At 35.9% G+C, this 72089-nt stretch overlaps 3 protein-coding genes, 1 long non-coding RNA gene and 1 pseudogene across 8 annotated transcripts; 4 read left to right on the forward strand and 1 right to left on the reverse strand.

The window, feature by feature from the left end:
* Positions 1–363: 363 nt before the first annotated feature.
* On the forward strand, positions 364–7340 carry LOC120195758 (DExH-box ATP-dependent RNA helicase DExH3-like). 4 transcript variants are annotated; one of them, XM_039197682.1, is made up of 7 exons: positions 364–684; positions 820–974; positions 1116–1203; positions 1306–1536; positions 2717–2812; positions 6630–6817; positions 7210–7340. In XM_039197682.1, the coding sequence occupies exons 1-6, from the start codon at positions 484–486 to the stop codon at positions 6702–6704; spliced, it is 846 nt and encodes a 281-aa protein (XP_039053613.1). In that variant the 5' UTR covers positions 364–483; the 3' UTR covers positions 6705–6817; positions 7210–7340. The 4 variants fall into 4 exon arrangements, with proteins under 4 accessions (XP_039053613.1, XP_039053612.1, XP_039053611.1 ...); XM_039197681.1 differs by lacking the exon at positions 7210–7340 and adding an exon at positions 7014–7108; XM_039197680.1 differs by lacking the exon at positions 7210–7340 and adding an exon at positions 6934–7028.
* LOC120195912 (DExH-box ATP-dependent RNA helicase DExH3-like) lies at positions 6764–7894 on the forward strand. The gene is made up of 5 exons (XM_039197845.1): positions 6764–6817; positions 6949–7108; positions 7210–7340; positions 7632–7802; positions 7886–7894. Exons 1-5 carry the CDS (start codon positions 6764–6766, stop codon positions 7892–7894), a joined length of 525 nt encoding a protein of 174 aa, XP_039053776.1.
* Positions 7895–17192: 9298 nt separating this feature from the next.
* On the forward strand, positions 17193–30826 carry LOC120195759 (DExH-box ATP-dependent RNA helicase DExH3-like). Of its 2 annotated transcripts, none has more exons than XM_039197684.1 (9): positions 17193–17423; positions 18054–18184; positions 18532–18734; positions 23064–23210; positions 23652–23960; positions 24050–24108; positions 25073–25224; positions 25310–25420; positions 30690–30826. In XM_039197684.1, the coding sequence occupies exons 2-7, from the start codon at positions 18142–18144 to the stop codon at positions 25080–25082; spliced, it is 771 nt and encodes a 256-aa protein (XP_039053615.1). In that variant the 5' UTR covers positions 17193–17423; positions 18054–18141; the 3' UTR covers positions 25083–25224; positions 25310–25420; positions 30690–30826. The 2 variants fall into 2 exon arrangements, with proteins under 2 accessions (XP_039053615.1, XP_039053614.1); XM_039197683.1 differs by having other exon boundaries at positions 17194–17423; positions 17992–18184.
* Positions 30827–31010: 184 nt separating this feature from the next.
* Positions 31011–41861, reverse strand: LOC120195760. The gene is made up of 3 exons (XR_005523112.1): positions 41850–41861; positions 33159–33165; positions 31011–31162 (listed from the first exon to the last, which is right to left on the reverse strand). It is a non-coding gene; the product is annotated as an uncharacterized LOC120195760 (long non-coding RNA).
* Positions 33185–41543, forward strand: LOC120195757 (annotated as a pseudogene).
* Positions 41862–72089: the final 30228 nt, after the last annotated feature.

Consider the following 72089-nt stretch of genomic DNA (forward strand, 5'->3'; position numbering starts at 1 on the left):
TTGATATTTATTTAATATAATTAACATAATATTTTATTTAATATTTAGAGATCAAATTAAAAATGAACTCATAATTATTAAATAGTTTTGATAATAAAAGAGAATATTATTTTTAAAAAAAGATTCAAATATAAATAATTGTACAAAATATATATGTATTATTAATAGTTAAAAAAAATATTCTGTTAATAAAAATAAAACTCAATAATTAAAATAAAATAAATTAATAATATAAATGATTAAAATATAATATTTATAAAATTAATGACAAAAAATAAAATTGGTTGGTTTACCCCGAAACAATGAGTCCAATGAGTTCTCATAATCTTATTTGCCTTCCAACGTCTACTTATTCTATCCTTCAAACAAAATTGGGTCCCAAAACCCTAAAAATTAAAAACCTTCAACCATCTTCTCATGTTGCTTTGATATATACATTGGATTTCTTCGATACTTTCTAATTCAAATGCTTTGCTGCTTATAATGCAAAATCCAAAGCTCAAATGTTTGCTTTTGAGATTCAATTTCACGAACGCTAGAACCTCCACCTTGTTTGATTCACTCCCTTTCATACACCCAAATTCTTCTTCTAGGTTTTATCTCCCTGTACGACGCCATTTTTGCGGGTACGCCGTAGAGCAGTTCTCAGACGATGAATACGAGTGCGATTTTGAGAGCCATAAGGTTTTCTTCCATTTTTCTTTTTTTCCCCTCTACTTCTTGAATTGTGTCTTTTTTCACTTAATTTATATGGAAATTGAAAATAGCTTGTTTGCATGCTAATTGATAGCTATGATTGCTATTTATTGATGTTATTAGGCGTCATCTTCGGTTGCCAACATTGATGAGTGGAAATGGAAACTCAGCATGCTGTTGCGTAATGAAAACGACCAAGAAATTGTATCTAGAGATAAAAGAGATAGGAGAGATTATGAACAAATTTCCAACCTTGCTAAAAGGATGGGACTTTACAGGTATATACCGCCTCTACTGCTTAGAACAATATTTGATGTATTTGGAAGTATAATTTTGAATATTTATATGTGCGTGTTATGATAATGATGGGATTTCTGCCTGATTATTTGGGTTTATTTCCCGTCTTGTTTGTACATCAGTGAAATGTATGGAAAAGTGGTTGTTGCTAGCAAAGTTCCACTTCCTAACTATAGGCCAGATTTGGATGATAAACGGCCACAACGGGAGGTAAAAAACTCAGGAGTGCTTGTCAAGTTTTCTAGTTCATTGAAGCTTAAAAGTAATTCTTGCCAGAAAGGAGAACCAAATTTCTGATGGCTAATTTTTCAGGTTGTTGTACCATTAGGCTTGCAGAGGAGAGTTGAGGGTTTATTGCAAGAGTATCTCGATCGACTGCAGTTAAATTCTGGGAAGGTCAGAGAGAACTCAGATGATGCTAATTCCCAGGCAGAATATGCTAACTCAGATGAGAATCCAGATTCATTCCTGGATAATTCTGTTATGGAAAAGGTTCTTCAAAGAAGGAGTTTGCGGCTGCGTAACATGCAAAGAGCTTGGCAGGTATGACATTTTTTAAATTTCTTCTTCCTTTGTGCAGCTGCAAGAGTTTTGGGGGTATGACTGTATTAACTTCTTCTCCTTTAATGCTTATGATTTGTTGTCAATTTTACTTCGTTACTCGGGCAACATTTTTGACATTCATTTTCTTGCCTTTTTTTCTTTCTTTCTATGATATGCTTGCATGGTTTTCTACCTTTTTCCTTTGTATAAAAGCATATTCAGTTTTCTTTTTTTGACCCGTGTAAGTGTATTTTTTTGTATATGAAGCCCCCCCAAAAGAAAAAAAATTCAAGTTTTTTCTGTCCATGTGATGTTGTATTTATCAGTAAACTGAATATGTAATCAAGTATTAATGGCATAGTATTGATCTTCATGGTTCTATTGCAAGTGGTTATTTGACGAGTACAATAGTAATCCTATGTTTCCTTCTCATTGATCTTCCTATTAATGATTTTCTATCGGTCTCCCCTCATATTATTGCTCATTGAGTGCTTATTTGCAAATTTAATATCATTATTTGCATCTCTATTTTTCTGTTTTTCTGGTGGATGGTAAATTATAGCCTTGCCCTTGCAAATTACATTCATGTTTAGAGCAAGATTGCGAGCTAACCTATTTGTTTTCCATTACTCTTTTATCTTTTACGTAGTTCATAATAACACAAAATGAACCTGCTTAATATATTATTTGCTATTTATCATTGTAGGCTAAAGATGGGTTGCATGTGATTAGTGGGTATAACTATGTTAGATGAGTGGGGTTATTATACAAGTTCTCTTTTGTTGATCTCCAACTAAGGATCAAATCAAATGTATGTCAATTTGTGCTGAAGTGGAATAGTCCAAATCAGATGCAATTATCTGCATGTTGCTTTCAAGTTTTCTCGGGTTTGCCTTGTTGCTAAATCTCAAGTAACATGGAATTGACTTCAAGCTGAGAATTTCTGGGTGCCACCTCTAGGTTCATATTATTCTTTTCTGAGTCAATTACACGCCTAGTTGTTTTTTATTGCTTCCTCTAAAAAGAGCTCCTTTGTTTTCTTTTGGGTGTTGTTCGTGCATTTTTTTTTTGTAAATTGCAAGCACTTACATTGTATCACTCACTTGCTGAAAAGTGGTGAAACGTGAAACAAATCCACCTCATGAGTCTTTTTTATCAAAGTTGTCCTTACCATTTTCAGGAATCTCCTGAAGGCAAGAAGATGATGGAATTTCGTAAATCTCTGCCTGCATTCAAGGAAAAGGAAAGGCTTCTTCAAGCAATTGCACGTAATCAGGTTTGAGCATGTGCTCATTTTTTTTTTATAGAAGTTGGAGGTCTCATTAAAAACTCCCTTCGTATTCGTCCACATACTAAGAAGTATGTTAACGAACATAGGAAGAAAGAAAAGAGTACCTCATATTTCATTGAATAAAACGCCTCATTACATATGAAAACACGAAATACCCTCAAACGAGGATAAACACCATTACAAAAAACATAATCACCTAAAGCTCTCACCTTCTCGACCACAAAAATCAAGAGGCAATCACCCTATACCTAAGATAAACCTCCATCAATAGGAAAACAACCCAACATTTAATGACATAACATACATAAAAACAACACATAAAACCATTAAACCAAAAACATCCGCCTTTGAAGGGAACTCCACAAAAATACCAACATGTATCAAAATCACAAAAAAAATCAGTTCGATAAATTATCTTTAATGAACCAAAACCACACTTCCCTTCAATCAATGTTTCCTTGCCACTAAATTCAGAACTCTTTTCTTTGTCTTGCATTTCTTCGCCACACGATTAGTTCTTAATTTCGCAGGGATAGGGGGCACCACTGGGGTATATTCCTTTAATTGAAATGTGTCAGTAGATGAACCATGAGAAGTAATGAGACCCATCATAAGAGCATCTTCCGAGGCCCTGAGGCTAACACCATCAGAATGATCAACTGATTTATTAGCTAGATGCTCCACAATATTTAATTTTGAATGATCCACAACCTCCATTGTGTGCAACCCCAATTTGTTACTCGGTTTCTCATCGCTTTTGACACTCTTTATGAGTGAAACCTTTTCTAAGTGGGGACCTTCAATTGCAACATCTTCGACGGGGAAATTTAAATCTGAGGATGACACTGACAATCCTGACAGAGAATTCTCCAACGTTGCCCCGAGAAAACAATTCAAATCTGGAGAATCATCGACTTCCTCAGGGATCCAAGAGTTTGGTTTGAAAGAAGGCTTAACTTCATGCACCATGATTTCAAAAGAATTAGAACCGACCTTCAAACTCAAGGACTCATCAATCCTTACTTTAGTCTCTGTGAGGATTTGAAGTTTTGCACGATCAAAAGATGAAGGAAACTGAGAGCTTTCATCAATTGATACTAATTTGCCCCACCTAGCCGCAATGTTCTTGAAAGTACCCCAATTCCATGGGTGAAAAGGAATCCCTTCGCAAACTACCCATACTCGACGACATTCTACCACTAGATTCTCTGACCAAACTTCAACTCTAGAAAACCACCCTGCAAGAGTCTCTGATTGTTCATTCTTAACCCTTCTCAACGTATCAGAATCCTCGAATATCATAAGAACTACATTCCCAGCAGCTCTCATTAACGAGAAACCGTTGAGTCCTTTGTCTTGCATTTGGCTAGCAAGATCACTGATTTTGGTATAGTTCTTGCACCACCCCATTAGGCAGTTATCCAAAACTTGAAGTTTAGCTTCGTCAACAACACCATTTACTGTATAGAGATTATTTCTTGTAACATTTTCTCTCTCGGGCTTTAGGTGGACAACTGGCGAAGACTTTCTCCAAAAAGAATGTCTTGTGTTGTATTTAGAAAAAGAGACTCCAATTTTACTACCATCAATGCGAGCGCCATTCATCTTTGAGATCACTCTCCGGGCTTCTCCAATTGTAGCAAAGCGAATGAAACCGAAACGTACCCCCTTTGAATTTCTTTTAGTTGGAATGAAGGCGTCAATAACCTGACCGTATGGGCAAAATAACGATCCAAACCGCTTCCAATGGATATTCTCTGGTAAATTATCAATGTATAACGTAAAGCAGCCAGTTCTAAACCCATTGTTGATTCTTGGATAATCTTTCTTCCTCCAGTAGTTAAAAACGTGAGAATCCTGAGGAAGGATTTCCGCCTCAGAAATCTGCGCAATGGCCCCTTCCACACTCCTTGCTTCAACCAATGAATCATTCCTATTCTTGTTTGTCACCAACACCATCCTCTCATATTCTTCCGCTCCCACTGTACTACTCAGCTTCTTCCTCGCCTCCTCTGATTTATGCACAGTCTTTGTCTGCTGCCCATCTCTCTGATTTTGATGCTCCGCTTCAGTCACCTTCGACAGTATAAAATCCACCCGTTTCGTCTTAATATCTGGTTTTTTCAAAGGATTTACGTTCTCCTTTTCCTCTATCTCGGACTGACGACTATTCTTAGTCTGACGAGCTGAGGTTTCAGCCCGTTTCTCTCTTGCTTCATCGCGATTCTTGAACGTCATTTTGAATGCAGAGGCTTCCGAACTGTTTAATTTTGAACCAAAAAAACCAGAGATGAAAAGGTTTATGACAACGTGCGTGAAAACCCAGAACCAACAACAGCGTTCTGAAAATAGAGCTCCTGAACAGTGACGGAATTTTTGCACAGTAAAATTCCGGTGAACGGCAGTGGGTGTTCACAGTTTAATACTTGGGTTTTTGTCACGAGCTTCCGGCGTGCACAGCTGGAACGAACTTTGAAGACTGCTGATGGAAAAATCGGCGAAGAAAGGCGTTTAGATTTGCTCCGATTGAAGGGGAATCAATCGAAATAAACCAGGAAAAAGGAAACTCTATGGATAGACGATGATCCTTAAGAAAAAAGGCGTCAAAAGGAGGTCGATGTGCGGCGGCGGACGGTGGTCGGAGTACGGAGGACGGCGGACGGAAAGCGACGGACGGTGGATGGCAAGCGACGGACGACGATGGAGAAGGCTGTTAAACATCACTCATATTCTCTCTCTCCCTCTGCCCCTAGAATTTTGAAATTTGAAATCTCCTAGGGCATGTGCTCATTTTCAATTAAGCATATCCAATGAAACAGGCAACACTCTTGCTGAGAGATGTCCTTGTTTTCTTTTCTGTCTTGAGTAGTTTCTGGTTTTAATTTCTTTGCATTTGTTTGGTTTGGCCCTCTTTAACCATCTGATTTATTATACAGAGTTCTCTCTCTCTCTCTCTGTGTGTGTGTGTGTGTGTGTGTGTTGATTGTATTATTAGTAGTATTATAACATCTACTGTTTTCTGTACCAATATTTTAAAAATATTTCGGCTAGTTTTCTGCTTGACCTCTGGCAGTAATACATGCTTTCTTGGGCTGTTTGGATTTCATATTTTATGACTTTGTATTTCTGTTGAGCCTGTATGAAATGAACTGACCGTTTTTACTCCACAACTCCAAAATTTTGCTTATCTCAAACTTTTCCTTGTTGCATCAAAATGTTAGCAACTATGCCATGGTGCAGGCCATACCCTAGTACTTTATTAATATTGATTCTGACTTGTATTAGCAAGTTGATATGTATTGGAAATTGAATCCACTTATTCATCAGGAGTCTATGAAACAATAAGAAACTTGAATATAGTAGGATATAATCTCATGAGAATCAAAGGGAGAAGTGTCACCTGGTAAGAACCTTTATCGATGTTTGTGTCTATTTTGCTGGTTAGAGAACAATTTGGGAATGACTGTTGCATATATTATTTTTTCTTCTTGGTTATTGGTTGTAATTTTTCTAGCATTTTCTTTTCTTTTATTCTAATACATCATTAAATACACGCAAGTTACCTTTCCTTGTGTGGTAATCAGAATTGCAACTAACAGATTCCGTGCTGCTTCTTATAGTTTGATACATCTTTAATATTTAACAGACTATTGATGAATTTAGAACATGTATGGTGTATAAATGATTACTCTATTCGACCCTGCATCAAAATTTCTAAAATATCAGTGCATTCCGATTTTCTTTGGAGTTGATTTATGCCTGTGCTTCTAGTAACATTTTTAATTGTTTGCTACAATTGTAGGTCATAGTGATATCAGGGAGACTGGATGTGGCAAGACCACTCAACTTCCACAATACATATTGGAGTCAGAAATAGAAACTGGTCGTGGAGCATTCTGTAGCATAATTTGCACACAACCTCGAAGAATATCTGCTATGGCAGTTGCAGAAAGAGTGTCTGCAGAAAGAGGAGAGCCACTTGGGGAAACGGTAAGTCTAGTCTTTTTTTTAATATGCAAGTACATTTGGAAAATACTATAAAATTCTTTGCTCACATTAATTTTAATTTTGAAAGCTGCTTTATTTTTGCTTCAGTACTTCAATAGATATTTTTTTGGTAGGTTGGTTATAAAGTTCGATTAGAGGGTATGAAAGGGAAAAATACCCATTTGCTCTTCTGTACCAGTGGTATTTTACTCCGGCGGCTGCTGAGTGACCGGAACTTGAATGGTATAACTCATGTTTTTGTTGATGAAATACATGAGCGAGGAATGAATGAAGGTGCAATCCTACGAAACTCCATTTTATATCTTGAGGCTCTTGAAAAGCAGTCTAATGTGATTCTTGATATTTATATGTTTTTTGGCATTTTTGTGTTCCAGATTTCCTACTTATTGTGTTGAAGGATCTTCTTCCACGTCGTCGAGATTTGAGATTAATTTTAATGAGTGCTACTTTGAATGCTGAGCTTTTCTCCAATTATTTTAGCGGGGCACCTAAAATTCACATTCCGGTAAGTTAGAAGTTGAGTTTACTCTTTCTGGTGTCTCTATTAATATGCTCGCAGAATATGCGATCTGGGGGTGTCATGTATGATGTATCTGAATAATAATTAGTTTTGTTTTATCATATATATCATATCTATTTCAGTTGGAAATAAGAGTTTAGGCATTCTTGGGTCTATTTTCAAATTGTTATACATGGTTTTTTTGGGCTGGATTAATTGTGCTCTGATGGGATTTAATGAGACCATTTTACCCTAATTCTTCTTTCTGCAAGTCTAATTTCATTAATATATGCTCAGGGTTTTACGTATCCAGTCCAGGCACATTTCCTGGAAGATGTGTTGGAACTTACTGGATATAAGTTAACTTCTTTCAATCAAATTGATGATTATGGCCAAGAGAAAATGTGGAAAATGCAGAGGCAACTTGCTCCACGGAAAAGGAAAAACCAGATTACTGCTCTTGTAGAGGTAATGTTTGGAATAGTTCAAATTAATTTGCTGCTGGTAAAATATTGTTTGCTTTTAACTTTTAAGCAATCCAAAATTTGTAGGATTGTTGACATCTGTCCCATTGATTAATAATTTTTTTTTTGTGAAAATTGAATCTCTTGGTGATTGTTAGAAACCGCCATCTTGATTTCAATGTCAAAAGGGATATATCGAGATATGTTTGTGGATTGAGAACCTAATCTGATATCATGAAGAAAATAAGTATTTTTGGTAAAGAGAATTCTGATTTTATTCTCTTAATTTTTCTGATTAAAGACGTACAAGAAGCCTATTAATATAGATTGAGTACATAGAGACCTACTAGATCTAAAACTTATCTGTTAGTCCTCTTTTTTTTTTTTTTACTTTAGTTAGATAAGACTTTTCACAGTTTTTTTGATATAAGATTAGGCCTCATTAAAAACCCCCTTTTTCAACCTCCATGTTATAAAAGTAACATGAAGGACAAGGAAAGGAGGAAAAGAGTGCCTAGAATTTATTAGATGAAACAATAGTACAACAAAGGCAGGCCATAAACATCTGCTAACACCACCATAAATTACATAAAACTTAAACGCAACAGCTAAACATAGGAAATAAAATTTTCTACTCCTCAATACAAGCAGACAGAAACCATTACATCACCCTATCCCATCTTTAGCTAATTTGTCAGCTTCCCAATTTGCAGCCCTCAAAATATGCTTGATAATGATATCCTTCCTTGCCATAAGAGAGACTATCTCCTTCACCAATACTTGAAACATAGGAGTGCATAAACCCGGATTCTTGATCCACTTTAGGGCATTGCTTGAATCTGATTCAAGAATAAACCTCCTATTAGGAACAAAACTTAAATCTTCTAGAAGAAATAACCCCTCTTAATCGCCAATAATTCTGCCAAGATAGGAGGACCACCCCCAACTCTTTCTGAAAACCATTGAAGCAACACTCCTTTACTGTCCCGAATCAAACCACCAATACCTCCCTTATCCCAACCCTTTACCATCGCTCCATCAACATTTAGCTTTAAGAACCCATCCGGAGGAGGGACCCAGCAAATTGGTTTAGAGTTGCCATTTCCTTGTCTACCCACCAAATCAGCAAGTTTTAAATCTCCCACAAGAGAGTCTAAAGGAAAAAGAAGAGAAAAAAGAAATGAGTGAGATAGGTAGAGAGAGAAGTGCAGAAAACTCGAAAAAGTCCATTGCCTCTACTGAGGAATGGACAGTGTTCATTGACAATCTTAGTAAGAGGGTTTCAAGACAAGTCCTTAGAGAGTTTTTTAGCCCTTATGGTCAGATTGTGAGAATATTCATTCCGCGGTATTTAGAGAAATCAAAGTACAAGTCCTCAACATTCGCTTTTGTCCAATTTATTGATGAGGAAAGTAGGGAAAAAGCTATCCAGTCTGTGAATGGGAGATGGTTCGATGGGAGGAGATTTTCGGTAGGGGTTGCTAAGTATCAGAAGGGAACTAAGAAGGAGGTTGATGATGGGAAGAGTATGTTGAGGTTCAAGTCAAGAGAGCAGGAGTTGGTTTCAAATGGGCTAAAGGCAAAGTCGATGCAAAGCTTCAGGGATGGCAGAACGTATAAGGAAGTAGCGAGGTCTGATGTAAACAAGAGAAGAGAACAAGAGTCGGAGATGTTGGTGGAGGGCAGCAAACGAAATGCTACTGGTGCGAGGAGCGTGTGGGAGATGCATATTGCGACAGACAATTTCAAGTGGGTGAAACGATCATTAACAGGAATAATGAAACCAACTTATGATTATGAGTCGGCAAAGGAAGCCATGGAGATAGAGGGATTGGGAATTCAGGTGTCGAGATGGGTTATGCATGGAAGGCTTGTATCATCACTTTTAATTCTGTGGATGAATTTTCTTATGCTTGGGAAAACAAGAAGGAAGTGTTGTCCTTGTGTTTCGATTGGTTAGCTCCAGCAGTTAATGAGAATGGTGTTCCTTTGGCTTTGTGCCAAATAGAACTGTGTGGTTTGCCCTTATTGTGCTGGAATGAGGCTTTCTTGGAGAAGCTCACTAAGGATTGGGGAAGGTTCATTTGTTTTAAGGAAGAATCAAAGATGAGATACGACCTTTCGTCTGCGAAGGTTTTGTTAAGGGTGGAGAGTCCCTTCGATGTTCCAGAAATGGTCATTGTAGGTTCTTATGGTAGATCTTTCAAAGTTAAGATTCTCATGGGGTCTGTGTTGATCCGCCGAATGAACTGGGGAGGAAGATGGAAGAGAAATTTTCAAACAAGGTGAACAGGGATTCTGTCCTTTCCGAGTCAGAGGAGGACTGTGTTCCAGAAAGAGCAGTTGAAGGAGAAGATTTTGCAGAGATTTCTGTGCATAAGTTACTTCTTGGCTGAATAATGGTCATAATAGTGGTATGAATGGAGGTACTGAGGGTCAGGCTACTTCAAGAAAGTCAAATGCAGGAAAGTCCAATTGTGGGCTGTCAGGTTTAGTGGAAAATAGGTCTGCCCAAGTGGAAGGTCACGTGGGACTAGGTCTGAGAGAAAGTTCTTCTCCCGATGAAAAAACCAATCTGATGTTAATGAGTCTCCCCTAAACTCTACTATGAAAATCTGTCCTTCTGGGCCTGCATATAACGTAAAAAGGATTGGAGACAAACTAATTTTCCAGCCCAATAACATTTTAGTCAATCCTTTGGTCCCTGTAGAAGTTGATAATCCTAGGCAAGTGATTATAATTTCAGGGGGGAGAAGGAATTGGTACAAGCTGAGCAGGGCGTCGGATTGATCGAAGAGCAGGCTATTGAGCAGCGGAGTATAATTGAGGATAATGTGATAAATTCTCATAGACAAATGGACATGGATAGGAATAGTGTATCTGCTGACCATGAGGTGGAGGGTAGATTCTTAGATAAGGAGAGCAGTTTGGAGTCTACAAAAAATTCTGGTCAGGGCTTTTCTCGATCAACAAATCTAATGAACAGGAGAAGGTTCAGAATTGCTCCTTGTCATTCGGGTAGTGTATGTTCGGAAGGTGAAGTGGAAGTAAGATTTCATGATAGAATATATAGGAGGGTGACTGGTAGCACGGACAGGGAGTCAGTGGAATACGTTAGGGAGGTGTCTCAGCCATCTCAAGACTCTGTTCAAGCCAGGCAGGAAGCGGAACATACTAGGGAAGTCTGTGACATGCTGGGAATTTCCTTTATAGGGGGAATCAAATTGTAGAGGATGAGATTTTCAAGATGGAATTGTTGGGGATTGGAAAGGCCTCCTGATCGTACCTTGTGGATTGTATTTGGTGTTGATGTTATTAATTTAAATGTCAAAACTAAAAATTATTACATGGAATATTAGGGGGCTTGGGAAGTCTGAAAAAATCAGGGCAGTGTCGAGGTTGGTTCTTAGAGAAAAGCCGGCTATTTTACTACTTCAAGAATCAAAATTGAATGTCTGTAGAAGTGGATTAACAAGAAAGCTTGGGGGTAATCTGCTCAGAGGCAGCTGTTTGTTCCAGCTGATGGTTCGGCAGGAGGTTTAATATGTTTATGGAATGAGAATGACTTTGAGGTTAGTGCACAGATTAACAGTGGTAGATTTATGGCATTATCAGGGAAGTTTAAGATGAGCAATTTTGAATGTGTCATTATCAATGTGTATGGTCCATCAGTAGAGGCTGATAAGAGGAATTTTTTAGGGATTTTTATGTGCTGTTCAAAGCATCAACTTGCCGGTCTGCTTGGGGGGGGACTTTAATGCTTATCTAGACCCTGAGGAGAAATGTGGGTTTACTCAGAATTGGCACTCTATGGATTTGCTTAGGTCTTTTATTCAATCTTCAAATTTGATGGATTTACCGCTAGTAGGGGGCGATTTACATGGTCCAATAATAGAGAGTCAACTACATGGGTAAGGCTGGATAGATTTTTGATTAGTGGATCATTTTTAAATCAGTTCCCAAATGTGATCCAAAAATGCTTCCCAAATCCCTTTCGGATCACAATCCAGTTTTGTTGGTAGAAGAATGCAATAATTGGGGCCCTAAGCCGTTTCGGTTCTATAATTACATGCTTCAGGAAGATGGGTTTGTTGGGGCGGTGGAATCGTCATTATCAAATCTAAGGAGGGTATTGGTGGTAGGGGTCTGTTCTCACTGCTTAGAGGAACTAAGCAGGCTATTAGGAATTGGCCAAGGAATAATCACAGGGGACTTTCCGATGCTATTTCTGAATTAGAATCCAGAATTAATGGTCTGGAATTGAAGCTACAGGAAGAGGGGACTTCCTTTCAAGAACGGGACTTGATGATTGTTGCGAGGAAGGAGTTGTGGAATTTGCATAGGAAGGAGGAGAGCATTTGGCTGCAGAGGTCACGAGTGAGATGGAGTATTGAGGGGGATAGAAACACAAAGTTTTTCCACATGTGTGCGTTGAATAGGAATAGGTTTAACACCATTTTTTCATTGAAGGTAGCTGAGGAAGTTATTTCAGAACCGGATCAGCTGAGAGGCTTTGTTTTTAATTATTTCAAGGACAATTTTAACTCGGTAACAACCCTAGAGGTGGACAAAATCAATTTGCCTTTTGCTAAATTGACAGATGATCAAAAGAAGCTACTTGAAGTTAGATTCTCAGAACAGGAGGTGTGGGAGGCAGTCTTCCACTCGGACAGTGCCAAAGCACCGGGGCCAGACGGTTTCACAATGGGTTTCTTTAAGAAATTTTGGCCATCTCTGAAGTCATACATTATGAAATTTGTCGAGGACTTTTATAATGGAAGGATTTGGGAGCACGGGGTCAATCATTCATTCCTAACGTTGATTCCAAAGACCAGAAATCCTGAAGGTATAGAAGATTACAGACCGATAAGCTTAGTTGGCAGTTTGTATAAAATAATTTCCAAAGTTCTAGCTAGAAGGCTTGCGGCTGTTATTAGTGTTCTGGTTAGTCCGTCACAGTTTGCCTTCATTCCCGGAAGGCAGCTACTGGACTGTGTCTTCTTGGCTAATGAAGTTATTGATGATTGGAGGAAAAAAGAGAGGAAAGGTGTTGTTTTCAAGGTGGACTTTCGAAGGGCTTATGATTCGGTGGAATGGCCGATATTGTTGAGACTCCTGAGAATTATGGGATTTGGAAATAGGTGGCTTTCTTGGATTGAGTTGTGTATCTCCTCCGCTTCAATTTCTGTTCTTGTCAATGGTTCTCCGACCAATGAATTCAAGATGGGGAAAGGGTTAAGACAAGGCTGCAGTTTATCTCCTATGCTGTTCAATATTGTTGGGGAATTATTGAATCTAATGTTGATTAAGGCTGCTGATTGTGCTCTGTTTGAAGGGTTCAGTGTTGGTAGGGCGGAAAATAAGTTTCATTTGACGCATCTACAATTCGCAGATGACTTAATACTTTTCTGCAGGGACTCTCCTGCTCAAATTATGAATATTAGGAGAGTTTTGAGGATTTTTGGCTTAATGACAGGCCTCCAACTTAATTTATCAAAGAGCAAGTTATTTGGTGTTAATATGGATGAGGAGGTTCTAAAGGAATGGGCTACGTTCGCAGGTTGTGGTGTTGGGGCTCTTCCTATGACATACCTTGGTATACCGATAGGCACTTACAGAAATTCGGATATGTTGTGGGAACCAGTTCTGCAGAAGTTCAATAGCAAATTAGAGGGCTGGAAAGCAAAAACATTATCGATGGCAGGAAGATTAGTATTAGTGAAGTCTGTTTTGTCGTCCTTGCCAATTTTCTTCCTCTCTATCTTCAAAATCCCCCTAAAGATTAATCAAAGTTGAATTCTCTGATGGCTAAATTCCTTTGGGGGGACGATCCCTCGAAGAAGCGGATTCATTGGGTGAATTGGAAAATTGTGTGTCAACCGTACGAGGAGGTGGTTTGGGTGTCCTGGATTTGTCGATGGCGAATAGAGTGCTTCTGGGGAAGTGGGTTTGGAAGTTTGCAAATGATAAACATTCTCAGTGGAAGGAGATGATCTGTTGCAAGCACAATATTACCAATTTGTCTCTTTCAATTAATAAGGCTGTTAACCCGCAAGATTCATGGATATGGAGAGGAATTGTGAATAATTATGAGAAAAATGACGATATTGGGGATTGTCTAAGGTCCAATTCCAAGATCCAAGTGGGGAATGGTAGATCAATCGAATTCTGGAATGACATTTGGGCTAATAATTCCACCTTAAAAGAACAATTCCCTAGGATTTATGCTTTATCGATAAACAAACGGGGAAAGTTGTGGACTTTGGCTGTTATGATAATAATTGTTGGAGTTGGAATATTTGTCTAAGGAGGAATTTATGTGATTGGGAATTGGATCAATGGATATCGCTAATGACTTTGATTGATAATATTGTCTTGATTGATGCTGTTGATGACTTCCTAATTTGGTCAGGGAGTGGAGATGGTTTGTTCTCAGTTAAGGCCTGTAGATCAGCTCTTATTCGAAGCTCTGGAGGAAATTTTCAGTGGAAGAAATGGGTTTGGTCTGGATTGGCTCCCCCAAAAGTTGAAACATTTTTATGGCAATTATCTCACCAGAAATTAGCTGTTAGAGTGGAATTGAAGAAAAGAGGTATTCCTTTGGAAGAGTTATTATGTCCTTTATGCCAAAAGGAGGAAGAAACAATTCATCATTTATTTATGTTTTGTCCTGTAGCTTGGGAGTTGTGGAATTTGTTCATCAATTTATGGGAGGTTATTACTGTTCTGCCCAAAGATCCCCCGTCTCTACTTAGTTCATGGTCTGATTTGAAGGCTTCTTCTTCTATTTGGAATTTCATCCCGGGTGTTGTTATGTGGTCGATTTGGAAGGCTAGGAACCTAGTGGTGTTTGAAAATGGAATTTTGAGAGATCTACACTGTTCTTCATTTGCAGATTCAGGCTGGCCAAATGGTTTCTAGCTAAATTTCCTGATGTTAACATCCAGGTACTACTAATAGGAGATCCAAGGCTGGATTTTTCATAAATTTTCAATGTGGATGGGGCAGTTAGAAGTGATGGTTTGCAGGGTGGAATCGGAGGTCTGTTGAGAGATTCGAATGGCTCTACCGTGATCTATTTCTCTAAGCCTGTCGGACCTGGTCCTCCTCTGTTTGCTGAGTTAAAAGCCATTAAAGAAGGAATTGATCTATTTCTACATTCGGACTGGGCGTCGAAGGGAAGACTTATTCTCGAAAGTGATTGTAAGACTGCAGTGGATTGGATTTTCAGGCCTACTGAGGCTCCTTCGTTCTTCAGTTCTTTGGTTCGGGAAATTGGGGATGTAATTTCGGGTAGGGATATTATGGTTAGGTTGATTCCTAGGGCTTGTAATTGGGAGGCGGACAAGTTAGCTAAGGAGGGGATAGGCTGAATGTCCTTACTGTTAGCGGTTATGTTTGGTATTTTAATTCGGGTGATTTTGTAAGTTATAGTTTTATGTAATTCGGGTTTACTAATATATTGAGGTACTCTTTTCCTCCTTCCGCTAGTTGCCTCTTATCAAGAGGCAACTATGAGGGAGGTTTTTAATGAGACCTCCTATTCCTATCAAAAAAAAAGAGAGTCTAAAGGTATATGCACATCCTTGAACTTTGCAACAAACCAGGAAGCTATTCTAAAACGGACAATAAAGAACAGTCTCACCACATCCAGCTTAACTTTCTGAAAAATAACCTCGTTTTTGCATTTCCACACTGACCACATCAACGCCCTTGGAATAAATTTCCAGATCAAAGAATTCAGAAGTAAATCATCCCACAAATTGAAAAAGTCCATGATATTCTTTCGAATCACAAAGGACAAATTCCAAATATTCAATAATCTGGCCCACAGACCCCATACTACCTCGCAATGCAAAATAGATGCGTAACGGATTCCATTTCCCTACCACACAAAGAGCATAAAGGATCATCAATCCCTACCACACCTCGCTTCAGTAATTCCTCCTTCACCGCCACTCTCTGATGAGAAACTTGCCAGACAAATGTCTCCACCCGTGGAGGAGCAATCCCTGCCCAAATATGCCTCTCCCAGGTCTCCATCTTCTGCTGAATACCATCTTGATCAAGGAAAATGTTGATACAAGATTTAGCTGAAAAACAGCCCTCACCATTCCCTGACCAAATCCAACAATCTTCCTCACATGGCGATATTGAGATATTGTTCAACATAGAAATCAATTGCAATAGCTGTTCAACCTCCCAATCCGCCAAATTTCGCCTCATTTGAATGTCCCACACCCAACCAGCGCCATTATTCACCCTAAACTCCATCACCTTACCCGATTTGTTGCTCGAAAGAACATAGAGTCTAGGAAACTTTATTTTCAAAGGTACTTCACCCAACCATACATCATTCCAGAACTGCACATAATTCCCCTTCCCTGTCTTCAAACGCATATTCTTCCTAATACAATCCCCAAAACCATCATCGGAAAAGAAATTTTTAACCACACCTCTCCAAATCCATGATGCATGGGCTGGCCACGAATTCCCCATCATTATGCATTTCGGATCCATGTCATAAACACCACATAGCACCCTCTGCCACCAAGACTCTTTCTCTGATGCAAGCTTCCAAACCCACTTCCCCAATAATGCTCTGTTCAAGAGTAATAAATTCGGGACCCCTAGACCCCCCAATCTTTTTGGTTTACTAACCGAACTCCAATTTAACCAGTGGATATTTTTTTATCCGCTGCACCCCCCCCCCAACAAAAATGAAGCCATGATAGAATTTAGTTTCTTTAGCACAGAAGCTGGAATTTTGAAAATGGAAAGAAAATACATAGGGAGCGAGCACAACACTGACTTTTCACACTTTAGATGAGATAAGATAGAGATAAGACTTGGAGTACATCTTAAATACTGACTATTACTAACATACATTAATTAATAGTAAACTAAACTATTTACATGACTACAATCTACATCAAATTGTCTTCTCCAAGTGCGAGACTTGAAAAAATTCACACTTTAGATGGGAATTTAGTGACACTATTGGTTTTTCTAGTAATCTTTTATTTATTTGACAAATCCTAATTCTAATCCTAATCTTTCCTAGAGGGGAGGGGAAGGGGACAATAGGGAAGGAAGGGGAGTGTTCCTAGTGGGTCTAGAGCCCATGACCTAAATTATCTTTATTGACAGCAATCAGCGTAATCACTCCTAAAATAGTTTTACCAAATACTAGTCAACACAATTACTCCCTTAATTTATGATGTGTTCCTGACATATTTTTAACACTAGAACTTGTTTGTGACTTGTATTGATTGAAAACCACTAAAGCTAAAATTAAATACCAAAATTCAGATCATAACTTTGAATGTTTTGTCCTTTCTCATATTTCTGCAGGATGCTCTGAACAATCAAGCTTGAGAATTATAGTTCAAGAGCACGTGATTCTCTTGCATGTTGGATGCCCGATTGCATTGGGTTTAATCTTATTGAGGCAATTTTATGCCATATATGCCGAAAGGAAAGATCAGGTGCTGTGCTAGTATTTATGACTGGTTGGGAAGATATCAGTTCTTTGAGGGATCAACTTAAAGCTCATCCCCTTTTGGGGGATCCTAACAGGGTTTTGCTTCTAACATGCCATGGATCTATGGCAACATCTGAACAGGTAGATTTATAGTTGTTCTTTGAATTACTTTAAGTTTTGGATATAATTTATCAGACTAAACAAAATTGCATTCACATTTCACGTTAAAACCTATGAATTTCAAATAAAATTTAAGCTCGGTAACTTTTAGTTAATGGGTGTTGAACATTTAGTTTCTGCAAAGAAAAATAAAAGGAGGTGATTTGTATAATACAAAATTGGACACTAAAGCATAGCATGTAGGCACGTTGTGGAAGGAGAAATTTAATTAGCTATGCATTCCTTAACTTAAAATCATGAGATCTTAACTTTTAATCCAGGGTCTTTGGAGAACCAAATATGCAGCTAAGTAGCTACCAAGCACCAAAATAGAGTTCTGTAAAATTCTTCATGGGTGCTATCAATCACTGTAATAATTTGATTCCTTTTAGCAAAATTTTGTAGGGGTCGAATACATAAATAACTCGAATTTGTTAGCTCAGATGCTTAACTATTATTGAAATTTATTAACCTGAATAAAGCAGAGGAAAACTATGCTCTTACACAGCTCCATTTCATTCATTTGACTGTCTTCTATTATTTTCTGCAGAAGCTAATATTCAACAAACCACCCCCTAATATACTAAATTGTTCTTGCTACAAATATGGCTGAGGCAAGCATTACAATCAATGATGTAGTTTTTGTGGTAGATTGTGGAAAAGCAAAAGAAACCACATATGATGCTCTGAATAATACACCATGTTTGCTGCCTTCATGGATATCTCAAGCATCAGCACGGCAAGTAAGTATCCTTTTAAACTAGGTTTATATCATTTTGATTATTTATTTTTTTGATAGAATAGGGAGACCTCATTATACTATGTACATGTATACCACTATTATCGAATTTTGACTGTGTTGTTGGGTCAATTGTTATAGGAGGTTAGCAATCTGAATTTTTTCAGTTTCCTGTTTGTACATGTGTGTTTATGCATTCTCCAGGAGATGCTTCATGTTTTTTCTTGCCTGAGAGTATTGTTTGGTTTACCTAGAACTTGGTCAACCCTTAGACAATTTCAGAGACTATAGTGTCTATCTTGCCTATTTATCTTCTGTGGCTGATGGTTGAGTGATATTTTGGTGGTGCAGAGAAGGGTAGAGCTGGTCGTGTGCAGCCAGGCGTATGCTACCACCTGTATCCCAGTTGTGTTTATGAATCGTTCTCTGAGTATCAACTTCCCGAACTTTTGAGAACTCCTTTGAATTCTCTCTGCTTGCAAATAAAAAGTTTGCAGGTTGAAAGCATTGGAGAATTCTTGTCAGCAGCATTGCAAGCACCAGAACCATTGGCCGTAAGCACTATTTTAAGCTTTTACTAGTTATACTTTATGTATGGGACAAGGTTGTTGATTGAAGAAGACATGAGAGTAATACTCCAGTTATTGGATACCTTATGATTCCATTTATTATATTTGACCAGCAACATGGATATTCAGATAAAACATTGATCCTTCTGTAAAATGGTAGAAGCCTAAGATTGTAAAAATTTGTCTGTATAACAACTTGTGAGAATTGAGAGATGTTCGACTATAGATAGGGTAAAAGTTGTTAAGGTCCTTTCAAAAGTATATAAAAAGGTTAGTAGTTAAGACATCAATTTCTATTTTTATATATATTTGCCAATATATCCTTTCATTGGCTCTGTTTTAGCAATTGCGATTCTGTCTCTATATTTCTGATCTTGTTCTCATTTTGTTGAATGCTGTAACATGACCCACTAACAAAATAATGAATGGCAGGTCCAAAACGCCATTGAGTTTCTAAAAATGGTTGGGGCACTAGATGAGAAGGAAAATCTCACAAATCTTGGTTAGTTAGCTATTGTTATACTGTGTAAATGTGTTTTGCAGCATATACTTTATATCACTTTTTCCTTTCATAGCAAATTGAATGTCCATCTATCCTCTTTGGATGGTTCAAAATTATGGTTTCTTTTGTTTTTTGAACATCTAAAGCTAGTCCTTTACTGTTTCATTCTGGTGATGTTAAGGCACAAAAAGAGGCGGTGGCTTTATTGCACTTTTATTGTGCTGTCTTCATTCTAGGCACAAAAGAAGCCATCTTCACCGACCCTTCAGTTTCTCTTTTTTCTTAGTTGAAACACCAGAAATGGTGTTTATCTTATTAAATAGAATCCCACCCACAAACATAATCTTCCTTTTGTTTTTTTTTCTTTTGGAAGTCAAAATACTGTTAATGTTATTTGTTCTATGACTTAGAATCTCACTACCAACTTTATTAAGTTCAAATTTCAAATAAAATTTTAAAAATTTAACTCACCTTCATCATTCTCTTTAAACCTTCGTGCTCTATCACCTTCATTTTCGTTTTCTTTTTTGCTTTACTCTCTACCTGTGCTGTATTTCGAGCAAAGATTTTATCTAACTGGTTATCATTATATATTATTTGTTTACATGTATTATATGATTATATATATATATATATATTTAATAGGAATGGTAGGCCTCGTTAAAAACCCCCTTCATGATTAATGGATCACAAGGTGCTCCTTAATCAGCGGAAGGAGGAAAAGAGTTCCTTATAATTCATGATAACCGAAAATTACATAATTCTTAACAACCATACAAGCCCCCTTTACAAAAACCAACCCAAAGCCTAAAAGATAACATAACCCAAAAGCCAAATTCTAACAAAAAAGCCATGAGCTTCCACACAATAAGTGTACAAAAAAGCAAGCTTCGAAATCACTCTATCCGCCTTTCTACCACTTAATGCTGGTCTTGTCGATGGAGACTATCCGAACCTCCAACTCCATTATCAATAATCATATGCGAATCACCTGAAACTACTCACTTCATTTAGTTTCTTAAATCAACACAATCTCACACTTATACATCCAACAATCCTCCTCAGTTCAGAAAAATAAACAATTGAGCCCATCCCTCGTACGATCCAAGATAAGATCCTCATCTCGACCTACTTCCTCTGAAAACAACTAAAATTCAATAGATAGGGAATGTGACACACCTTCCAATTCTTCCACTGCTATAATTTTCCGAAATCAAAACCACTTCTGAGCCTTTAGATACTATACCCAACACTTTCCCGATCTGTCAAGTTTCTTTCGCTTCCTTCTTTTGACTCTACCACCTTGCATGAAAGACAGAATCAGATAGGGATCTGCCTTCAAGTTCAGTCAATTCTTCCTCGCGTTGCACCTTCTTCTGATTATTCTTACTTCGACAGTATCTAGTCTTCCTTTGGGGAGTCGTGTATTTCTCTTGAATTATTTGGAGAGAGCTATATTTTTTGTTTTTCCCCTCATTTGCTCTCTGGTTCTGCCTGGAATTGTGCGTGAAAAAATCGTCCCTCAATTGTGTTGACAAGCAAAGGCTCTGGTCCAAATCCTCACATACTATCCCTGATTTTGGTTTTCCATCCACCCAGTCTACCCTTGGATCTTTTGATAGCATAATTATTAGTAAGGCCCATATTAATCACATCCTCCACCTCCTTTGACTCTAATCGACCATCGAAAATGGGCAAATCTATTAAATTATCCTTCATTCCCTCATTAACACGTGCAGTCTTACAAATTTTCCTATTGTCATTGTCTGCCTCTCTCTCCGCGTGATCCAACACTTCCTCGTGTTCCACCGCTTCCTCGATTTGCGATTGATCCTTCCCCTGACCAACAACAATATTCCTCAGACCCATAATTATTTCCTCCCCTATGTTCCTTTCCTCCTAGTTCTCACTCGACAAGATGCTGCCTCTAGATCTGTTCCCCATACAACATAATTGACTGTCTTCTTCCTCAGAACACCTCTCGGAATTCTTCTCCTCCGATGAGTCCACGTTTCTTCCTGCCGATGATTCAGAATCGACTACAACCGCACCTTCTTTTCCTTCCTTCTTTCGAAACAATGAATCACTTGTAATTGAGGGAAATTCCACTACTCTAATTCTAAATATATCTCTACCTGCTTCCAAGTCTACCACTTTATCAATTAATTCTTTCCTACTAGTTGCTATTAGAATAGTTATCTCCTCGCAGCTCAATTCTTGAAGTGCGTTTTCTCCTAGCACTAAGCATTCTCCCCATTGTTGTGCTATCCTCTTAAAGGTGCTATGGTTCCAGCAGTGAAGCGGCATTCCAAACAATTTAATCCGTGTAACTCTTTCCGACGCTCTGTATGATTCTGACCAAGGTTGAACTTCCTGAAAAACTTCATTTAAAATCGACCAGTTCTGCTCCTTCAAGATTCTGTATAACTCTTCATCATCTATTTGCAATAAGAAATCTCTCCCTCCCAGGAACTTGGTCTTAATTTCTCCTAGACCTCCTGCTTGTAATTTGTCTTCCACCTGACTCAAAGAGCAAAACGTCGCCATCGTTCCTACGAGGCACTTCTGGAGCTTTCGAACAACTTCCTCATCTACATTCCCCTGTATTAGCCTAGTCATCCTTTTTGCTAGTTCCTCTGGACTTTCTCCACTAACGCTTTTTCCTTGTTCTACCCTGGTTGTAGCATTGGAAGTTGATGGATAATTCAGTTTCCAGTTTTGATTCTTAGCTCCATACCAAGCTTCGTTGACTGATAATCGATGTCCAAATATCCAGAATCCATTTAATCTTTGGACTGCTCTAACTGTGTCATCTCTGTTGAAAAAACTAACAAACCCAAAGCGCTTTCTTGTTCTATCATTTTTCCTTGCTATATAAGAACTAATCACATCTCCATGCCTCCCGAATAGTTGACTCAACCCACTCCAATGATATCTAGGTGGAATGTTTTGCACGAACAAAGTTCTATCTCGCCTTCCTTCCCTGAGCTTTGAGCCATCCGTCCTAAAACCTTTCTCTTCCAAGACGACGAAAGTAATTGCTTATTAGTCAGTGGGAAAAGTGCACAGTGGAACGGATGAATCGAAACTCGGAAGACTGCTGGGGAAAAAATCGGTGGAGAAAGGCGAGTAGAGTTGCTCCGATTGAAGTGGAATCTATCAAAAAGAACCAAGAAAATGGAAACGCTGTGGGTAGACGATGATCCTTGAGAAAAACAACGTCAAAAGAAGGTCGGAGTGCGGCAGTGGGCGGTGGTCGGAGGACGGCGGACGACAAGCGACGGACGGTGGAAGGCTAACGACAGATGACGGTAGTGAAGGTTGTTTAAACTTCACTTAGATTCTCTCTCTCCCTCTGCCCCTAGAAATTTGAAATTTGAAATTTGAAATCGCCTAAGTTAGAGAGAAGCTAGAGCTTCTCTCACTTTTTCTTTATCTATGTAACTACTAGTAAAGACCAATTATGTGTATATATATGTATGTACCTTATTTTGATTGGGAAACTGCTTTTTTTTGTGCCTTGCACCTCAGGCTTTATAGAGGTCTTTAGCGCCTTTAGTGTGCTTGATGCCCTTGACAACACCGTTTCATACATGTATTTATCTTGGTTTTATTTTCTCATCCTTTTGGACCAAAATGACCATAAACATCAACTTTTTATGATGTTTCAAAATTTCAAAATAAAAATGAGTATAAATTATTTTCTTAAACTTCATGCAAGTAAAATATGGATATTCAATGTGGAATTGAGGGAGGAGTACTTTTGCTGTTGTTACTTATTTCTCTCGTGTTTTTCCCGTACTTCCCATCAGGAAGGTTTTGGCAATACTTCCTGTAGATCCCAAGCTAGGGAAATGCTAATCATGGGTGCCATCTTCCGTTGCTTTGATCCTGTATTAACGATAGTGTCTGGACTTAGTGTCAGGGATCCTTTTCTGTTGCCTCAAGACAAGAAGGATGTAAGTGAATAAAATTGGTTTGGCAAATTGAATCACGTTCTTTAAATTTCTTATCTTGCAATGTTGATTATGTGTTGAGAAGTAGGACAAAGACCTGAACTGTCTCGATACTATCATATGCTTCTAGGAAAGTGTATGTCAAAACTGCTAATGATTTCCATTCCTTCTTAAATATTATCCGTTCTCTCCATTTGCAAATCACATTGAAGGCAGAGAAATGACACCTTGATAACCATCGCATGTTCTTCTGCCTCTGCCATTATATGGCACACAAGTTTGCAGGACATAATTTCTATGTTTTTGTTAAATTATTGATAGAAAAGAGAAGGATTTATATAAGTTTACAGTTAGTATTGTAAGGATTTAATTCCTGAATAAAGCATGAAATATTTATCATGTCATTTTCTTTCCTTAAAACTCATGACCCATTTTATGTTTTAGTTAGCTGGGACAGCAAAGTCCAGATTTTCTGCAAAAGACTACAGTGATCACATGGCTCTTGTCCGTGCGTATGAAGGCTGGAAGGATGCAGAAAGAGAAGGATCAGCATATGAGTATTGTTGGAGAAACTTCCTGTCTGCACAAACTCTTCAGGCTATTCATTCTCTTAGGAAACAGTTTGGTTTCATTCTAAGAGAAGCTGGCTTGGTAGATGCAGATGCAGCTTTGAACAATAAATTAAGTCATAATCAGTCTCTAGTTCGTGCTGTCATATGCTCTGGACTCTTTCCTGGAATATCATCTGTTGTGGTGAGACTTCATTATAATGTATAAATGCAGCCAGCTTCAATACTTACTGATTATGAGATAACATTTTTCATTTTGTGCCTTATGTGCAGCACAGGGAGACATCAATGTCTTTTAAAACAATGGACGATGGCCAGTTTTATTATACGCGGTAAGTGAAAATACCAATTCAGAGAAACTCGTAAGAGAATATGTTGTTCCATGTGAAAATCAAGCTTATACCATGCTTCTTTGGAAGTCCCTCCTTTTCTATGAAAAAAAAAATTCAATAATTCATATCTGCAACACTTTTTCTGCCAGTTATTGCTCTCTCATATTTTATGTTCTTATGCCAATCATTTTGTTTGACCTTTTTTTGGTTTATATATCTATACACTAACACACAGCGATAAAGAAATCTAAACTTTGTTGTCCCAAATAGATTAAAAGCTTTTGCAGAAAATATAAGTAATAAGGGCCAACTTTTAAAAGTTTGGCACCATAATTCAAATACTATTTGCAAAGTAATAGCTTATTTTGGAAATCCATGTGAGGCCATTAAATTGCTTAATTTTAAAAATTATTTGAATTATTAATTTAGTTTAATGACTTTAATCCCGACCTTTTAAATATATTGTAAACCTTAAAATTGAGCATACCCTATGTAACACTTGCCTTACGTTCGAGTACATAGTTCATCGCACATGGATTCAAATTTATGGTCAGTTGGCCCTAATCTACAATTATGGTTGGTTAATAATGCCATAAAAAGGTGAATCTTGGGGTGGATATTGTAAGATTTATTTACCCAAGGTGTACATGCTCTTGTATTTTCGTGTTTAATGTTATTGCAAGTTATCAAAAAAGAAGGCGGTGCTTTGGGCTTTAGCTTGCTGATAATCTTCAGAAGGAAATTTTAGCAAAAATTGTAACTCGTCCTTTCATGCTTGCATATACATCCTAGTAATTTCCGATTGATCCTCAACTTCTCTTGGCAGTGCCTGGACTATGAAACCCTAAAATCATTATAACAGGGTTTTCTAATTTACTCTCTCCCTCTCTCTCTCTCTCTTGTTGGAACATAAATTCTAAGTGCCACTGCAATTATTTGATGTTGATATTGATTTTTGTTTCAGAATTCTGTAAATTCACGGTACCAGACAATTCCTTACCCATGGCTGGTCTTTGGTGAAAAAGTAAGGTCAATACAGTTTTCATACGTGACTCCACTGGTGTATCTGATTCTATACTGATTCTCTTTGGCGGTGCTCTAAGCCGTGGGGCACAGGTGATTTCATTTTTGAAGAGTACATATAATTTTCCTTCCTAAAGAATTGTTCACAATTTCTAGCTAATATCTTAGATGTTCCCAGGCTGGGCATTTGAAAATGTTGCAAGGATATATTGATTTCTTCATGGATTCTAGCTTGGCAGACTGCTATTTGAAGCTCAAAGAGGAACTTGATAGACTTATTCAGAAGAAGGTGAGAGAATATTTTTATCTGCAACTCTATGATGCATTCTTTTACATTATTAGAAATTAAAAGATGAGTCTTGTGTTAGCATTTTGGTATAGTCTTACCAATCAACGGTATTTGGGTACTTTTAAAGTGCCTTCTCTGATTAACCCATTTATCTAAGAAATTGAGAGGAGTACGAATAGAAACTACAGAAATGCATCTTTTTGTGGACTATGTAAATATGGTTTTACATGCCAAAAATAATTGATGCACTTACCATATTGTGCGCTTTATAGATGTTGAGCCCCAAATTCAGGCCGAGTGGCCAAAAGGGCACTCACCCACAACACCCACATCGTGGGTTCAAGATGCGATCGTTGTGTGTGTGAGTTTAATGATCATTGCACCAAAAACAAGAATTGTAAATAGATGTTAATTCCAGTTGCTGGCTCAGGATGAGTTAAAATTAGCATTAGTGGAATTTGTTTAGTTCAAGGTTAGTGCTAATGTAACACCCCCAACCCGTACCCGACCCGGATACGAGTCCGAGGTGTCACATTAACTTTTCAACTTTGACTCTTGACAAAATTCAAAGAAAATTTAAAACTTTCCTGAGTAAAAGCAGTTTAGTTACATAATTTGACCACAATAACCAAAATCGATCAGAGCATATTTAACTCAATCAATTAGTACATGCCAACTATATTCAAAATAACAAAAATCATTTAACTCATCTATTTTCTGATCTGAAATCTTGTAAGGGAGATGCTGACCTGTGTTGCTCCTCACAGCTTCCATATTCACTTTCTGTAACCTGCGTGTGAAACACTCACATGCTAAGTCGATGACTTAGTGAGGCATAAAGAAAACACATCTAATAGAATTCATACTCACTAATCATGCATGACTGTTTTTATGCTATCAAATTATACAACTCATTTACATATACATCAACATATATTCATGTATATTATGTAACAGATACCATAACCCCTATCACACATATATCATATCATGCACACATCATATAACACATCATATACATATATCACATACATTGTTCTGATATCACCAACCTACTTATCCTTACTAATTCCCTTGTCATTACTTCAATTCCGTCATATGAGCATATAATGAATATAAACATATTATATATATTTTAATAAACCACAATACATTACTAATTTCTATAATCATATAATATATAAACACATAGCATCTCATATCACCATGACATATATGCACTTCTACCATGTCACGAGAAATACACATATCATTATATCAAATTATGTTCTCTTTTTAAAGCCCATGTACACATGTGAGAACTATAGATATGTGAGTCTATAGAGGTTGTGCACTATGCTGTCACCACAGCTCGTATAATTGCACCGGAGTGCCACGTAGAATTGCACCGGAGTGCCGCGTAGAATTGCACCGTAGTGCCATATAATAATGTCCATAAGGACCACATATCATTCCTTAAGAATCATATACATATACTAGGGATCAAGTATGTGTCTCATCAGACTTCACACATGTTCCAAAGAATACATATATGTCCCGAAGGACCACATATCATTCCTTAAGAATCATATACATATGCCAAGGATCAAGTATGTGTCTCACATGTTCCAAAGAATACATATATGTCCCGAAAGACCGCGTAGACCCTCGACTCTTGGCATGCCAACTATACCCCTAGCTCTCAAAAACACATAACATGGGCATTTTCTTTTAGAGAAAATAACCTCAGTGACCAAAAATTCCAGATAATATACGATTTTGATCAACTTTTTTTGGATTTGCGAAAATGACCAACAAAATCGCAATGCGATCTCTAATTCGCATTGCGATCTCCACTATCGCAAATTTGCGTTGCATTTCGCGTTGCGATAATTGAAAATCGCGTTGCGATAGTTGAAAATCGCGTTGCGATTTTCCATTTCAGGTTGCGATTTTCCGTTTCATGTTGCGATTTTCCAGTTCGCGTTGCGATAGTCTACAGTTGTCGTTGCGATTTTCCAAATTCGTTGTGATAGTTAAAAAAAAAGATTTTGTTTCTTAAGAATTTTCTCTAAAAAGATAGTATTCGCGCGGACGTGTCGAAGACACGTATTACCACGACCACGACCCGACCCGACCCGAGACGAGACGGACGGCGGCGGCGGCGCGCGAGAGTCCCCCTTGTTCTCTATCACTCAACAAGGAAGTGGAAAAGTCAAGCCTTAAATACCATTCTCAATAGTGTTTCCAATACTATGTGGGATGAGCATTACCAACACTTGTTTCCAATACAATGTGATTATTCAGGAAACAATTAACAATCATGCACCTTAAAACAACTGAATCAGCAACCAATTGCATTAGTATTATACGATTAAATATGTCGTAATTAAAAGTCAATCTACAATCAATCGCGATTATTGCAATTTTAAGCAAAACATTCAAAAATAATTTCACTATTTAAGGCTCAATCCCACATATTATTGGGAACAAGTGTTGGTAATGCTCAAATCCCACATAGTATTGGAAATACTATTGGGAATGGTATTTAAGGCTTGGCTTTCCCACTTCCTTGTTGAGTGATAGAATAAGGGGACTCTCGCGCGGCGGCGCCGTCCGTCTCGTCTCGGGTCGGGTCGGTCGGGTCGGTCGTGGTAATACGTGTCTTCGACACGTCCGCGTGGATACTATCTTTTTAGAGAAAATTCTTAAGAAACAAAATCTTTTTTTAACTATCGCAACGAATTTGGAAAATCGCAACGACAACTGTAGACTATCGCAACGAATTTGGAAAATCGCAACGACATTGTAGACTATCGCAACGCGATTTTCAACTATCGCAACGTTGCGATTTTCAACTATAACAACGCGAAATATCGCAACGCGAAATGCAACGCGAATTTGCGATAGTGGAGATCGCAATGCGAATTAGAGATCACATTGCGATTTTGTTGGTCATTTTCGCAAATCCAAAAAAAGTTGGTCGAAATCGTATATTATCTGGGATTTTTGGTCACTGAAGTTATTTTCTCTTTCTTTTATACTTATCATAACACATAGTTCAATTACTCATAGAACATTTTCATGAGTCACATTTACATGTCACATAGCTTATATATTTTCTCACGTAGTTACATAGATCCATATCATATAACATATATCCCAAAGTGCACATATATCATATCATATAGCTTAGATCATTTCTCAGATATTCATATAAACATACATATCATATCTTGTTCACATATGATCATATATGCTTCATATAACACATAGAAACACCTAGAACACTTTCTCATAGCTTATATAAATTTTCAGTCCTTTCATATTACCTGATGACATATATCATATAGATATAATAACGGATATCATATTATCTACCTATGCTCCATTTCTTTGTATTCCCTTAGATTATAAATTATGTCATATTTCTAAACATATCATTTAATAGTATTTTTATTTAGGTACTAATTTAATCTCTTACTTAATTCAATTTCATATATTCATTATAATCTTTTCATATAGCTCCATTATATTATACTAATTCTCATAATAAATCATACCACTATGTACTTGTCCAACTCATGTTTCCATTATGCATATACTGTTACCCATGTTTACCTAGTTCATATCACTTCTCATAAACTCACTTTCATTATATTTTCCTATTATTACATATTTTATCTCATAACCATGTATTCACATAGTCTTATATTTCATTATCATATTACTTATATTTGTTCTCCTATGACTCTTAATAAACATCTATTTCTATTTCCGTACATCTCTCGACTTATCTTCTATATTCCTATAATTTCATAACTTATTTTATATTCTCTTAATAACACTTAATCGTGTTTTTACATAAACCACATGGCACATACAAAACATATCAATTCAGATAATCAAACATACATACACTCATATTCAACTCATGCCTTTAATCATGAATTCATATGTAACACTTCAGGAAATAGATTCATCGCAAGTCTTATTCCCATCACAACATATACTATTGAATATGCACTCACCTGGTCTCACTAGTCAATCTCGATCTCTAATCTTTCCCTTGATCGATCTTACTTGCCAAATGTTCCAGAATTGCCTTATGCTCAGAATCTACATAAATGTATATTTTAAGGCAAATATTAGATACCTACACCTTGTAATTGGATACTAGCAACTTAAACGAACTTATTAAACCCATATTCACAATTTTCCTTTAGGGGGGTATCGATTCCCTACTAGGGGTATCGATACCCTCATGACATTCTGGAATTCTGTCGTTTGAGAGGGTATCGGTACCCCTTTGAATGGGTACCGATTCTCCCTAACCCAGAAATCATTTTTCAGCACGAAAATTACTTCATTTCCTCTCAAACACTTCATATATCATCCCTTTCTTATTCTTAACTTACATATACATGCTTAAACTCATTACTACTCATTCAATACATCTTTAACTTCAAAATCTAATTCTCTACATAGAATTCAAGAATCACACTAATTTTTTTTTCTTGTTCTAAATTCAATTCTATCACTTCATATCTCTTAATTCAACCATTGACAAGTCAAATTTATCTTCCAATTTGAGTAAAGAACTCTATTCCAGAATTTCATTCAAAAACTCTTAATCTTTAATCCCTCCTAATTCCACCATCCTTTGTTTTTAAGATGATTTAAGCTTTCCTTAAGCTTAATTATCATCCAATAATCATAACCAAACCTTTAGTTGAACAAATAATCAACTAATGAAGAAACTTACCTTTGCTTATGGCTTCACGGTAGAAAAGAAGAGAATGAAGAAGAGAAATCTGGAACTCTCTCATATTTCCCACGTTTATAATACTCAAAAAGGAAGATAAAAATCTTTCCCATGAAAAGACTATTTTGCCCCTTTAGTTCATCCATCTTTGCTATTTAATCCAATATTAAAATTCTTTACTTAAATCCCAAGACTTTTAAATTTCATTTCTAAATTGAACACAAAACTTTCAAAATTTACAATTTAGTCACTGACCCTGATTTGGGATGTTACAGCTAAGGTGATTTATACTGTAGCACCTTAGTAGAGTCCGATTTTGTTAATTGTTCTTTTCATGTTTGATATATATACGGACGTATATAATACGGCCCTGTAATGATTCTCCAAATATAGGAAATTTTTTAAAAAATGAACACACCCATATTTGACACTCCATGTTTGAGTAACATGGTTAATGTTTTGGGTTTTGTATTTTTCTTCTTAATCTGTCGTGTTTCAAATGATAAATTGCGTTGCTATATGCAGCTTCAAGATCCTAGCATTGATATTCACTGGGAAGGGAAGTACCTTATGCTTGCTGTTCAAGAACTAGTGTCTGGAGATCTATGTGAAGGGAGGTTTGTTTTTGGCCGCACAAGCAGGAAACCAAAGGATTCCACTGACAACGGTAGATTCACGAAGGATGGAACAAATCCAAAGAGCTTGCTACAAACTTTGTTGATGAGGGCCGGGCACTCGCCACCAAAGTACAAGACAAAGCATCTGAAGACGAATGAGTTCAGAGCTCTAGTGGAATTCAAAGGAATGCAGTTTGTGGGAAAGCCCATGAAAAACAAGCAGCTTGCTGAGAGGGATGCTGCGGTAGAAGCTTTGGCTTGGCTGACTCATACTTCGGACAATAGCCGTGGTGAAGATGATTCCCCTCTTGATGTCACCGACAACATGTTAAAACTTTTGGGGAAGCGTCGAAGATCAAAAGGACGATAAGTGTCCTCTTTCTCTTTTACTGCATGCTGCGTCTTTCCATTGCGACTCTAAGCTGCCTGGTAGTGTTTAAAACGACGAGAACTTTGGATATCCACTGTTGATTACTGCTCAAATCGTCTCGACGATTCACTATTGAATCCCAGTAACATTGAAGAACTGCTTGCTGAAAAGGAAAACCAAGATCGCTAACACAATTGAATCTTTCGTCTCATGCCGGCATCAACTGTTTTAAAGTTGTGGTTGCATTTTGTGTGTGTCATGTAAGCTTCTGTATTGAGCTCTGTAAAGAAATAGTTCCTTAATTAAATTTTGCAAAAATAGTTTTATAGCAGAACTATACAACTCCGAGTTGAGGGTTATTTAATGTTGACAGGTTTTTTAGCCCTTTTTTTAAAAAAGGAATTTAGCTAATTATTAGAGATTTTTCCTACCCTCTGTATGTTTTAGAGTTTAATAAGCAATTAAGGATATAGTTTTCTCATAATTTTTCAATTTCTCAAAATCAACATGGCATAAAGCCCAAAGCCGAAAACCATTCTTGTTGACATCGCCCACAACATTGGAACCCAAAGGTCTTTACTGATGGGGTTTCTTTTTGCAGGGCAAGTAGAAGTTTATTTTGGGATATATAGTATTGTTCACATTGTTTATAGAACTCGTCATCTCGAGATGAGAAGTTTTTATAAAATATAATTTTTTATTAAAATTTATAACATCGAGTTAAAAAATTTAAATAAAAATATATTTTTTAATTAAAATTCGTTATTTTAAATTGACGAGTTTTATGTCTTTATCTGTAAATTTTAAAATAAATTTCTATTTATTCTATTGGATTAAATATAAAAAAAAAACTCAGATCGTACTGGGCTAATTTTGCCTTGCGGACGGAGCTTTAGAATCAGTTGGTCGAAAATCCAACGTGTGGGTTCTGCGCGCCATCCTCAGTCGTTGCTCCCATCTTCATGTCTCTGCGTTTAGACCATGTTATAGTCATTTTGAGTTTATGGTCCTACCTTTTCGACTAATTAATGGACTCACAACGTTCATGAAATTATTGACGTGTCATTAATTTTTTTAACAATGAATAACAATAAATAACTAAAGTGATAATTATTCTTTATTTAACTAGAATCCCCTCTACTAAAGTCATTCAATCATTCCTTTAGTTACGTTTTGATCATTCAATTATTTATTGCAAAATTATCACCAATATTCATTTTAGTTTCGTTTTGGTCACCAACTCTTAAAAATTAACGACACTTTAGCAAATCTATTAATTTTTAATGATAACATCCAAAATGAAATCAAAATATAACGTTAGTAGTGATTTTAAAAACAAATAATTGGGTGATCAAAATGAAACCTACGTGATAGTTGTTTGATTAAATATGTAGTTTACTATGAGATAAATTCAAAAAGGTAAATTAATATTTAATCATCAAACTATTTGTGCGGTTCTATTTTGATTATTTAAATATTATTATTTTTTAAATCGTAGTTAATCTAATGTTTTTGTTTCATTTTGTTCACTCACTGTTAAAAAATTAACGGTAATACTGACATATCATCATAAGATAATGTCATGTCGTTATTGAAAAAAATAAAAATCTCACATCAATAATTATGTTATTTTTTTTACAAAGGTTTATCAAGATAAAATCAAAAAATAACATTAGAGTGCTTATAAGATAATATATGTTCATAATATTTCTTAATCATTAATAAAGGACACACATTAATAATATAATTGTTCGAATCTAAAATCATAAAAAAATAATACTCTAACTAATAAAAGTTCATAAAAAATAATTAAACTATTAAGACGAAACCACGCCAATAATTGAATGTCTGCCGTAGAAGAACACGGTTAATATGAACTGTTAAAAAACCCGACTTCCCCCTCCTCGCTTGTTACCTTTAAGATCACCGACATGTGACTGAGAGGTATTACCACTGTCATCTTACAAAGATACCAAAAATACGTATGCTTGTATCCATTATTAGCACTTTTTTTCTTTTTAATTTCATTTTTCTCTCACTCTGTATGAAAATACAATATTATATAAAAACCCTAATTAACCAGCTTTTCATTTCCCTTGAAAAATTTTCCTCAAAATCCCTATCCCTAACATTCATTTCCCCTTTTCTCCTTTTCTGTTTCTCTGATGGCGACGGCACGTGAGGAGAGTAACCCCTATGAAGGTGGATTAGGAGCCGGGGGAAAATTCAGAAAACGGCCGTTACGGAGGGCAACAAAGACTACACCATACGACAGGCCGCCGACCTCAATAAGGAACCCCAGCGGTACCGGCGATAGAAATGGTTGGTTATCGAAATTGGTGGATCCAGCGCGGAGGCTTATTACTTCCAGTGCTCAAAGGCTCTTCGCTTCCGTCTTTACGAAACGCCTCCATCAGCCGCCGCTTCAGACACCGCAATTGCCGGACTCTGGTGAGTATTCTCCTCGGTTCTATTCTATCATTCCTGAAATTAAAATATGGAGAGAAACTTCCTCCATAAACCACAGTTTTTTTGGGGACATGGGTTCGGTTAGGTTTCTCTTAATATTGGGTTTGGAGTGGTAGTTTGCAAATTTCTGGTTAGAAAATTTGTTCTTTCTTGTAGAGGAAGGCTTCTGGGAGTTGGGTTTTATTTATTTCGATTTGTAATCTTTAGTATAAAAAATAGGTTCATGTGAATAATAATCCTCTTTATAATTTTTGTATAATTATTTGATTTTCTTTATTGTATACAATATCTCTCATTTAGTTGATATATGCTTGAATGCTTCATTTAAATGTAATATGTATTTAATTCGAACCTGTTCTTGATTACGCAATGTTGTTTTACTTTGAAATTAATGTGTACTTTATATGTTAATGAGTTATTGATAGGAATCAAGATGCCTTGAGTAAATTATAATTTTTTTTTATAGGATTGAGTAAATTATAATTGGTGATTAAACTTTGCTCGTGTATGAGTTTTTTATGTTAGGCATGGTTGAATATCAAATTACCATGAATCAGTTTTGTTCCTTTTTTTCCGTGATGTTGATTACATGTGATATAATGCCATCAGGGACTAATGAGGAACCAAGGGAGAATCAACCAGACGCTACTTCAACAGTGCGTATTATTTAAACTAGTTGTTTTTATGTTCTGTACAGCTTTTTATTTTTTTGGCTTAATACATTTCCATTTATGGTATTCCTTTTAGTTTTCTTGTAGCGTTTTTATTACCTTTTTTACTTTCTTGAAAACCTTAATACATTTCCATTTATGGTAAACCTTTTAGTTATCTTGTAGCGTTTTTATTACCTTTTTTCCTTTCTTGAAAACCTTTTAGTATATCTTTTAGTATGTCAAATACTTTTTAGAATGAGAAAGGTGAACATATTTAGTATTGCAACTTGTAAGTAGTACAAACTAAGAAAGTTTGATGAATCAAAAATCCTGGTTCTTGCCCAGCTTTGTTTGAACATTTGGTCAAGGAAATTTGTGCAGTGGTGGTGAATAAAAAAGTAATTGTTAGGCATATTCAGAGATGTTGCAATTGGAAGGCTGATGAGCTTGCAAAGTCAGGAATTGCGTAATTGTTTGTAGTCTAGCTTACTGTTTTGCTGTGTATAGGATATCTGGGTTGTTTTGTAAGGTGGGGTAAGTCTTGCTAAGTTAGGGATATGGCTTTGGATGAGATGTTAGAAGAGTGTTGGTCATTTTTGAGGTTGTATTTTGGTTGTGTATGGGTGTAATGAACTCTTGATATACTTGGTGTTTATTGAATAAAATTTTGAGGTACTCTTTTCCTCCTTCCAATGTCCGTTAAGCTATATTCATAGCTTGAGGGGTATGAAGGGGTTTTTTAATGAGGCCTCCCATTTTTATCAAAAAAAATGATGAACCATTTAGCATTCCCTTCTTATCTATTTTTGAAAGAGGAAATGGATCTATTCTATTTTTTTTTTGAAATAATTAATCTATTTTTTTCTCATCTTTATAACATTTTCTTCTATTTTCGCCAAAGCCTCAACTGTAAGTGAAAAACGGAGCACTCATATTTGTTTGAAAACAGACGCATCCATTTCTTGCTATGTTATATCTTCTGTCTAGAGCAATAGAATATTACAATAAATGTTAAGGACATGCTTTGTTCTAAATTCTCATGCCCCCTTATTCATTGTTAATTGTGGAATTTACTTTCAAGTTTATTGTCAGTCACTTATATTTATCATATTTTCTTATGTATTTATTTGAATTTTCCCCTTGTGATTTTCTCTATGATGATTAATGAACTCAGCTTGTATGCTTTGTTGTTTTATGTACATTTATCCACTTAGGTTCCTCCTGTTGTGCAAGGAGCCATTATAGGATGTGGGAATCCCGTTAGTCATACTGAAGAAACTGGAGTTGCTGAACTTGAGGAAATTTTAAAGCGGAAGACATTTACCAGGCAAGATGAGCTGAAATTGCATCTCCTTGATGTCAAATTGAAATTGCATTTTATGTTGCTCGGACTCTTTATTTTTCATCAAGAACCAGTGTCTGACACTTGGATATGGGGATAAGATCTCCAAGGATCATTCAAATCTATAGAAAAACTTAGAAAACCTAGCCATTCCCGTATCTGACGCTTACACCTGAGTTTGAGTAACATAGGTTAATTATGCTTCCTTCTTTTGAGGGAATTTCTCGAATCGTTTCACTTGGGATAATTTTCTGTGCTTTAGATTCTGAAGTTTCTATTTCTTTTACTTTTCATCAATTGGAAGAAAAGGGCTGAGAGTTTGAATTGGATTTAATCACGTTGATAAAAAATTCTAGTTATTCCTGCAACCTTTGTAGTTGATTTACTGGCAATCCACCTTCCAATTGTACACGATTTTGTAATTCTTTGTAATTTTTCTTCATTGTCCAGCTTGAGTAGGAACAAACTTCAGTGGTCCTTTTTTGGGCGGTTGGCATGTTTGTTTCTACCAGAGTAGTAGTATTTCTGTCAACAGGAATTTTATTGATGCTATAGATAATAAATGTTATTATTCTTTTTTCAGATCTGAAATTGATCATTTGACGGGTTTACTACGCTCAAGAAGTGCTGACATTTCTGGTGGAAATGAAGAACAGAGGTCTGCCTTGATCTCAATGGTATCACACGACAAGAAAGAAGAATTTCCAAAGACCCCAGTTAGAGAGAATGTGACTGAAAACCATCTTATTTCAACACCTCTTGTCAGCTCAACTGTAAGGAAAAGCTTTCTTTCCTTCCTTTTGCTTCTGGGCTGGCATACCCTCACCTCACCTGCTTTTAACTATTCTTTATAATTTTAATTTTGTATATTGAAAGGAAAATAATTAAAAATAAGAACTTTAATGGTTCTGCAGGTTGTTAATGAGGTTGTTGCTTCACCTGCTGAGCTTGCAAAAGCTTACATGGGCTGTAGGACAACAAAAGTATCTGTATCAAGGCCCGGATTACAAAATCATGTGCCCATTGAAGTTTTAACTTTTCCGAGCAATAAAATTTTCTCTTCTACGTCTTCCACAATGTCGCTCTTGCCAAGATCTTCTGGTCATGTTGGGAGTGTTGGCAGCCTTAGAAGCAGTTTTGTGACTCCAAGATTGAGGGGCAGGTCTGCAATATATAGCATGGCACGGACTCCTTATTCCAGGGATAATGCAGCAATTCCCCTTAAGGTTGTCATGCATGGCAATATTTTCTTTCCTGTAATTGCTTGTTTATCACTTGTCTTATCCTAGTTGTTTGCTTATTCTGTAGAGTTCTGGAACAGCAAGTGATGCTTTTGGTGGACCATCATTGCCGCAGAGTGCATGGGATGAAAACAGAATTTCTGGCTCCAGACAGGGGGTACTAATTTAGGGTCATTATATTTCTCCCTTCCAGGATTTTCTTTTATAAATCTAGAGTGTATCATACAGTATGCGTTTCTTTTCTTCACAGGGTTTGAAGCGCAGGAATTCGGTATTAGACAATGATATAGGATCAGTTGGCCCAATTCGGCGGATTCGTCAGAAGTCCAATCTTCTTTCTTCAAGAATCTTAAGTTTACCAGCTTCAGCTGGTCCTCTATCTGCTCACAAAGCCGGCACTAGTTCAGGTGGTTCAGATAGTCTAGCTGAGAATAGGGATAACAGCATTCCTGGCACAAGTTTTACCACTGTTCCATCCAAGTCCAGTCAGGTGGCTTCAAAAATATTACAGCAACTGGAGATCATGGTTTCCCCAGGGGGAAAAACACCCACTAAGTTGTCACCATCTATGCTACGTGGGCAGGCTCTAAAAGCCTTGAGAATGTAGATTCTTCAAAATTTCTGGAGAACATGAATGATAATGATAAATTGAATGGTTCTTTGCTGATTGGTTTTCAAGGTTCTATCTCTCACAAACATGATGAAGTTAAAGGAAATGGCCCAACAACATTAGGTGCTCTTCCTGACAAGCCAGTTCCTGTGGTAAATGGTGTAGATAGTAATAGTTTAATGAAGGATAATAATGCGCCTAGTGTCAATGCTACCGATTCTAGTGTGATCAAGTCTCTCGTACAGCAATCTCAGAAAAAGAGCCGGGCTTTTCAGATGAGTGCACATGAGGTATGTTTTAATTGGTAATCATATAGAGCTACTTATCAAAACTTCTGTTTGTTTGCCTGTAGCGTGTTATTGTTTCCACAAGAAGAGTCCCTATTAAATGCCTCCTTTTGAATTGAGAAGGAATATATATAAGTTTCAGTTTCCCCTATTCTGTTCCATTTTTAACACCTTACTGTTTATGGTTTCTGCAACAGGATTATCTGGATCTAGATGATGATAACTATCCTAATGGATCCACACATGCTGAAGGGAGCAGGAGGTTGGATAACTGTGTCATGGGGAGTACGACTGCAGCTGCTGAAGCTATGGAGAAGCCTTCTATTCTTTCTGAAGTTGAACCCATTTCAATTGCTGCATTCAATCAAAAACCTGATTTGAAAACATCTGATGGATCCACAGCTAGTGAAAAGAATGCTGGTGTTACTTTTCCGGTTGTAGAGATGTCCACTTCATCTGTGCAGTCAGCATTTGTGGCATCTCCATCTACTCTAACTGCCAGTAAAGATGCTGTCTCTTCGCACCCAAATGTTCCTTATATGCTTAGCATTGGGGAGAAAGTTCCGGCTGCAAAACAATCAAATGTTGCTGTTACTACATTTGGCTTTGCCTCTACAAATGCTGCTGAGGTTTCATCAGTTTCTGGATCTTCAGGTGTTAAGCTTGCCACAAGTTCAAACCAAAAATTAGAGAACTCAAGCAGGTTGGTAAATATCCGTTATTCAATTTCCTTACTTGGAAGGTTGTTTACCTTTGTCTTCTGTTCCCCTTTCTTTCTTTCTTTCTTTCTATACCTCCAATGCGGGCATTGTATGTAGAACTACTAATAATGGTTAAAAGTTGTAGACTAGTGATTAGTTGATTGAAAGGGAGTAAAAGCTTTAAAAGGCATGCCTACATGTTTCAGGGTTCTTATAAAAGGACTGGTTGGGTTTTTGGAGGTGAATCTAACCTTTGGCTGTAGAGTTTCTATTATCCAATTGAATGGAGTAGATTAGTAGTTAGTTGACTGACTGGGTTTATAAGGTTTCCCCTATCATGGTCCAGCTCTTATGAAAGATGAGAGGGTATTTTGGAGGTAAATCCAACCCTTGCTACCTCCCTCATTACATCACTAAATTCTTTAAATCCTCCTGATGATGCAGTGAACATTTACTGAGTTCTTTGTCAATATGTAATTCTGTAAATTCTCCACCTCCAGGTCCTCCACTATGAATTTGACTACTTAATTCTGTTAATCCACCTGATTATGGTTAATCCTACTGATTATGGTCTAGTGTACATTTGATGATTTCTTTTATGACCATCTTTTTATCCCCAAATTTGATTTTAATTATGATTTCATGTCAACAATGCATAAAACTCTTACGGTCTTCTTCACTGTCAAAGAAGGTAAAAGTTGTTTCTGTGCTAATATTTTTATCTTACATCTCCGCCCATCAGGTTGCTTTCTTTTACCTTCGAACTTGTAAATGGGTTTGGAAGAAAAAAGAGTGGGAGAACTTTCTTCATAGATTGATTAAAGCTTCTAATAACTGAATTTTATTGTTATAAATCTTATGTTGCCAATGATAGTTCACCACATTAGAATCCATTATATAGCTGACTTCCATGATGGTAGATTTAATTTGGGATTTATTTACTTTTTGGTCCATTGATAATTAGTTTGCATGGTGAGGTTCTCTGATATTATGCAACAGAAGTGTAAAAATTTCAATTTAGCGCCTAAACTATAAAAAACTCACAATTTAGTACTTAGAAGTCGTCATCTATCTGTTTGCACCCAAGACGTCAACTGTTAGTCAAATAAATGATGTCATAATCTTATTAGAGTATGTTGTCTGTTTGCACCCAAGCGTCAACTATTAGTCAAATAAATGATGGGTCATAATCTTATTGGAGTATGTTGCCCATTTGACTAACTGTAATGTCTAATGTATATCTAGTTTGTTTTGTTTTGTTTTTCATCCCTGGGGTACTCTTCTTAAAAAGCTTTGTTGCCTTATGTTCAGCTTTGCTACCGCTGCTCCTGGTACAACCAATAATTTGTCAGATAAAACTGAGAAGGAGAACAATCTGAATGAGATCTTCTGTAAGACACCTGAAGCTGCAATCACTCTTCTGTATCACTTCTACATCATCTGGAAGTATCTTCAAGTTTGGTGCCTCAAAAGATTTCTTCCTTAAATAATGGGTCTCTTGCTTCAAATCCTTTTCATTCTCTTCACCTGTGCCTTCTCTAGTCCCAAGTACTGATCAAAACATCCAGTGCAGCTGCCGCCAATAGTGATTCTTCTGCTGCTGCCATCACCTTTGCAAGTGCAACTGCAAATACCACATCAGCCGTACGGCAATCCCTCTGTGGAGTCTTCGATCCCTCACTTTACAGCTGCACCTGTTTTCAAGTTTTCTTCCTCTGCAGACCCTTCAACTTTAGTTTCAACATTAACAGCAACTTCAGGTGAAGCAACCGAATCTAAGACCAGGATACAAGCAATGGGAATGTAGGGATCTTTCCATTTGGTGGTACATCTGCTTTTACTAGTTCTGGAAGTAGTATTTTTGGTGGTACATCTGAAGTTAAAAGTGCTGCAAGCAGCACTACCGGCAACAGTTGAAGTCGCAAGCTCTGGAAATAGCAGTTTCAATAGTTTATCTTCCACCATTTCGAACTCCAGAAGTGGCTTTTTTAGCAGCACATTTTCCACAGTGACAAGCACAGGCAATAATATCTTCGGTGGTACGTCTGCAACTACCAGCACAGGCAATGATATCTTTGGTGGTACATCTGCAACTACAAGCTTAGGCTGTAGTACTTTTGGTGGTACATCTTCGGCAATAGCTGGTACAGGAAGCAGTATCTTTTCCAATAAATCTGCAATCATGAGCACTGGAAGCAACATCTTTGGATTCAGTGCCACAGCTGCATCTACATCTACATCTACATCTACTATCCAGACCCAGGGTTTAAATCCTTTCAATGCTGTTAGTACCCAAGTATCTGCTGTGGGAACTAGCATTGGTACCTCAACTCAAAGCATGCCCACTCAGTTTCTTCATCTGCTCTCCATCCTTTGGATTGGGGGGAATACAACCTTTTCCTCTGGCAGTTCAATGTTTGGGTCATCGGCATCCGTTGCTAAACCTTTTGGTTCAGGTGCTACTTTTGGAGTAAGTTCTTCCTCTTCAGAAACCAACCTCTGAGCTCTAGCAGTGGCATTGCTTCTGGCGCATTTGGATCAAATTGGCAAGCACCAAAGACCCATATTTGGCCCTTCATCATCAGGATTTGGCTTTGGATCATCATCTTCTGTTACTGCTCCTAGCAGTGCACCTTCAATCTTTGGGTCATCCACTGGTGCCTCCTCAGGTTCCATATTTTCATTCACTTCAGCTTCAGCTGCTACTCCTCACAGCATGCATTTGGTAATACTGGTCCTGGATTGGTGTTTGGGTCAACACCCTCTACTAATAATGATCAAATGGAAGATAGTATGGCTGAGGACACAGTTCAGACCTCACCAACTGTTCTGCCATTTGGTCAACAGCCAATCACACCACCTTCTTCTGGGTTTGTTTTCGGTGCATCAAATCCATCAGGAGGAGGCTCCTTTCATATTGGAAGCCAACCAAGCATCGCCGCACCACAGAATCCATCTCCATTCTGGCTTCTGGTAGTCTGGAATTTGGTGCTGGGGAGCTTCTCATTGGGTACCAGTGGTGGTGACAAATCTGGCAGAAAATCGTGAAGGTCCGCAGGCAGCGGAAGAAGTAATAAGATTTAATTACTTTAGTCAGCTCTTTCATTTGAGAGACCGATTGAATAATATTATTAAGGCTAATGAGAGGAGCTGCTGATTGTTGTTGTATGTGGTAGTTGTAACACCCTCAACCCGTATCCGACCCGGATACACGTCTGAAGTGTCACATTGATTTTTCTAACTTTAAACTTTTAACGAAAACCAATGAAATTTAAAGCTTTTATTAAAATAACATTGTCACTGTACACGAGCTAACCAAAACAAGACAAAACTAATCAGAGCATTTGTAACTACCGTTTTTCTCACATGCCAATACACTACATACAACAAAATACCTATTGTGACTTTACTTCTGATCTGATCGCTGAGTAGAGATAGGTTGATCTGCAAATTCCTATTCTTGATTCTCTTGCTCTTCGAAACCTACGTGTAAAAACACTTACACGTTAAGTCATAGACTTAGTGAGGCATAATTACATAATAAAGAATTACTAAAATATAAACAGGTCGTACTATCCAACACAATTATACTATCATACCATCATGTATTATACCACATATGAGCCAATATAAATCATAATAATATCATATAAGATACAATTATATACATCGTTTGTCTTATTTAAGCCCATATACACTATTGAGAACCCAAGGTATACGAGTATTATGAGGTTGTGCACACGTATTCTGTCACCACAGCTCATGATGTTCCGAAGGACCTATCCAAAGGCTAAAGATCCTCAGTAAAATCCAGAGGTCTAAAGATCCTCGGTAACTATTCAGAGGTCATAAGATCCTCGGTAACTATCCAGATGTCATAAAGATCGTCGGTAACTATCCAGAGTCATAAAGTCCTCGTAACTATCCAGAGGTCATAAAGATCCTCGGTAACTGTCCATAGGTCCCGAAGAACCTAGGTAAACTATCCATATGTTCTTTAGAACATAGGTATACTGTCCATATGTCTCGAAAACAAGGTAGTTCTTCGACTCTTGGCATACCAACTATACTTACAGTTCTCATAACTCATATCATGGCATTGTCTTTTACCTTATTACATATTCATACATCATATCACAATTTTCTTTTTCTATAGCTCTTATCACATGTTCATGATCATCTTATTACCTATACCTTTTCATATAACATACATACATACATACATACATGTCATCATTTATGTTTTTATCATACTCCTATAGTATTATCCTTCATCTCTTTTATCTCTTGTTCATTTTTCATCCAATAACTTATATAAATGTATATATCAGTATACTAGTTCCTAGGTCCCATCACACTAGCATATTTTCATATTTGTAATCACGTAGTTTTTTTTCATATAATTCATGTCACCCTCATATGATTTCATAATCATATTCTATATATTTCATATTCTTTTATGTCCTTTTCATACTCTTATTTCATATTCTTATGAAATCATATTGATCATTTAACTATTTCACATATTTAACAACATTTATCTACCTATTTACACAACTCATATAATATATATATACTGTAACATGTCAATATATGCTCATTCATACATATAAACCATAACAAACACATCACACACACTTCATATACCTAATATAGATATCTCGTAACTCATTCATATATAAGCTCTAATCTAGAAATAGACTTACCACAATCTGCATAGTATATCCCATAATGTATATGGTATGAATTCATTCATATTTAATATTGAATGAATCATGTATCAAGATATTAAATCTAGACTTATCGCAAGTCTAAAACTGAATATACTAACATAATCATGTTATGCACATGCACACCTTAGCCTTGTTTGAATTGAATCAATTCTAACCCTTTGATTATTTTGAAGCAAAGTCACGTTCAATATCTACATAAGCATAATTTTCAAGATGATTACAGATGCCTAAGTCTTGAAATTAACCTCTAATAGCCTACCAATTTAAGGGATTAATAGTTTAGTCTCTCTTCTTTCTTCTTCTTTTTTTTTCATTATGGGGGAATCGGTTCCCCCTGGGGGTATCGATTCCCCTCTAGCAGTCTGGAAATTCATATCGTTTGAGGGGGAATCGATTCCCTTGAATGGGTACCGATTCCCCTAGCCCAGAAATCTCATTTTTGAGCTCGAAAATCACCTTATTTCAGCTTAAACCTTCCTATTTCTCCTTTAATACTCCTAACTTAATACACATACTTAAACTTATTCTATTCCTTAATCACTTCTTTAACTTCAAATCTAGTCATTCCTATGTAATTGCAAAATTATACTAGTTTGCAACATGTTCAATTCCTATTCTAACACTTCCTATCCCTTAATTACTTGATGACAAGTCAAATTCAACTTCCAATTCTCAATATAAACTTTATTTCGATATTTCATTCAAAACTTCAAATCTTTAAATCCTCATAAACTCTTCATTTTGCTGTTTTAAAGCAAATTAATCTTTCCTTAATCTTACTTAGCATCTAATAATCAAAACTAAACTTAAATTTTAGCACATAATCAGCTCAAGAGAAAACTCACCTTTGCTTGGCTTCACACGTGAAGAAGAAGAAAAAGAAGGGAACTCTGGAAACCTCTAACTTTGTTTCCTTCCTTCCACATGTATCTATATATACCATATATTTATTATATTTTCTTTCTTTACAAATGACCATACTATCCTTTCATTCCTCATTCTTTTCAATTTGATCTTACACCTCATTTCTCATATAAGTCTTTAAACCACTCAATTATTCTAATTTAAATCACCAAATTTGAAACCTTACAATTTAGTCACTAACCTGGTATTGAGGATGTTACAAATCTCTCCTCCTTTTAAGAAAATTCGTCCTCGAATTTCCATTACACATATCGATAAGAACATATCTTTCAATGTTCTCATGCTCCTTTCTCTACTTTATCTCCTTTCTCTACTTTATCCCATTGCAATTTGTAATGAATGATTTGTTTTCACTTCCCAAATAACCCAATCCATTTCTAATTACCTTATAACCATACCCAATTCTTATTCCATCATTCTATAACTCAGAACATAACCCTAAACCTCTTCAAATGTTATTAAACGTATACTTACGAAATCAATCAATCTTTTCATAACATTATCTACCATTTCCTTACCCCCTATCAACTTATAATTCACACTTTACACCCCTTTTTCATTTAATTCCCTATATATACTCCTTTATAAATCACTATCTCCTTACTTATCCCTTGAGAAATATCTCCATTAGATTAACAGAGAATTAAATTCCCTGAATTCGAATGTATTCTAACATATCTTGTTTACTTTAGCACTGTACCTTAATGGAATTGTCACTACACTATTTCTAAAAAAATGACTTCTAACTAAATTCTCAATTCTCTACCCATTCTCTACTATATGGTTATACAAGCTCATATCAACTAATATCATAAAGTATTTACTGTACAATAGAAGATACCTGCTATTATCTCTGGATCCTCATTGTCTTCATGATATTGAGATTATATACTCTAGCGTAGAGCGCATTTCCTGTTGAGTAGAAAATTCTGTCTGACTTCTTCCTCTACCTTACCCCGTCCTCTCTGGGATATCGAAGCAGATCGCTCCGACTGCACAGGCTTTCCTGTCCCCAATGGACAATCTCTCATGAAATGTCCTATTCCCACATCGAAAACAGGCTCCAGATTCAACTCTACATGCCCCACCATGATATCTCTCACAAATCTGACAGTGTCTATGTTGTGCTCTCCATCACCAGACTTTCCTAATTGAGTCTGTCTAGCTCTCATCTGATTTGATCCTCTAGCAGAGGGATACCACTGATTCAGACCTTACATGGTATTGGAAACCCAGAATCTCTACTCTCTTGGGTGGTACAGAGCTCGACGAAGCCCCGTTCTTTTAGAAGATTGAGCTTTCTGATCCCCAAACCGCTCATTCTGAGCTCTTTCTAGAGCTTTAGCACGATTTACTACTTCCTGAAACAATGACAAGTTCAAAACAATCAAATCTCTTTTAGCCTTGGTCGTAGTCCAACAAACCACTCACATGCTTCTTTCTCTGTCCGAATCAATTCGGCCGCGAATCGACTTAACTTGTTGAATTCCCACTCATATTCATACACAGTGCGATTCAGCAGTTTCAAATTCAAGAATTCTTGCTTCATTTCCCTGATGAACTGATCTCCTATATACTTGTGCTTAAACTCTTCTAAAAACAAATACCATGTTTTCTGATCATTTGGCATCCTATGAATAACATTCGTCCACCAGATTCTCGCTTGCCCACGGAGCAAAGAGACCATCCCATCTAGTTTCTCCATAGAGCAGTGGAGTCCCTCTAACATGATCTTTACATCATTAAGCCAAAGGTCCGCAACAACAGGACCTTCTTCGGCTTCACCTTTGAACTCTGGAGCTCCTAATCCCTTTAACTCTTTGGCTATATTAATCCTCTGCGTTGAGGATGCAGGAGTTTGGAAACGTGACAAAATAGTGCCCAACGTCCTGAAGAATACATTTTGATCTTGTACAGGCACTCCAAAGGGTGCCTGTCCTTCACCTTGCCTGGCCAGGGCAGGTGAATTACTACTTTCAGCTAATATATCATCTCTCGCTTCACCCCGAGAGCTATCTTGTCCTGACATCTAATAAGAGATAATCAAATATTTCTATCAGCTAAACAACATACTCATTACTCGTATCAGATCAGAAGTTCTTACTACCATGTTGGCATGAACACTTTTTAAGACACTCTGGACTCCGGTTCATGCCGAGAATCGACTAAACCATAGCTCTGATACCATTAAATGTAACACCCTCAACCCGTATCCGACCCTGATACAAGTATGAGGTGTCACATTGACTTTTCTAACTTTAAACTTTTAACGAAAACCAATGAAATTTAAAGCTTTTATTAAAATAACATTGTCACTGTACACGAGTTAACCAAAACAAGACAAAACTAATCAGAGCATTTGTAACTACCGCTTTTCTTACATGCCAACACACTACATACAACAAAATACCTACTGTGACTTTACTTCTGATCTGATCGCTGAGTAGAGATAGGTCGATCTGCAAATTCCTATTCTTGATTCTCCTGCTCTTCGAAACCTACGTGTAAAAACACTTACACGCTAAGTCATAGACTTAGTGAGGCATAATTACATAATAAAGAATTACTAAAATATAAACAGGTCGTCTACTATCCAAACACAATTATACTATCATACCATCATGTATTATACCACATATGAGCCAATATAAATCATAATAATACCATATTAATACAATTATATACATCCTCGTTATGTATTATTTAAGCCCATATACACTATTGAGAACCCAAGGTATACGAGTATTATGAGGTTGTGCACACGTATTCTGTCACCACAGCTCAATGAATGTTCCGAAGGACCTATCCAAAGGTCATAAAAAACCTCAGTAACTATCCAGAGGTCATAAAGATCCTCGGTAACTATCCAGAGGTCATAAAGATCCTCGGTAACTACCCAGAGGTCATAAAGATCCTCGGTAACTATCCAGAGGTCATAAAGATCCTCGGTAACTATCCAGAGGTCATAAAGATCCTCGGTAACTATCCAGAGGTCATAAAGATCCTCGGTAACTATCCAGAGGTCATAAAGATCCTCGGTAACTGTCTATAGGTCCCGAAGAACCTAGGTAAACTATCCATATGTTCCTTAGAACATAGGTATACTGTCTATATGTCTCGAAAGACATAGGTAGTTCTTCGACTCTTGGCATACCAACTATACTTACAGTTCTCATAACTCATATCATGGCATTGTCTTTTACCTTATTACATATTCATACATCATATCACAGTTTTCTTTTTCTATAGCTCTTTATCACATGTTCATATGATCATCTTATTACCTATACCTTTTCATATAACCATTACATACATACATACATACATGTCATCATTTATGTTTTTATCATACTCCTATAATATTATCCTTCATCTCTTTTATCTCTTGTTCATTTTTCATCCAATAACTTATATAAATGTATATATATCACGTATACTAGTTCCTAGGTCCCATCACACTAGCATATTTTCATATATTTGTAATCACGTAGTTTATTTTTTTTCATATAATTCATGTCACCCCTCATATGATTTCATATTCATATTCTATATATTTCATATTCTTTCTTATGTCCTTTTCATACTTCTTATTTCATATTCTTATGAAATCATATTGATCATTTTAACTATTTCACATATTGTAACATCCCCAAAAGCCGGATCAGTGACTAAAATGTAAATTTTGGAAACTGTGTGCTCAATTTTGAAATAAGTTAAAAGTGTTGGGATTTAAGTAAAGAATTTTGATGATGGATTGAATAACATAGATGGATAATTAAAGGGGTAATTTAGTTTTTTCAGATTAAAGGATATTTTATAATTTCCTTTAAATACAGGTGATATACGTGGGTTTTGGGAGAGTTCTGGAAGCCTTCTTCTTGCTCTTTTCTTCTTCTTCTCGTAGCCCCAGCTTAAAGGTAAGTTTGATTTTTAACTGTTAATTTCTGGAATTTATAAGTTGGTTTTGAATCTTTGGGGGTTATATAAGCTTAAGGAAAGCTTGTATAAACTTAAAACATCAAGAAGGGAGAATTAGAAAGGGATTTCTATTAAGAGATTAGAAATGAAGTTTTGATATAGAAAGGTTTTTGAAATTCTAAGGATGAATTTGACTTGTCATCAATCTAATTAACAAGTATAAAGTGTTAGAATTGGAATTAGAACACATTGAAAATTTGGTATGATTTTTGAATCTCGTATGGAATATAGGATTTTGAGGTTTAAGATGAAATAAATGAATATAGATTGGTTTAAGTATGTGTACTAGAGTTAAGAATGAAAAGGGGATGATATATGAAGTGTTTGAGAGGAAATAAAGTAATTTTCGGGTTGAAAATATGATTTCTGGGCAAGGGGAATCGGTACCCATTCAAGGGGAACAGATACCCCTTCAAACGAACAAGAATTTCCAGTATGTCATGGGGGAACCGATTCCCCCTAAAGGAAAATTGGGAATATGGGTTTAATAAGTTAGTTTAAGTTGCTAGTATCCAATTACAAGGTGTATGTAACACCCCCAACCCATACCCGACCCGGATATGAGTCAGAGATACTACATTGACTTTAAAAACAACTCTTAATAAATAATAGTAAAATATTGGGACTTGTACTAAGAAAATACAATAATATACATACTGTAATATAAGTTTACAAAAAATATTCAGAGCATACACAACTTAACTCTTTAATTACATGCCAACTGCTATTTACATAACAAAATAACCTACTGATAAGTTGCTTCTGATCTGATGGTTGCAGGAGTAATACTGTCAAGCTGCTTCATTTGTCTCTTCTATTTTCCTCGGATCCTACGTGTGAAACACTCACACGCTAAGTCATCGACTTAGTGAGGCAACAATAATAAGGCAATGTAATGTAATGAAAATGTCAGGATCATATGAGATGAGATGCAAACATGTAACTAATCAATGTAGTATACTTCATCAATATCCATACCTGTAAGCGTATGACTGTAACATTCATTATTCAGTATTAATAAGTTTATTGGCCCATGATAGCATATTGAGAACCTAAGGTATTTGAGTAATGTGAGGTTGTGCACTATGCTGTCACCACAGCTCGTATAAATGCACCGAAGTGCCCGTAGAATTGCACCGAAGTGCCCGTAGAATTATGTCCATAAGGACCACGTAGAATTCCTTAAGAATCATATACATATACTATGGATCAAGTATGTGTCTTTCAAGACTTCACACAGGTTCCAAAGGATATATATGTGTCCTAAAGAACCGAGTATACCTCTACCCTTGGCATGCCAACTATACCTATAGTTCTCATCTACATAACATGGGCTTATACATTTCCCGTAGTTCATATCGCGTAGACATAGTATTTCCATACCTTTAACACATAGGCATATCATTTACATACCTTTATCACATAGTGCATATAACTTTTTCTGCACATTCATGTCATGTAATACATATAATATGAATTCATGTCATGTAATACATTTAATACAATTCATGTCATGTATCATAATATGGAATGTAATCATATGTCAAAATATGGAATCTAGACTTATCACAAGTCTAGAACTGAATATACTACTATATTCATGCTATGCATATGCACTCACCTATACTTCTTTGCCTTTTCCTCGATCGATCCTACTTGTAGATTGTTCCCGAACTAGAGTAGGCTCGGTATCTACATAAACATAATTTTTAAGATGATCATCAGATGTCTATATCTTGCAATTAAGCTTTAATAGCTTACTAATTTAAAGAATTTATAGCTTAGTCTTGCTTTTTTTCTTTCTTCTTCTTTTTCTCATGGGGAATCGGTTCCCCCCCCTGGGGGTATCGATTCCCCTCAAGCAATCTGGAATTTCATATACGATGAGGGGTATCGGTTCCCCCCCTGGGGGTATCGATTCCCCTCTTGCATTCTGGAAATTCATTTCGTTGAAGGGGTATCGGTTCCCCTTGAATGGGTACCGATTCCCCTAACCCAGAAATCTTATTTTGAGCCCGGAAATCATCTAATTTCAGCTCAAACATACTTATTTCAATCCCTTTACTACTCTTATCTCTCATACACTTACTTAAACTAATTATTATCCATTAAATACCTCTAAAACTTAGAAATCTAATTCTCCATATAGCATTTAAGAATCCAACCCAAATTCCAATATGTTCTAATTTGAATTCTAACCCCTCATACTTCTTATTAGCTTATTGACAAGTCAAAATCTGATTCAAACATCAAAAACTCATCCATATCAAAATTTCATCTAAAACTCATTTTCCAAATCTATCTCTAAAACACTAATCTTGTTGTTTTAATGTCATATAAGCTTTCCTTTAGCTTATAACATACAAACTTTCATTTCCAATCTTAAAATCAAAGAAACTACCAAGGTTCAGATTCTTACCTTTAATTGCAAGCCCACGTTTGGAGAAGGAAGAGAAGAAATAAGAAAGAAGGAATGAGAGTATTCTGGAACCAATACTCCACGTGGTTCTCATATACCCCATAACATTTTATTTTAATTAAATTTTCCTTACCAATGACCATTTGGTCCCTACCTTCATTTCATATTTACTAACCTTTATTTTTAAACTATATAATCATTCTACTTTAATCCCCAAATGTTGAAACTTTGCAAATCAATCACTCACCCGACATGGAGGATGTTACAAATCTCTCCCCCTTAAGAAAAATTCGTCCTCGAATTTTTCATTGCACGAACAAATGAGGGTATTGATGTCGCATATCCTCTTCACGCTCCCACGTTGCTTCTTCTACTCTGTGATTTCTCCACAATACTTTGACCAAAGGAATTATCTTGTTCCTCAATTGCTTAACTTCATGTGCTAAGATTTGAATCGGTTCTTCCTCATAAGTCAAGTCAGGACGAACCTCAATCTCTTCTGGTGTCACAATATGAGAAGGGTCAGATCTATATCTTCGAAGCATTGAAACGTGAAAAACATCATGTATCTTTTCCATCTCAGGTGGTAAAATTAGCTGATATGCTACTGGTCCTACTCTCTTTACAATCTCATAGGGTCCAATAAACCGAGGACTCAATTTTCCTTTCCGACCAAATCTCAACACCTTCTTCCATGGAGACACTTTTAAAAACACCTTATCTCCAACTTGAAATTCAATTTCTTTCCTTTTAAGATCAGAATAGGACTTTTGCCGATCAGAGGCCACTTTGAGGTTATGCTGAATTTCTCGAACTTTCTGTTCTACATCTTGAATTAAATCCGGACCAAGAACACTTCGGTCTTTGAGTTCATACCAATTTAATGGAGTACGACATTTTCTTCCATATAATGCTTCATAGGGGGCCATCTTTATACTAGACTGATAACTATTGTTGTAAGCGAACTCTGCCAGCGGTAAATACTTTTCCCATGATCCTTTAAATTCCATTACGCACGCTCTCAACATATCTTCCAATATCTGAATAGTTCTCTCTGATTGCCCATCAGTCTGAGGATGAAAAGCCGTACTAAAGTTTAAACGAGTCCCCAACGCTCCATGCAAAGATTTCCAGAATCTAGAAGTGAATCGAGGGTCCCGATCAGAGACTATGGAACAGGTACTCCATGCAATCTAATAACTTCTCTAATATACAGCTCTGCATACTTTCCATAGAGAAATCCGTTCTAACAGGGAGAAAATGCGCGGATTTAGTTAATCGATCAACAATTACCCAGATTGATTCTTTTGTTCGGAGTCAAGGGTAACCCCGAAACAAAATCCATCGTAACATTTTCCCATTTCCATTGAGGAATGAAAAGCGGTTGCAATAATCCTGAGGGAACTTGATGCTCGGCTTTGACTTGTTGACATATCAAACACTTAGACACATATTCTGTGATGCTTCGCTTCATCCCTGACCACCAAAATCGATCCTTCAAATCCATATACATCTTGGTTCCACCCGGGTGCATCGTTAACGGACTGCAATGAGCCTCTGTTAATATCTCCTTCTTCAAGTCGTCATTGTCGGGTATTACAATTCTTCCTTTACAATATAGATTTCCATCTGACTTAATCTCAAAGTCTTTAATCTCTTTGTTCTTTACTTGCTCAATTCTTTTCAAACATTTCATCTTTACCTTGCAATACTCCTATTCGTTCCAACCATGTTGGTCTAAGGGTTAATTCTGCACAAAGACCACCGTCTCCCGTTAAAGATAATCTTGCATCCATAGCTCGTAAAGCTGCAAACGTCTTTCTACTCAGAGCATCTGCTACCACATTAGCCTTTCCGGGATGATAGTCAATTATCACATCGTAATCCTTTAAGAACTCTACCCATCTACGTTGCCTCAAATTCAATTCTTTTTGAGTCATCAGGTACTTCAGGCTCTTATGATCCGTATATAAGTAACAACGCTCCCCATAAAGATAATGACGCCAAATCCTGAGAGCGAATACTACAGCAGCCATTTCTAGATCATGAGTGGGGTAATTCCTTTCATGTGGTTTCAACTGTCTCGATGCGTACGCTACCACTTTTCCTTCTTGCATTAGTACACACCCCAACCCGTTATGGGATGCGTCACTGTATACTACAAATTCTTGCCAGATTCCGGTTGAACCAATATCGGAGTTTCCGTCAGAATTCTCTTTAAAACTTCGAAGCTTTCTTGACATCCAGAAGTCCAAACAAATGGTACATTCTTTCTCATTAGCTTTGTTAAAGGCAGCACAATCATAGAAAAATTCTTAACGAATCTTCGATAATAACCGGCAAGTCCAAGAAAACTCCGAACTTCAGACACATTCTTAGGAACTTCCCAATCCATTATAGCTTTAACTTTCTGAGGGTCTACTCTAATCCCAACTGCCGAGATCACATGCCCCAGGAAAATTACTTCCTTTAACCAGAACTCACATTTGGACAATTTGGCATACAACTTTTTATCTCTTAAAATTTGCAAGACGATCCTCAGATGTGTGCTATGCTCTTCAGGGGATTTCGAGTACACCAGTATGTCATCAATAAAGACAACAACAAACTGGTCCAAGTAGGGCTGAAAAATCCTGTTCATAAGATCCATGAAAGCAGCAGGTGCATTCGTTACTCCGAATGGCATTACGATGAATTCATAAAGACCATATCTCGTTCTGAAAGCTGTCTTCGGAGTATCTTTCTCCTGGATCTTCAATTGATGATAACCCGAACGTAGATCAATCTTTGAAAATACCGAAGCTCCTTTTAGTTGATCAAACAAGTCATCAATGCGCAGAAGGGGATACTTGTTCTTGATGGTCACCTTATTGAGCTGTCGATAGTCAATGCAAAGACGCATTGATCCATCCTTCTTTTTAACAAATAACACCGGAGCTCCCCAAGGCGATACACTTGGTCGGATAAATCCCTTCTCTAGCAATTCTTGTAATTGATTCTTTAACTCTTGCAATTCTTTCGGAGCCATTCGATAAGGTGCCATTGCAATCGGAGCTGTTCCCGGCATTATTTCAATTTGGAATTCTACCTCTCTATCCGGAGGTAATCCTGGCAATTCAGCAGGAAAAACATCAGGGAACTCTCGAACTATTGAAATTTCCTCTAACCTTTTCTCTTGAGCTCTTGAATCAATCACATTTGCCAGAAAACCCTGACATCCTTGTAGCAATAATTTCTTGGCAGACATCACTGATATTACATTCGCTAACGGATTAAACTTTTCACTGTTCACACTTATCTCTATTCCGTCTGGACTTTTCAGAGTTACCTTTTTCAATCTGCAACTAACATCTCCATAATACCGGAACAACCAATCCATTCCCAGAATCACTTCAAACTCGTCAAAGGGTAATTCCATCAGATTAGCAGGGAATTCAATTCCCTGAATCTTTATGGGACACCCCTTACAAACTTTATTCACCCGGGCACTCTGGCCTAACGGAGTCGTTACTATAATCTCATTACTCGTAGCTTCTAAGGGAATCCCCAACTCCTTTACTAACTTACTTGTAATATAAGAATAATTAGAACCCGGATCAATCAGTACCAATACTAATTTATCATACAACTGAAAAGTACCTGCTATAATATCAGGGTCATCACGGTCTTCACTTGTCTTTAGGTTGTATACTCGAGCAGTGGATCGAACTTCAGGTTGAGCAGAGAATTCAGACGGGTTCCTTCCTCTGCCTCTTCCTCGTCCTCTTTGTGAGAAAGAACCAGCTCTTCCAGATGGTGCCGGCTCACCAACATCAAGGGACAATCCCGGACAAAATGTCCGGCCTCTCCGCATCGAAACAAGTCCCAGCTGCCATACGACAATCCCCATAATGGTTTTTCCCGCAGTGCTCACACTGTTTCCTTTGACCCGGAGTAGATCTCCCAGCACCGGATTCCACTGACTGCGTCTGTCTAGTTCTTGCCTGACTTGCTCCCCTAGAAGATGATGCAACTGATTCTGATCTAGTTTGTGATCGAAATCCCGAGTCTCTTCCCCTTTTTGTTGGTGTTGAACCAGAATAAGTAGTCGTCCTCTTTGATGTCTGAACTCTCGAGTCCCCAAATCTTTCATTCTGAGCCCTTTCAAGAGCTTTTGCACGATTGATCACCTCCTGGAACGAGGACAGGTTTAATACTATCAACATTTCTTTAAGTCTAGGGCGCAAGCCCTCCACGAACCACTCGCAAGCATCTTTTTCAGTAGGCACAAGCTCAGCTGCAAACCTGCTCAGCTTATTAAACTCACATTCGTACTCATACACAGAGCGGCTCATCTGCTTCAAACTCATAAATTCCTGCTTCATTTGGCGGATAAACTGATCTCCAATATACTTGCTTTTAAATTCATCTAAAAACAAAGACCAAGTCAATTGGTCGGTTGACATCCTCATGGTGACGTTCGTCCACCATATCCTAGCCTGACCCCTTAATAAAGACACAGCTCCATCTAATTTCTCCACTTCGGAACAGTGGAGACCATCTAACATGATTTTCAAATCATTCAACCAAAGATCCGCTGACACCGGACCTTCCTCAGCTTCTCCCTTAAATTCGGGAGCTCCTAAACTTCTCAACTCTTTTGCTACATTAATTCTTGGAGTTAGTGGAGCAGGAGGTTGAAGACGCGTCAGAATAGCGTCTAACGTTCTGAAGAACGTATCTTGATCTTGTACAGGCACTCCTTGAGATGCCTGTTCTTCACCTTGCCTGGCCAGGGCAGGTGAATTACTGCTTTCAGCATGCCTATCTTCTCCCGCTTCACTTCGGGAGCTATTATGTCCGGACATCTAATAAGAATAAACACATTGTTCTATTAGCAAAACAACATACTCATACTATACCAGATCAGAAGTTCTCGCTATTTGTTGGCATGTATTCCATTTACAGACTCCATAGACTCTGGTTTATGCCTAGAATCGGCTAAACCATGGCTCTGATACCATTAAATGTAACACCCCCAACCCATACCCGACCCGGATATGAGTCAGAGATACTACATTGACTTTAAAAACAACTCTTAATAAATAATAGTAAAATATTGGGACTTGTACTAAGAAAATACAATAATATACATACTGTAATATAAGTTTACAAAAAATTCAGAGCATACACAACTTAACTCTTTAATTACATGCCAACTGCTATTTACATAACAAAATAACCTACTGATAAGTTGCTTCTGATCTGATGGTTGCAGGAGTAATACTGTCAAGCTGCTTCACCTGTCTCTTCTATTTTCCTCGATCCTACGTGTGAAACACTCACACGCTAAGTCATCGACTTAGTGAGGCAACAATAATAAGGCAATGTAATGTAATGAAATGTCAGGATCATATGAGATGAGATGCAAACATGTAACTAATCAATGTAGTATACTTCATCAATATCCATACCTGTAAGCGTATGACTGTAACATTCATTATTCAGTATTAATAAGTTTATTGGCCCATGATAGCATATTGAGACCTAAGGTATTTGAGTAATGTGAGGTTGTGCACTATGCTGTCACCACAGCTCGTATAAATGCACCGAAGTGCCCGTAGAATTGCACCGAAGTGCCCGTAGAATTGCACCGAAGTGCCCGTAGAATTATGTCCATAAGGACCACGTAGAATTCCTTAAGAATCATATACATACTATGGATCAAGTATGTGTCTTTCAAGACTTCACACAGGTTCCAAAGGATATATATGTGTCCTAAAGAACCGAGTATACCCTCTACCCTTGGCATGCCAACTATACCTATAGTTCTCATCTACATAACATGGGCTTATACATTTCCCGTAGTTCATATCGCGTAGACATAGTATTTCCATACCTTTAACACATAGGCATATCATTTACATACCTTTATCACATAGTGCATATAACTTTTTCTGCACATTCATGTCATGTAATACATATAATATGAATTCATGTCATGTAATACATTTAATACAATTCATGTCATGTATCATAATATGGAATGTAATCATATGTCAAAATATGGAATCTAGACTTATCACAAGTCTAGAACTGAATATACTACTATATTCATGCTATGCATATGCACTCACCTATACTTCTTTGCCTTTTCCTCGATCGATCCTACTTGTAGATTGTTCCCGAACTCGAGTAGGCTCGGTATCTACATAACATAATTTTTAAGATGATCATCAGATGTCTATATCTTGCAATTAAGCTTTAATAGCTTACTAATTTAAAGAATTTATAGCTTAGTCTTGCTTTCTTTTCTTTCTTCTTCTTTTTCTCATGGGGAATCGGTTCCCCCCCTGGGGGTATCGATTCCCCTCAAGCAATCTGGAATTTCATATACGATGAGGGGGTATCGGTTCCCCCCTGGGGGTATCGATTCCCCTCTTGCATTCTGGAAATTCATTTCGTTGAAGGGGTATCGGTTCCCCTTGAATGGGTACCGATTCCCCTAACCCAGAAATCTTATTTTGAGCCCGAAATCATCTAATTTCAGCTCAAACATACTTATTTCAATCCCTTTACTACTCTTATCTCTCATACACTTACTTAAACTAATTATTATCCATTAAATACCTCTAAAACTTAGAAATCTAATTCTCCATATAGCATTTAAGAATCCAACCCAAATTCCAATATGTTCTAATTTGAATTCTAACCCCTCATACTTCTTAATTAGCTTATTGACAAGTCAAAAATCTGATTCAAACATCAAAAACTCATCCATATCAAAATTTCATCTAAAAACTCATTTTCCAAATCTATCTCTAAAACACTAATCTTGTTGTTTTAATGTCATATAAGCTTTCCTTTAGCTTATATAACATACAAACTTTCATTTCCAATCTTAAAAATCAAAGAAACTACCAAGGTTCAGATTCTTACCTTTAATTGCAAGCCCACGTTTGGAGAAGGAAGAGAAGAAATAAGAAAGAATGAATGAGAGTATTCTGGAACCAATACTCCACGTGGTTCTCATATACCCCATAACATTTTATTTTAATTAAATTTTCCTTACCAATGACCATTTGGTCCCTACCTTCATTTCATATTTACTAACCTTTATTTTTAAACTATATAATCATTCTACTTTAATCCCCAAATGTTGAAACTTTGCAAATCAATCACTCACCCGACATGGAGGATGTTACAGTGTAGGTATCTAATGATGGTCTCGAAATGTGCATTTATGTAGATTCTACGCATAAAGCAATTCCGGAACGTTTGGCAAGTAAGATCGATCAAGGGAAAGATAAGAGATTGGAATTGACTAGTGAGGCCAGGTGAGTGCATATTCAAATAGTATATGATGTGCGATGGGAATAAGACTTGCGATGGGTCTATTTCCTGAAGTGTTACACATGAATGCATGATTAAAGACATGAGTTGAATATGCATGTATGTATGCTTGATTATAGGGATCGATCTGTTCTTTTATGTGTTAGATGATAAAGTATAAGTAATTACATAAGAAAGGTTATGAATTAGATGAGAAAGATTCATATGTTTAAATAAAGCTATAACACATAGGTATAACACATAGGTTGAATGATAGAAATTTTTGAAGTAATTCCTGTTCGATCGATCTTGAACATAAATGATAAGATGAATATATAAGATAAGCTAGATGGGAAAGATTCATATGTTTAAATAAAGCTATAACACATAGGTTGAATGATAGAAATTTTTGAAGTTATATGAGAAGATTATAAGAGTTATATGAAATTGAATTAAGTAAACAGATTAGATTATACATAAAGAAATAATAGAAGTGAGATGTGTTTATAAGTTTGACATAGATGAATATGAATAGGAATTATAAGAGTGCTATATGATTTATATTAGGGTAAATCTTGAGGATATATATATATATATATATATATATATATATGAAATGAAATGAAATAAGTTATATGAATACATAATTATGTGATGAAATGGTGGATTACCTGAACATGTGAATATATATAGGTCTAAGAGAAGGCATAAGATTAAGATATAAGCAATGTGACTATAAATATATATGTGTTCTAAGTGATATGACTTATAGGTATTTCTATTATAATGTTACATAATATGTTATGGATGTTAAATGAATTAGGTGAATATGATATATATATGTGAAAACAAGTATATGTTATGAGATAAGACTTATGACTATAAGCTACGTGAAAGTGTTCTAGGTGTTTCGATATATTATATGAAGTATATGATCCTATGTGAACAAGATATGATAAGTATGTTTATATGAATAAAGGTGATTGGGTGAGAAATGATAGAAATTATATGAAAACATGACATATGTGACATGTGAATTATATGGAAATGATCTACGTGTAAGTGAACTACGTGACTATGTGATCATATGAAAAGAAGCTATGTGATACGTGATATGTGAAAGTGAATTACAAGTTTATGTGAATATTTGAAATGAAATAAATGATAACGCCCATGTTATGTGTCATGAGAGCTAGGGGTATAGTTGGCATGCCAAGAATCGAGGGTCTACGCGGTTCTTTAGGACATATGTATATTCTTTGGAACATGTGTGAAGTTTTGAAAGACACATACTTGATCCATAGTATATGTATATGATTCTTAAGGAATTCTATGTGGTCCTTATGGACATCATTATATGGCACTACGGTGCAATTCTACGGGGGCACTTCGGTGCATTTATACGAGCTGTGGTGACAGCATAGTGCACAACCTCTATAGACTCACATATCGATAGTTCTCACATATATACATGGGCTAATCCAGAGATATGAACAAATATAAGTTAGTGGTATGATAAATGCTATAGAAATGATATGATGTTGTGTGTGTATAGTGTTTGATTGAAAAAGTATGTGATTATATATGATAAACTGTTAATGATGAATTATGTGTATGCATGTATTTACTGCAATTAATATGATATGATTTTATACGATATGAAAAATGCATGAAATTGCTGTAACATGATAGAACAGAACATGCATGTATCAATATAGGTTTTAAAGTGCATTATAAGTTGTTATGCCTCACTAAGTCTTCGACTTAGCGTGTGATTGTTTCACACGTAGGTTTCGAGAAGAGTAAGGAGTGATGCGGAGCAAGACAGGTCAGTTTTCCTTACCAAAAGATCAGATCAGAAATATTTGACAAAGTATGTATTTGGTTATGTATCAAGTGTTGGCATGTAATAAGTCATTAAGTACGAGCACTCTGATAAAGTCTTTATTTTGATTTAAATAAAGTTTTAAATTTCCCGGGATTTTTCTTAAGAGTCAAGGTTTGAAAAGTCAATGTGACACTTCGGATTCGTATCCGGGTCGGATACGGGTTGGGGGTGTTACATTTAATGGTATCAGAGCTATGGTTTAGCCGATTCTCGGCATAAACCGAAGTCCAAAATGTCATAAAAGGTGTACATGCAAACATAGATTGAAAAATTTCTGATCTGATAGTGTAAGGAATACGTTGTCTTGCTAATAAAATAAGAATAGTTTAATACAATAGAAATCCGATCGTGATAATTTCGAAGTAAGTGAAAGGTGATATTCCTGATTGTGATAGCTATTCACTTGCCCTGGCTAGGCAGGATGAAGAGTCAGGAAATGCCTAGTAAGATCAAAAGTTGATTTCAGAAAGCTGAAATCATATCTGAATAATGATCGAAAAATTTTCATCGTTTGGAATCGGAAAAACGATGTAGAGTAGTTTTGCTATTATGTGAATAAGATAGAAGATGGTGAACGGGTGTCACCATATGAATGTTAAAAAGATCTAATGACGTGATGATTACGTATAGAAGAACTCAATGATAAGTGCATCAGTGACAAGCGTATAAGATGTATATGCCAGAGCTTATGAGTTTGGAACGAAGTGATAATATTGCGCATAAACAAGAGTATGTTTATGATAAGGGTTTGCAGTTAAGATGGAAAGAGTTAGCATTGGCTAACTAGAGTATGTGATAAAAATGTACTGGAATTATAAGATTATAAGATATTGTCAGGATATGATAACCAGATCTGCAATGGATCTGGATACAGTTGCATATTTGGATCATAGTAATGTGGTATAGTAAAGGAAAAGGAAGTAAGAATTGGTATATTTAAATAAAGCTGAGGATTGATAAGAAGAGTTTGAGAATATGTATATCGATGATCAGATTATAGGACACAGAAAGTCAGAATGTTGAGTTTAAATAAAAGAAATTTCGGGATATATGAGAATAGAGGTGAAATTGATAAGTTGAGTAAGTGAATTTTTAAGATAATTTCGATTTGACAGGATGTATGTGTTTGGTTGATTAGGGTTTGTACCCTAGATTGAACATATATTATTGACTAGCTGTCAGAGTAAAAGTGATAGAATAATAAGATTGAAGGAAAAGATAAAGTTGAGTTAATTGATTATGATGTGAATTTGAATATGGTTGTATATTCTGAGCAGATAGCTATGATGTAGAAACTGAGATAAGTATTTGCATGGAATCTTCAGGAAGAAAAATACAAGTATAAGAATGATAAAGAATGAAGTTATGTATAAGAAATGGGTTATTAGAGTAATGAGGATGCAATGAAGATTGGTACATAAAGATGAGTATAAGTAATAAGACAAGAGTATGTGAACATGAAAGGAAATATATGATTTATGTATAAGGAATAAGGAATAAAGAAATGAAAGGGATTGATTTAAAGGATCAGATACGATGAATATGGAAGTACAGAGGACAATTTTGATATAGAAATAAGACAAGTGTGCAAGGTGATGTGAAAATATTGTTTGACTCCTTAAAGTATATGTTTAATCACATTGAAGAAGATTTAAAGTTGTGTTTTGGTCAAATGATGACGAAATACAAGTTTGGTATGGTTATAAGGTAATTAAAGATTGATAAAGAATTTGATTGATTAAGGATTTTGAGTGATAAGAACTGATGCTATTGGTTATATGATAAGCAACAGAAGAGGAATGTATAAACGAAAAAAGATAGTTGGAACTTAAGGATTGAAAATTAAGTTTCTCATGATGACAAGAAAGAATAAGTCAGGGAAGCAACATAAGAACATTACAAGATATGTTCTTACTAAGATGTTCAGTGAAAATTCGAGGGCGAATTTTCTTATAAGGAGGGGAGATTTGTAACATCCCCAAAAGCCGGATCAGTGACTAAAATGTAAATTTTGGAAACTATGTGCTCAATTTTGAAATAAGTTAAAAGTGTTGGGATTTAAGTAAAGAATTTTGATGATGGATTGAATAGCATAGATGGATAATTAAAGGGGTAATTTAGTCTTTTCAGATTAAAGGATATTTTGTAATTTCCTTTAAATACAGGTGATATACGTGGGTTTTGGGAGAGTTCTGGAAGCCTTCTTCTTGCTCTTTTCTTCTTCTTATCGTAGCCCCAGCTTAAAGGTAAGTTTGATTTTTAACTGTTAATTTCTGGAATTTATAAGTTGGTTTTGAATCTTTGGGGGTTATATAAGCTTAAGGAAAGCTTGTATAAACTTAAAACATCAAGAAGGGAGAATTAGAAAGGGATTTCTATTAAGAGATTAGAAATGAAGTTTTGATATAGAAAGGTTTTTGAAATTATAAGGATGAATTTGACTTGTCATCAATCTAATTAACAAGTATAAAGTGTTAGAATTGGAATTAGAACACATTGAAAATTTGGTATGATTTTTGAATCTCGTATGGAATATAGGATTTTGAGGTTTAAGATGAAATAAATGAATATAGATTGGTTTAAGTATGTGTGTACTAGAGTTAAGAATGAAAAGGGGATGATATATGAAGTGTTTGAGAGGAAATGAAGTAATTTTCGGGTTGAAAATATGATTTCTGGGCAAGGGGAATCGGTACCCATTCAAGGGGAACCGATACCCCTTCAAACGAACAAGAATTTCCAGTATGTCATGGGGGAACCGATTCCCCCTAAAGGAAAATTGGGAATATGGGTTTAATAAGTTAGTTTAAGTTGCTAGTATCCAATTACAAGGTGTAGGTATCTAATGATGGTCTCGAAATGTGCATTTATGTAAATTCTACGCATAAAGCAATTCCGGAACGTTTGGCAAGTAAGATCGATCAAGGGAAAGATAAGAGATTGGAATTGACTAGTGAGGCCAGGTGAGTGCATATTCAATAGTATATGATGTGCGATGGGAATAAGACTTGCGATGGGTCTATTTCCTGAAGTGTTACACATGAATGCATGATTAAAGACATGAGTTGAATATGCATGTATGTATGCTTGATTATAGGGATCGATCTGTTCTTTTATGTGTTAGATGATAAAGTATAAGTAATTACATAAGAAAGGTTATGAATTAGATGAGATGTAAACTATGTGATCATAGTAAAATATAATTATATTATTATATGATAAGTGAAATAAGCTGGATAAAATTGATCTATAGGATGAAGTGAGAATAGTACACTAACTAGGAGATTTGAACATAAATGATAAGATGAATATATAAGATAAGCTAGATGGGAAAGATTCATATGTTTAAATAAAGCTATAACACATAGGTTGAATGATAGAAATTTGTGATGTTATATGAGAAGATTATAAGAGTTATATGAAATTGAATTAAGTAAACAGATTAGATTATACATAAAGAAATAATAGAAGTGAGATGTGTTTATAAGTTTGACATAGATGAATATGAATAGGAATTATAAGAGTGCTATATGATTTATATTAGGGTAAATCTTGAGGATATATATATATATATATATATATATATATATATATATATATATATATATATATGAAATGAAATGAAATAAGTTATATGAATACATAATTATGTGATGAAATGGTGGATTACCTGAACATGTGAATATATATAGGTCTAAGAGAAGGCATAAGATTAAGATATAAGCAATGTGACTATAAATATATATGTGCTCTAAGTGATATGACTTATAGGTATTTCTATTATAATGTTACATAATATGTTATGGATGTTAAATGAATTAGGTGATGGTATAAGAAATGATATGAAATATATATATATGTGAAAACAAGTATATGTTATGAGATAAGACTTATGACTATAAGCTACGTGAAAGTGTTCTAGGTGTTTCGATATATTATATGAAGTATATGATCTTATGTGAACAAGATATGATAAGTATGCTTATATGAATAAAGGTGATTGGGTGAGAAATGATAGAAATTATATGAAAACATGACATATGTGACATGTGAATTATATGGAAATGATCTACGTGTAAGTGAACTACGTGACTATGTGATCATATGAAAAGAAGCTATGTGATACGTGATATGTGAAAGTGAATTACAAGTTTATGTGAATATTTGAAATGAAATAAATGATAACGCCCATGTTATGTGTCATGAGAGCTAGGGGTATAGTTGGCATGCCAAGAGTCGAGGGTCTACGCGGTTCTTTAGGACATATGTATATTCTTTGGAACATGTGTGAAGTCTTGAAAGACACATACTTGATCCATAGTATATGTATATGATTCTTAAGGAATTCTCTGTGGTCCTTATGGACATCATTATATGGCACTACGGTGCAATTCTACGGGGCACTTCGGTGCATTTATACGAGCTGTGGTGACAGCATAGTGCACAACCTCTATAGACTCACATATCGATAGTTCTCACATATATACATGGGCTAATCCAGATATGAACAAATATAAGTTAGTGGTATGATAAATGCTATAGAAATGATATGATGTTGTGTGTGTATAGTGTTTGATTGAAAAAGTATGTGATTATATGATAAACTGTTAATGATGAATTATGTGTATGCATGTATTTACTGCAATTAATCTGATATGATTTTATACGATATGAAAAATGCATGAAATTGCTGTAACATGATAGAACAGAACATGCATGTATCAATATAGGTTTTAAAGTGCATTATAAGTTGTTATGCCTCACTAAGTCTTCGACTTAGCGTGTGATTGTTTCACACGTAGGTTTCGAGAAGAGTAAGGAGTGATGCGGAGCAAGACAGGTCAGTTTTCCTTACCAAAAGATCAGATCAGAAATATTTGACAAAGTATGTATTTGGTTATGTATCAAGTGTTGGCATGTAATAAGTCATTAAGTACGAGCACTCTGATAAAGTCTTTATTTTGATTTAAATAAAGTTTTAAATTTCCCGGGATTTTTCTTAAGAGTCAAGGTTTGAAAAGTCAATGTGACACTTCGGATTCGTATCCGGGTCGGATACGGGTTGGGGGTGTTACATTTACCACATTTATCTACCTATTTACACAACTCATATAATATATATATACTGTAACATGTCAATACATATGCTCATTCATACATATAAACCATAACAAACACAACACACACACTTCATATACCTAATATAGATATCTCGTAACTCATTCATATATAAGCTCTAATCTAGAAAATAGACTTACCACAATCTGCATAGTATATCCCATAATGTATATGGTATGAATTCATATCATATTTAATAATATTGAATGAATCATGTATCAAGATATTAAATCTAGACTTATCGCAAGTCTAAAACTGAATATACTAACATAATCATGTTATGCACATGCACTCACCTTAGCCTTGTTTGAATTGAATCAATTCTAACCATTCGATTACTTTGAAGCAAAGTCACGTTCAATATCTACATAAGCATAATTTTCAAGATGATTATTAGATGCCTAAGTCTTGAAATTAACCTCTAATAGCCTACCAATTTAAGGGATTAATAGTTTAGTCTCTCTTCTTTCTTTTTTTTTTTCATTATGGGGGAATCGGTTCCCCCCTGGGGGTATCGATTCCCCTCTGGCATTCTGGAAATTCATATTCGTTTGAGGGGAATCGATTCCCCTTGAATGGGTACCGATTCCCCTAGCCCAGAAATCTCATTTTGAGCTCGAAAATCACCTTATTTCAGCTTAAACCTTCCTATTTCACTTCCTTTAATACTCCTAACTTTAATACACATACTTAAACTTATTTCTATTCCCTAATCACTTCTTTAACTTCAAATCTAGTCATTCCTATGTAATTGCAAAAATTATACCAGTTTTGCAACATGTTCAAATTCCTATTCTAACACTTCCTATCCCTTAATTAACTTGATGACAAGTCAAATTCAACTTCCAATTCTCAATATAAACTTTATTTCGATATTTCATTCAAAAACTTCAAATCTTTAAATCCTCATAAACTCTTCATTTTGTTGTTTTAAAGCAAATTAATCTTTCCTTAATCTTACTTAGCATCTAATAATCAAAACTAAACTTAAATTTCAGCACATAATCAGCTCAAGAGAAACTCACCTTTGCTTGGCTTCACACGTGAAGAAGAAGAAAAAGAAGGAACTCTGGAAACCTCTAAACTTTGTTTCATTCCTTCCACGTGTATCTATATACCATATATTATTATTATATTTTTCTTTTCTTTACAAATGACCATACTATCCTTTCATTCCTCATTCTTTTCAATTTGATCTTACACCTCATTTTTCATATAAGTCTTTAAACCACTCAATTATTCTAATTTAAATCACCAAATTTTGAAACCTTACAATTTAGTCACTAACCCGGTATTGAGGATGTTACAGTAGCCATCCGAACTCATTTTGGTGCCAGAACAAGTGTTACTGGACATTTGGAACCTGTTAAAGATGACGCTTTTATTTCGTCATTTCTATGGGGCTGCTGGATGAGGCTCATCACAAATTTGTATGCTCTTCCTGGTAAAAATGAATCAACATTTGGAACTGTACTATTAGTATTAATTAGCTGATAAATTTTGTGGTTCGAGTGGTTATGCTTCTGGCCTTGTTCAATGTACCCTTATCATATGTAACCTAAACCAAAAAGAAAAATAAACAGACGATGGAAATGGTTATGAATTTCATTTTAGAGCTTATCTCTTTTGTTTCTTCGAAAGGGTTTTTTTGAAACATGGTTGATCTTTTTACTATACTACTTTCATACAGTACATTCTATCATGAGATGGGGCAAGTTGAAAATCCTTTGGGACCTCTCTTCTATTGAGATTCACCCGATGTGCTTCCATGCCTTAAAAAGAAGTTTTGGTTGCAACATTTTGCAGGTTCAAGGAATCATAGCTTCAGGGAAGATGTTGGAAAAGCATTGTACATATTGGAAGATCAATTAGTGAGTTTCACCTTTGAAATGAGGCTATGACTTCAGGAGCGACCAAGATTTTATGGTTTAATGGCTCACCTTGGTTGTAGCACCCCCAACCCGTATCCGACCCGGATACGAGTCCGAAGTGTCACATTGACTTTTCAAACCTTGACTCTTAAGAAAAATCCCGGGAAATTTAAAACTTTATTTAAAAAAAAATACAGACTTTATCAGAGTGCTCGTACTTAATGACTTATTACATGCCAACACTTTATACATAACCAAAAACATACTTTATCAAATATTTCTGATCTGATCTTTTGGTAAGGAAACTGACCTGTCTTGCTCCGCATCACTCCTTACTCTTCTCGAAACCTACGTGTGAAACAATCACACGCTAAGTCGAAGACTTAGTGAGGCATAACAACTTATAATGCACTTTAAAAGCTATATTGATACATGCATGTTTTGTTCTATCATGTTACAGCAAGTTCATGCATTTTTCATATCGTATAAAATCATATCAGCTTAATTGCAGTAACTACATGCATACACATAATTCATCATTAACAGTTTATCATATAATCACATACTATTTCAATCAAACACTATACACACACAACATCATATCATTTCTATAGCATTTATCATACCACTAACTTATATTTGTTCATATCTCTGGATTAGCCCATGTACATATGTGAGAACTATCGATATGTGAGTCTATAGAGGTTGTGCACTATGCTATCACCACAGCTCGTATAAATGCACCGAAGTGCCCGTAGAATTGCACCGTAGTGCCCGTAGAATTGCACCGTAGTGCCGTAGAATGATGTCCATAAGGACCACGTAGAATTCCTTAAGAATCATATACATATACTATGGATCAAGTATGTGTCCTTCAAGACTTCACACAGGTTCCAAAGGATATACATATGTCCTAAAGAACCGAATAAACCCTCGACTCTTGGCATGCCAACTATACCCCTAGCTCTCATGACACATAACATGGGCGTTATCATTTATTTCATTTCAAATATACACATAAACTTGTAATTCACTTTCACATATCACGTATCACATAGCTTCTTTTCATATGATCACATAGTCACGTAGTTCACTTACCCGTAGATCATTTCCATATAATTCATGTCACATATGTCATGTTTTCATATAATTTCTATCATTTCTCACCCAATCACCTTTATTCATATAAGCATACTTATCATATCTTGTTCACATAAGATCATATACTTCATATAATATATCGAAACACCTAGAACACTTTCCCGTAGCTTATAGTCATAAGTTTTGTCTCGTAACATATACTTGTTTTCACATATATATTTCCTATCAATTCTTATACCATCACATAATTCCTTTAACATACATAACATATCATGTAACCTTATAATAGAATACTTATAAGTCATATCACTTAAAGCACATATATTTATAGTCACATTGCTTATATCTTAATCGTATGCCTTCTCTTAAACATATATTCACATGTTCAGGTAATTCACCATTTCATCACATAATTGGGTATTCAAATAACTCATTTCATTTCATTTCATATCTATCTATATATATATCCTCAAGATTATCCTAATATAAATCATAGCACTCTTATATTCCGTATTCATCTAGGGCAGACTTATAAACATATTTCACTTCTATTATTTCTATATAATCTAATCTGTTACTTAATTCAATTTCATATAGCTCTTATAATCTTCTCCTATAACTTCACAAATTTCCATCGTTCAACCCATGTGTTATAGTTTTATTTAAACCTATGAATCTTTCCCATCTAGCTTATCTTATACGTTCATCTTATCATTTATGTTCAAATCCCCTAGTTGGTGTACTATTTTCACTTCCTCCTATAGATCAATATTATCCATTTTATTTCACTTATCATGTAAAAATATAATTATATTTTACTATGATCACATAGTTTATATCTTTTGCTTTCTCATGTTCACCTATATCATGTCATATGGCTTATATCTTTCTCATGCAGTCACATAGTTCAGTTTCACATATGTATATATATATATATACCTTATATAGCACATACTTCTCATAACATTACATTCAAAAGCATGTCAACACATATATTCATGCCTACATACAATTCATGTCATTCATATACGTATAATCATATATTCATGCATTCTAACATAGGAAATAGACTTGTCGCAAGTCTTGTTTCCATTTAGCACCATCAACTAACTAATATGCACTCACCTGGCCTCACTAGCCAATTCCAATCTCTTATCTTTCCCTTGATCGATCTTACTTGCCAAACGTTCCGGAATTTCTTTATGCGTAGAATCTACATAAATGTACATTTCGTGACAATCATTAGATACCTACACCTTCTAATTGGATACTAGCAACTTAAACGAACTTATTAAACCCATATACCCAATTTTCCTTTAGGGGGAATCGGTTCCCCCCTATGGGGGTATCGGTTCCCCCATGACATACTGGAAATTCTTGTTCGTTTGAAGGGGTATCGGTTCCCCTTGAATGGGTACCGATTCCCCTTGCCCAGAAATCATATTTTGAGCTCGAAAATCCTTCATTTTCAGCTCAACACATCATACTTCCTTCCCTTTAATATTCCTAACTTTCATACACATACTTAAACTCATTTCTACTCCATAATCCCTTCTTTAAACTCAAAATTCTATCTTCCATATAAGATTCAAAAATCATACCAAATTCCAATGTGTTCTAATTCCAATTCTAACACTTCCTACCTCTTAATTAGCTTCTTGACAAGTCAAAAATCTGATTTAAACATCAAAAACTCATCCATATCAAAATTTCATCTAAAAACTCATTTTCCAAATCATTCTCTAATTCACTTATCTTGTTGCTTTAATGTCATATAAGCTTTCCTTTAGCTTATATAACATTCAAGCTTTCATTTCCAATCTTAACAATCAAGAAACTACCAAGTTCAGTTTCTTACCTATAATTGCAAGCCCACGTTTGGAGGAGGAAGAGAAGAAAGTAAGGAAGAATGAAGAAGAAATGGGAGGTTCTGGAACCTAAAATCACACGTGATTCTCATATATCCCCTTAAAATTTTATTTTAATTAAAATTTCCTTACAAATGACCATTTGGTCCCTACCTCCATCTCATATTTACTAACCATACTTTTAAACTATATATTATTCTACTTTAATCACCAAATTCTGAAACTTTACAATTTGGTCACTAACCCGGTATTGCGGATGTTACAAATCTCCCCTCCTAAAAAAAAAATTCGTCCTCGAATTTTTCACTGAACAACTTAGTAAGAACATATCTTCTAATGTTCTTATGTTGCTTCCTTTACTTCATCTTTCTTTCTCTTAGTTCTTCAACTACCTTTTTCCTTTATACATCCTTATCATGTTACTTATCATATAACCAATAGCATCAGTTCTTATCACTCAAAATCCTTAATCAATCAAATTCTTATCAATCTTTAATTACCTTATAACCATACCAAACTTGTATTTCGTCATCATTTGACCAAAACACAACTTTAAATCTTTTTCAATGTGTCTATATCAAAAATTGTCCTCTGTACTTCCATAGTCATCGTATCTGATCCTTTAAATCAATCCCTTCCATTACTTTACTCCTTATTCCTTATACATAAATCATATATTTCCTTTCATATTCACATACTCTTGTCTTATCACTTATACTCATCTTTATGTACCAATCTTCATTGCATCCTCATTACTTTAATAACCCTTTTCTTATACATAGCTTCATTCTTTATCATCCTTATACTTGTATTTTTCTTCCTGAAGATTCCATGCAAATACTTATCTCAGTTTTTACATCATAGCTATCTGCTCAGAATATACAATCATATTCAAATTCGCATCATAATCAATTAACTCAACTTTACCTTTTTCCTTCAATCTTATTATTCTATCACTTTTACTCTAACAGCTAGTCAATAATATATGTTCAATCTAGGGTACAAACCCTAATCCACCAAACACATACATCCTGTCAAATCGAAATTATCTTAAAAATTCACTTACTCAACTTATCAATTTCACCTCTATTCTCTTATATCCCGAAATTTCTTTTATTCAAACTCAACATTCTGACTTCCTGTGTCCTATAATTTGATCATCGATATACACATTCTCAAACTCTTCTTATCAATCCTCAGCTTTACTTAAATATACAAATTCTTACTTCCTTTTCCTTTACTATACCTCATTATTATGATCCAATTATGCAACTGTATCCAGATCCATTGCAGATCTGGTTATCATATCCAGACAATATCTTATAATCTTATAATTCCAGTACATTTCTATCACATACTCTAGTTAGCCAATGCTAACTCTTTCCATCTTAACCGCAAACTGTAACATCCTCAATACCGGGTTAGTGATCAAATTGTAAAGTTTCATAATTTGATGACTAAAATAGAAGAATGAAATAGCTCTATGATTATTAGATGCATATGATGAAGGTTATTTTGTAATTGTTAAAGGAAATAAAGGGTAAAATGGTCATTTGATCATTTAAGGAATTATATACACGTGGGAAGAGAGCTATCTGGAAGCTTTCTTCTTCTTGCCTTCTCTTCTTCACGTGGGGCTAGCTTCAAAAGGTAAGTTCTTTGTTTGTAAATGAATTGTTGATTTTAAGGTTGGGTTTTGATTATTAGATGATAACTAAGCTTAAGGAAAGCTTAAATCATCTTAAAAACAAATGATGGAGAGGTTAAGAGAGATTAAAGATTTGGAGTTTTTATATGAAATTTTGGAAAGGAATTGATAAGTAGAATTTGAAGTTAAATTTGACTTGTCAATGGTTAAATTAAGAGATTTGGAGTGTTAGAATTGGAATTAGAACACATTGAAAATTTGGTATGATTTTTGAATCTCATATGGAAGATAGGATTTTGAGGTTTAAGATGAAATAAATGAATATAGATTGGTTTAAGTATGTATACTAGAGTTAAGAATGAAAAGGGGATGATATGAAGGGTTTGAGTGGAAATGAAGTAATTTTCGGGTTGAAAATATGATTTCTGGGCAAGGGGAATCGGTACCCATTCAGGGGAACCGATACCCCTTCAAACGACAGAATTCCAGAATGTCTTGAGGGAATCGATACCCCCATGGTAGGGAACCGATTCCCCCTAAAGAAAATGTTAATATTGGTTTAATAAGTTCGTTTAAGTTGCTAGTATTCAATTACAAGGTGTAGGTATCTAATGATTACCTCGAAATGTACATTTATGTAGATTCTACGCATAAAGAATTCCGGAACGTTTGGCAAGTAAGATCGATCAAGGGAAAGATAAGAGATTAGAATTGACTAGTGAGGCCAGGTGAGTGCATATTAATTAGTTTATGGTGCTAAATGGAAACAGACTTGC

The sequence above is a fragment of the Hibiscus syriacus genome, unplaced genomic scaffold, assembly GCF_006381635.1.
Source record: "Hibiscus syriacus cultivar Baekdansim isolate YM2019G1 unplaced genomic scaffold, ASM638163v2 tig00117021_pilon, whole genome shotgun sequence".
NCBI lineage: Eukaryota > Viridiplantae > Streptophyta > Magnoliopsida > Malvales > Malvaceae > Hibiscus > Hibiscus syriacus.

Excerpts from the sequence above, each read along its gene's own strand:
- LOC120195758 (XM_039197682.1), top strand. The coding sequence starts at position 484 with ATGCAAAATCCAAAGCTCAAATGTTTGCTTTTGAGATTCAATTTCACG. Across the intron at positions 975-1,115 it reads AAAAGGATGGGACTTTACAG|TGAAATGTATGGAAAAGTGG; the intron begins GTATATACCGCC and ends TTTGTACATCAG. Across the intron at positions 1,204-1,305 it reads ATAAACGGCCACAACGGGAG|GTTGTTGTACCATTAGGCTT; the intron begins GTAAAAAACTCA and ends CTAATTTTTCAG.
- LOC120195912 (XM_039197845.1), top strand. The coding sequence starts at position 6,764 with ATGGCAGTTGCAGAAAGAGTGTCTGCAGAAAGAGGAGAGCCACTTGGG. Across the intron at positions 6,818-6,948 it reads GAGAGCCACTTGGGGAAACG|GTTGGTTATAAAGTTCGATT; the intron begins GTAAGTCTAGTC and ends TTTTTTTGGTAG. Across the intron at positions 7,341-7,631 it reads CACCTAAAATTCACATTCCG|GGTTTTACGTATCCAGTCCA; the intron begins GTAAGTTAGAAG and ends ATATATGCTCAG.
- LOC120195759 (XM_039197684.1), top strand. The coding sequence starts at position 18,142 with ATGTTTGCTGCCTTCATGGATATCTCAAGCATCAGCACGGCAA. Across the intron at positions 18,735-23,063 it reads AAGCACCAGAACCATTGGCC|GAAGGTTTTGGCAATACTTC; the intron begins GTAAGCACTATT and ends ACTTCCCATCAG. Across the intron at positions 23,961-24,049 it reads CTGGAATATCATCTGTTGTG|CACAGGGAGACATCAATGTC; the intron begins GTGAGACTTCAT and ends CCTTATGTGCAG.